This window comes from Rhinatrema bivittatum, chromosome 11 (assembly GCF_901001135.1).
Source record: "Rhinatrema bivittatum chromosome 11, aRhiBiv1.1, whole genome shotgun sequence".
Taxonomy (NCBI): domain Eukaryota; kingdom Metazoa; phylum Chordata; class Amphibia; order Gymnophiona; family Rhinatrematidae; genus Rhinatrema; species Rhinatrema bivittatum.
This window is the reverse complement of record NC_042625.1, coordinates 91091112-91162544: the sequence shown is the minus strand read 5'-3', so window position 1 is coordinate 91162544 and position 71433 is coordinate 91091112. Positions and strand designations below refer to the sequence as shown.

Below are 71433 nucleotides of genomic sequence, written 5' to 3'. Positions count from 1 at the left end.
TTTTTAACCTGTAGTTTTGCCGCGCGTTTAACCTGCTAACTTACCGCCTACCCTTACCCCTGCGTTAGTGTGGCGCGTCAGGTCAGAGAGACGAAATTTCATGGGCGAACGACCCCCTCACCCCCCGGGACCCTTACCCTGGCGTTAGTGTGGTGCGACAGCAATAGGCAGGCTCCGGTCAAAATCCCCCCCTCCCGAAGCAAGGCGCAGGGCGAAAATCGGCTCGACATGTCATTAAAACAAAAGTAAATAAAGTGTAATAAAAGTAAACTTACTGCATGTGAATTTTCTTTGAACAGTCCTCTCTCTCTCCTCCTCCCGAGGCGCGCACTGCGGCTCCCCTGCCTCCCGGGGGCAGCCGGCGGCACTAGCGCGTCCCTAGCGCCTCCTTTTTGACAGGAGCGGCGGCTGTCAGCGGGTTTGACAGCCGACGCTCAATTTTGCCGGCGTCGGTTCTCAAACCCGCTGACAGCCACGGGCTCAGAAACCGGACACCGGCAAAATTGAGCGTCCGGTTGTCGGCCCAACAGCCACGGGCCGAATTCAAATTTATTTATTTTTTTACTTTTCGGGACCTCCGACTTAATATCTCCATGGTATTAAGTCGGAGGGTGCACAGAAAAGCAGTTTTTACTGCTTTTCTGTGCACTTTCCCGGCGCCGGAAGAAATTAGGGCCGACCTTTGGGTCGGCCCTAATTTCTGAAAGTAAAATGTGCAGCTTGGCTGCACATTTTACTTTCTGTATCCCGCGCGCATACCTAATAGCGCCCTCAACATGCATTGTTGAGGGCGCTATTAGGTATGCGCGCTATTAGGTGCCGCGGATTGGACGCGCATTTTCCTCCCCTTACTGAATAAGGGGGTAAGGGAAAACGTGCGTCCAATAGCAGGCTACACTGTACTGTATCGGCCCGTTTGTTAATTGATGAAAATCCCAGGAGAACGGTAAATCGAAAGTTTACAGGTATGAAGATCATCCCTAGATAGCCCTGCGTGCTGCCAATGATATCAGTGTAATCAGAAAGTGGTTGAAACGCACATTTATTTATGCAAGCTTTCGAATTGTAAGGATAAACATTACTCTTTGCTACTCAAAGAGGAGTTTTGATTTTGCTATTATGTTATTATAGATTTTATGTTTTATAATTGTTTTAATTTAAGGTATTTATCATATATGATTATTATGATGTTGTTTTAATTGTGATCCACCTTGCATAATTTACAGTTATAAGTGGAATATAAACATTTTTTAAATAAATAAATAAATAAAAATAGATCTGAGGTCCAGGGACCCTGCTCATTGCTCGGAGGTCTGCCAGAGGAAAGGCCGAGCACCTGAAGAGTGGGATGAAGAGAGCTGGAGCGTAGAGATACTCACAGAGTAGCAGTGCTGATAACTTCCTTCGGTAGTTGAATGAAGAGGGGGACCCGAGGTGCAGGATACCCTGAGTAGAGTAGGCCCTCAAGGAGTGAGTACCTAGGAGCGTTGAGGGTTCCTGAAGGAAAGCAGACAGGACCCTCGAGGAGCGGGTGTCCTTACGGTTAGGCAGATTAACCCTGGAGGGGGCAAGTAGAAGCGAGGGGCCCCCGAGGAGCGGGTACGCAGAGCTTCCGTAGGAGCGAGATACCCCGGAGGGTAATGAGGAATCCAAGCCAGCAGCTTGGAAGCGGTCAGAGTAGCAAAAGCGAAGTCCTTGCTAACCTCGTTGAATTGGAGCAGAGGTTTAAATACCCGGAGGTACTGACGTCAGGCGGTGGGACCGCCCCCGAGGTTCCCGCCATGACGTATTCAAAAACGTAAGCAGCGTGCGCCCTAGGAGGCCTCGGGAAGAAGCATGGCGGACGGGGATGCCCATGCTGGCTCGGAGACGCCGAGGGTTTCGGCAAACAGCAGCGGAGGCAGCCATCTTAGCCATGGAGGAGGAGAAAGGCAAAGGAGAGGTGAGGCAGAGCGGTCGCAGCCGTCTGCGACCGACGGACGCAACAAATTCATTGCTGATATCCTGACCACCCAACTAGCCAGAGGTAGGAGGGGGGTGGAAGAGGAGTAGGGCCACCGAGATAGGTTAGGGAAACCCTGGGCTAGAGAGAAAGACCGATGGCTTTTAATGCATTAATAAAGCAGATTAGTGCTCCTCACCCAGACAGGATCCCAGTGCACATTATAATGAATACTTCAGAAGAAGCCGCCTCTGGGTTGGAAAGTCTACCTACTACGGTAGACTTGAGTCCCCAGGATCCATCTGACGGCTTTCCCAGTGGGTTGGGGAGAAGGCACCTTGTTTTTGGACACAAGTTGCATGAATGGAGGCCCAGGGAAAAGAGACTTCTGGAGGCTTACAGGGGGGGGGGAGCGTTGCAACATTTTTTTTTTCCATTTTATGCTTAAGACAAAAGCCTCATTTAAAAAGGGTTCTGTACACCTGTTTTATCAAGGGCTCACGAGGAGGAAAAATCCTTTGATAAACCAGGTCCCCCGGGCCTCCTGCAGTACAATTCTGACTCGGCGATCACTGATCAGGCGGGCTGCGGGTTTTATTGTACTTTGTGCTAAAAAGCAAGTCTCACGCCCCCGACTGCTCCTGGCGCGGAGAGTGTGCCCCCAAAAGCCCGCCCAGAGCGACTGCTACCGCCAGCTTCCACCTGAGCGCGCGGAGAGCGCAGGAACAGGGCCCTAACAGCGGGAGGGGGATGGGTTGCAAAACCCAGGGAAGTTGCAGGATCCAAGAGAAACAGCGAGAGCTGCTGCTTTCCCACTCTCCCGCCTTCTCCTCCCCCCGAGCGGCGCAGATACTGAACTCTCTGTACGGACGCCACGGTGGCAGCGTCTCAACCCCCCGGGGGCCGTTTACGTAGGAGGTGGGAGAGGAGACAGTATGGGGTGGTTTGTTTTTTTTGTACAGTACAAAGTGTGAGAATTCAGCCGACTGAGTGAAAATTGTATGGATTATTGTTTAAAAAAAAAAAAAAAAAAAAAAGCAACTAAAACCCCTTGGGAAATAAGGCACTGGATTGTAGGCAGTTGCTGCCTTGGGACTGGTTTGTGAAATGACGTCTCTGGCTCTGTTTGGCGCGTGCGCATGCGTATACAGCGCGAGCGTGTAAAAATTAGCTTGCACGCGCGTAAGAAGCCCGTACTCCTGGAACTGGTATTTTGTAAAAGTACGTGCCTACTTTACGTTTCTCCCGCACCTCCTGGGGTGGGGCCAACAGTTCAGCGCTAAGTTGCTATCGTAAAAGACACGTGCGCACCATTTAGCAGGTTACTCGTGTAATTTTCACCCACCAATTCGTGTAATTGATATTAGGACTTGTTTATTGTGCACTGTTGGCTGAGTAGGGGGCCTGGGTGAACTAGAGGGAGTTTAGGCTGAAGAGGCAAGGGGGTCTCAATGATCTGGAGAAGGACTGGGTGGTGGAGTAATTGATAAGCTGGTTAAATTCATTTACGTGCGCAGGTTTTTTTAAATATGCTGTCCTATGTGCGTAAATTGGGTTTTATGTGGGTAAGTCCTACTTTATTTTTGCTCGTAAAATATATGCCTACATAAGTAGGAAAAGTGCATGAGTTGAATGCATTCAGCGCATTGCATGTATTTGCACATAATCACACGTACACGAGTATGTTCTGGGGTAAAGATACCCGTATTTTACATATATATGCGCAGGTTTTAAAATGCTATCATAGATTTACATGCAGCCATATATGCATGCATATGCCGCTGCATATAGTTGTTTGAAAATGACGCTTCGAAAATGATTTTAAATTTCAGATACAAGCCTCCGCCAGATATTTATTTCTGCAGTTACGTCACAACCTGTCAAATATTGACGACTCTGCAGATTCTCTGGAGGAATGTGTGGGGACAGAGTGAGTGCTGTGTTGTGAAGCAAGGGCACGTCACCTGATTGCGGTGTTATAGTCAGGTCTGAATTATGCAGAAAGAGTACCTCAAATACACCGATTCATCAATGGAACCTTGATCTGGATAAAAAAAAGACTTGGAAATCCATCCGAAAAATGACCCGACTTATCACGATTTGTAGTAAGGGGCAGGAGTTATTGTATAAATTGGTACGTGGACTGTATCGAACACCTGTTTTCTACGCTAAATTCAGTTATGCCGGTAAATATTGCTGGCGAGGATGTGGCCAAACTGGTTTGTACGTGCACATGTGGTGGGACTGCGGGGCGATGCAGATGTCTGGGACGGCAGTGATGGGTCGCACCTCCCAGATTTGCGGACAGCGACCTGCAGGAGAAACGATACCGTGCCTTTCGTAGGGCAGTGGGACCAATAGATGGGAAATGTGCGACAGCAGGAAACGGGCTGGGCAGCTGCTTCATGCGGCCAGACTGACCATTGCCCCCATGTGGGAAAGTGCCCCTGCTGTATGTTGTTGGGAGAGCAAAGTGGCGGAGATTGCTTGATGGAAAAATTGACTTGTGTGCTCAGGAACCAGGCAGATAATTAATAAGAACGAGTGGGGCCCTTGTAGGACTTCGAGAGGCGAAGATATTAACAGCTGGAGGTAATTGGTGGAAATATGCCTTAGTGGTACCGTTAATGAGTAGACTCTATCAGACTTGAAAAGAAAAGACTCTGTATTGTAGGACAGTCCTTTAATCTACCGTGTGGTCCATGTTCTTTTAGTTTCTGGTGCACTGGAGAAAATATAAAGTTATACAAATAAAAATATGATTAAAAAAAAACAATATAGAGAGATAGATCTACTGTGTGTAACCTCTGCCTCAGTCCTGGTTTGGGCACAGCCCCATGACCTCCCGAGATTGTGGGGGGAATCCTCTTTTTCAAGGCCCATTGGCCTTTGGATTGTACTGATGTGACTGAAGGGGGCAAATCAACAAAGCTGCCGTAGACCATTGACTCTGTGGAAATGCTTCCTGGAGGGGAATAGTGCTAAGACATTACAGCAGGTCACATCCTGAGCAGGAGAAAGTAATTTTACAACGGCAAGTTATTGCTTTCCAACATGCCAAGTCTGGTGCGTGCCGGGGAACCTTTGGATCCTCTCCCTGGCCGTGTTTCCAGCCCCTCTTGTGGGTGTCAAGGAGGCCCATGGCCCTGTAGAGGTTCTTTGATGGACTCAGTGGGGCTTCAGTTGGGCGAGTGGGATTTAGGTTGCTTTCAATTATTATTGTTGGAGAAAAGCAATGACAACATAAAAAAAATCAATAAACAGAATAACAATAAAAGTGTAAAAACACAAATACATTATAAATAATAGTTAATAAATAATGACATAAAACACAACCATGAGAAAAATATGTTTAAAAAAGCAGGAAAAGAGCTCTACAACTCCGACATGGCAATGTTTTGGCAAAATGTATCTACAGCAGGGGTTAAAATCTATGGACATTAAATAGAAAACATAAACTAATACAAACAATATAATATGGTGTCATTTTCAAAGAGTTACACAGAGGATGTGCATCTAAAATGTGAGCATGCACCCCGTAATTAGGCTTTGCAAGCAGAAAGCAAATTTTCAGAAGGATGGGAGCAGGCATGTGCTGGTGCGGCTGTACAGAAAAGTACAGAGTATAAGATGGGCATGTCGGAGGCATTCCAGCGCCTGGCTCGGAAGGGGGTGCGCATTTCAGAATTTTGTCAACGGAATGCGTGCATCCGCCATCAGAGGTGCACGCACACTTTCACACCTGCTAATCAACTTGTGGAAATTAGATCTGCCTTCTCTTCTCTGCAGCTTTTGGGTGTGGAGGTGGGGTCCAAAGCAAATGGACGAACTGGGGAAGAGCTCCCCAGACTGATGCTTGGGTGCATGTGCACAAGTAAGAATTTTCATAAGCAAGATGCGCGCATATGTCAGCCATCTGTGCAAAATATCTGCCTCCATAAAATAACAGGCACACGATGCAATGCTTCTGCATGCAAATTAAAATATTGGCAGACTCTTTACACGTCGCTTCATTACAAACTTGTGCACGTACTGACACGCACTGCACAGTTTATAAAGCACAAGCCTGACCTTAGATGCATCGACTTATGCGTGCATGTGCTGACTTACACACCCTGCTGAAGGCTACCCTTCTAAGATAACAGTCAACATCAAAATATAAAGAGATAAGTAAATAAGAACATTTTGACCAAAGAGTCTTTTAGTGCTCACATCTATGTATTTAGAAAATGAGTGAAAAACAGAAAATCCCTGGCGTGCTGGTTAATCCTCCTCCTTGACGGTCTGGGAACTTTGTGGGCTTATAACAGCGCTGCCAGAGTCCATACACTGCCATGACTGCGACAAAGTCTCTTTGCTTCTATATTTACCTATGATTTTGCTGTAAAGAAAACCGGATCCTACCAAATAGGAGCCGGCCTCCTTTTTGTGCAAAAGTTAACAGCAATAAGCTTCAAGGTAGATTTTGAGACTCGCACGTGGGCGTCCATGTGCGCTCAGTTGCCGGCGCGCGCACATGGTCACGACGATTTTATAACGTGCCCATCGAAGCGCGCACGCTTTTATATCAACGCGCGCATGTGCGCACGAATCCCATTTCGATTGCGTAAGAGGGGATTTTAGTAGATCCGCGCAGCGACGCGATAGACCCTTTTCCCTGTTCCCTCTTCCTAAACCCCCTACCTAACCTGCCTCCCTTTTACCCTATCCGTCCCGACCCCTAAAACCCTGCTGACTACCTTTGATTTTTTTTTTTTTTTTTTTACTTACCCGCATTCCGGAGCAGCAGCAAGTTCTGCGTGACCGTCGTCGGCGGGGCGCGCTTCAGCGGGACAGTGCCTTAATGGCGCTTTCCTGGCCCGCCCAACGCTCGCCTCTTTTAGCAAAATGTTTCCAGTGCGCGTACTGGGAGAATCACGTGTGGCTGCAGACCTGTGAAAATCCGCGCGGTCCAACCCGACACACAGGGGTAGATTTTTAAAAAGTGCGCCTTCACGTACTTTTGTTGGCGCACCAGGCGCCAACAAAAGTACGCTGGATTTTAGCAGATACGCGCGTAGCCGCGCGTATCTGCTAAAATCCAGGATCGGCGCACGCAAGGCTGCCGATTTTGTGCAGCCGGCGCGCGCTGAGCCGCGCAGCCTGCCTCCGTTCCCTCCGAGGCCGCTCCGAAATCGGAGCGGCCTCGGAGGGAACTCGCTTTCGCCCTTCCCTCACCTTCCCCTCCCTTCCTCTATCTAACCCACCCCCCCGGCCCTATCTAAAACCCTCCCCTACCTTTGTCGGGGGACTTACGCCTCCCGGAGGGAGAAGTAAATCCCCGCGCGCCAGCGGGCCGCTAGCGCGCCGAGACGCAACCTGGGGCGGTTCCGGAGGGCGCGGCCACGCCCCGGGCCGAAACCACGCCCCCGGGCCCGCCCCCGAAACACCACATCCCGCCCCCAAAACGCCGCGCCGATCGGCCCCGCCCCCGACACGCCCCCCTCGAAAAACCCTGGGACTTACGTGAGTCCTGGGGCTCTGCGCGCGCTGGTAGGCCTATGTAAAATAGGCTCACCGGCGCGCAGGGCCCTGCTCGCCTAAATCCGCCCGGTTTTGGGCGGATTTAGGCGAGCAGGGCTCTTAAAATCCGCCCCATAGGTCTCTCTGCTTCAGCGCGCGAGTTTAGGAAAAGCTTCAGGGGCGATTGCTTCGGTGGGACGCTGGTCACTGTTACCAGCCCACAAAAGTCTTGAACCACGAAGAAGGACGATTAAGAGTCACTCTAGGGATCTGCTGTTTGTCTACCGGTTTCTGAAATACATGGAACATAGTCGTGAGCACGCTGAAGAATGCTTTTGCAGAAATTAACATTCATTTATCTATTTATATTTTTATGTTGACTATTATATATCTATAAGGTATGTGGATTTGTTTCATCTGTTTCGGCGGAACCTGTACCTGTACATCGCCGAAATGCATGAAACAAATGCACAACATCCCTAACGCTTATTGTCTTTTTTAAATATTTTATATGATTTATATTTATAGGTCGATTTTAAAAGCTCCACACGCGCCAAAGCTGGGTGGGGTATGCCCATGTCTTGGGTAGGTGCGTGCCGCGTGGATTTTAAGAAGTGCCCGAGTACACGCGTCTCTCCCGGGACGTGCACAGATGGGAAAGGTAAATAAAGGGGCGAGACGTGGGCGATCCAGATCTGTAACGTGAAGTCTGCGCATAAGGCATTTACGTGCACAAGCGCAAGCTGGCGCCCCCTATCGCTGTGGACGGTGTGTACGTCTTAAAATTAAAAAACTCAGGGCTCATCAGCGGGGGTTTGAAGGGTCGGGGCTACTGGGGTACAAGGGAGGCTTTCTAGCTTTGCTTGAGTAATCTCTTAAAATTAGGAGCATCATTACGCACGACTGATGAGCGCAAGTGCGCGCACGATTTAAAATTCCAGCGTATCTTCACCCCTGTGCCGATACGTGCAATTATGGGGGCCAGCGCGCTTGTTTTAAAATTACCGTCTTATAAGGTAAGTTTAAAACAGGCATTCAGGCGCACATACACACGTGTGCATGGCGCACAACAAGATGCGTTGCAATTTTATATCGCGTGCACGCACACGCTGACGGGATAAAATAGCCCTGGTGAGTGTACGTGTGCCCCTAATTTTAAGCTTGCACGTGCACAGCGGTGCAATGTTGGTTTTGAGCCACACGAGTGAGAGAATTTTATAACAGGTGCATGTCCAGCCCATGACCACTTTCATTGGTTTGTCCACCAGTTTGCCCAGTCTACAGCTAGGCCTTCCAGCCCCCCCTGGATCTTTAGCCTGCACCCCCCCTCCCCCCCCCCAGTTACTCCAGCCCCCTCAAGCCCTTAATAGTTGGCTGGCAATAGTTTCATTCACACTTAACTCCTCATCCACAGCAGAAGTGACTTTGCGCTGCAATCTACCCAGGCGCATGCCCTGGTGCATGGCAGGTGCAAACGCGCATATCTCTTGGCCCCGCCCCAGAACTCCTAGGCTCCGCCTACATTCCACCCCTTTTTTTTCCCCGTTGCGAGATATTCGTGCATCGGGACTCGTGTGCGTATGTGGGCGGCTTATGAAATCGGGTGGACGCACAGGTGCTAGATGCTCGCCCATCTCCCGATTTTGGCGTGTGTATGGCTTTTAAAATTCACCTTTTTAGGTTGCATATTTTTGCAACAAGGAAAGTAATAGGTACAAATCTAAAGGTTTCGATGGCAGCCCAGCACATGGTATCTGGATAGTAGCCCAAAACTGATGGCTAAAGAAACGTGCCATCAAAGAGTCACTGTCTCCTGAAGATTTCAGCCTGGCACATCTCTCTTCTCCTCCTGTCTCTGTCCTAAGCCGAGACGTTTTGCTGGAGCCGTGTAGCAGGGAAGTCTCTTCTCACCGATGCAGTGAGGTCCTGCTTTGTACACACCCTGAGGGAGCATTTCAACTTAGCCAACTATTTTTTTTTTTTTTGTGTGTCGGCAACGTAGAAGTCTTCTTTAACAGCTTGGCAGAGTCGCGGTGCCTTTCAGAAAGGCGGAAAACCTGCCAGAGAGGTGGGTGAGTGAGCACGGCACAGTAAACGCATCACATTCCCTGAGGCACTGACTGCCAGCCAAACATTCATGCCCTGCCTGGCTGCAAAGCCAAAACCGCCGAGCACATTTTAACTTTTCCGAAGGACACCCGAAAACCACCGGAGGATGAGCCTGGAAGGGCTTCCTCTCCCAGCAGCTGGGCTGAGAGAAGGACCAGGGCCCTTTTCGCCAGGGAGAAGGGGAAATTCTCATTTTCGTTACCCACGCCAAGATCCCAATCTCATTCAAGCGAAAGCTCTGAGGAGGGTAAAGAAGAGGCGGCTGAGCCCGAAAGAGCAGGCTCATTGCTTTATGGAACCCGACTGTCGCTGTGTATTCTCCTCTCCCCTTAAATAAATATGAAAGCTTTATATTTTTATCACAGCCTCGTTCGCAGTCAGCCAAACTCGCGTCGCGCGCCAAGCAGAGCAAGACAGAGAAAATGACCCAGGTTAAAACAACAAAGAGCGGGAGGAGCGCGTCGGCTGCCTGAAGATGAACTGCGCCCGTTTCCCTGCAAGCGCGGTCCCAGTTGGGTTCCCGGCGCAGAATCTCTCCCGTTGCAAGCCAACGCATCTCAGGCACGTCCTGACGGCCCCAGTGCAAGCCCTGCTGCGAGAGGAGAAGGCGCAAAACTCGTACCACGAACGGCCTGGTAAGAGGGCCATTCAGCAGGGAAAGGGACAGACCTGGCACCCCCGAGCACGTCCAGGGACGTCGGGCGGGAGACGCATCACACCGCGGCCCCCCCCCCCCCCCGAAAGAAAGCGCTGGGTCTGAGGGCCTGCGGACTTTGCCACCTCCCCCCTCCTCCAGCTTTTCCCTTTATCTGGCCGCTTAGCTCTGCTTCGGAGAGCTTTATTAGGAAATAAAAATAACTTTTGCATGACAGCATCACAACTGCTCCATTATGAGGCCGAGATTAGCATCTAGGACAAAATTTTCATAAACTTATAATGCCTGAGTAACCATTTATCACTGTCTCACAGATACGTTTATTAGCTTTAAAGATTTATTCATCCTCCAACGAGCAGTAACAGGCATTTACAGCGAGGAAGAGAAAACCTGAAATCATTTTCGGTTAGAACAAAGTGGTGGATCCGTGCTCGGCACCGGGGAGCTCGCATGCACGAATGCTGCTACCCCTGGGCAGGGATGCCAACCGGCCCCGGGTTTTCAGGTTAGGTTGATCCAGTCCTGGGTTTATCCTGTTGCATGCTGGGACTTAGAGCTTCCAACTTCCATACTGCAGCCCCTTAGAAAAACAAGAAGGCCAAGCACCTGCCTTGCAGCAGGGTAAAATCAGGACCGGATCAACCTGTTCTGAAAAACATGGAGCCACGTTGGGAAAACCCTACCCCTGGGATGTTCTGCAGCCCACGGCAACACACAAATACCTCACCGTTGACCAGCTGAGCAATGGTAGTGATGGAAAGGTCAAGTGACCACTCAGCCCATGGCCACAAGGCGTTTCTACTGCACAAAACCCTTAGGGATTACCAGAAAATGGATTGTTGTGTGTAAAAGGCAAATGCAATCAATAATTTTGCCCCTGTGGATTTTCAGCTGCTCCCTTTTCCAGATGAGGGGGCAAACTATGTAAACAGCAAGACTATATTTTCCTGATATTCTTGCATTTTCTGCTTGCGAGGCAGAGGTTACAGCTAACAGCAAGGAACAACCTTATGTCCTGACATCCATACAAATCACATTATAGGTGACACATAACTACAGCTGCCAATTAAAAGCAGGTTTGATTACGAAGCAGCTTCCCATTAGCCCCAGTGGCTGTGGCTGGAGACCGGAGCTCTCTTTCGAGCTCCAGTGCTTTCTCCAGGAAGACTTGGAGTGGGGTTTTGTTTTTTTTTTTTTTAGTTTTCAGTCATAACCCCATAGAGATGGGAGAAGCGAGTACTGCTCTGAGGCCGGTGCTGAAAGACCAGTCAAAAGGGCACCTTGTAAGCGAGCTGCATCCTGACCTCTCAGGACCAGTGCAAGAGTATTTGCCGCCCGAAGGCAAACCTTCGGCCACGCACCTCCCACCCCCAGCTTTCCTATTGGCGGCAGCTGCAGCTCAGCGCTCCCTGCTTCGGCGGGTACCGGCTTCCACCTCTGGCCCTCATGCTGGTGGATCAGCCAATCCACTGCCATCAGGTGGCATTAACAATCTGTGAACAGCCAATCAGCTGCCACCAGATCATATTAATAACCTATAAGTGGCCGATCGATTGACGCTAAGTGGGGCTAATGATCCACAAGCAGCCAATCACCTGCCATCAAGTGGGCCTAATAATCTACTGCTCAGCCGATCCAATGAATTCAGGTGGTACAACTAACGCACGCTCAGCTAGTGAGATTTTTAGTGGCCCGTTGACCACCTAAAGCCTGTCTGGGATGTTTTTTGTTTCCTGAAACAGCAACCCCCACTTGGCTGCGGATGTAAGGTCCACGCCCCCAGTGCACACACCTCTACGTTCATCAAATGTTCTGCTTTATAAACTATAAAGGTAAGCAAATAAATAAAGCCTTAACTCAGACCCACGTGCAAGGCTCGCTGGCACCTTCCTGCGTTGCTCCCGCACGCATTTCTCAAGGGTTAAGAATTTCCGGATCACAGATGAGAATGGCAGGAAGGCTAGAGGCATCCTCCAGGGAGTTTAAAGAACTAAGCAGAAATGTCTTTTCTTTTTTTTTTTGCATGATTGGAGTTTCTCTAAGGCTTACTGTGCGTCGGTGCCGTCTGGGAATGGGAGCCAGGGCACCAGCTTCTTTTGTACTTTTGACATCGAGGCGCAGGCCCTTGGTCGCTGCAAGAGATGGCGGAGCCCTGCGGGGACTTGCAGCCATAGGCTAGCTCCGAGCAGAGATGGACACATAGCTTTTATTATACTGCAATGTAGATGATGACCCGAGGAAGGGGTAGTGTTCCCAGCCAGACGAGGCGATGTTCCGTTCTGAGGGCTGCAAGGTGGAAGAGGCAGCTCCACAGTCTCACCGGGTCCCCCGTGAGGGAGATGGGTCCGGTAGTGGTCTGCATGGCGAGGAAGGCCGAGGATCTGAGAAGAGAGATGAGACAATGCAGAGACAGAACTGGAGTGGTAACAGTCACTCTGATACCGGCAGTTGTAGAAGAAGAGATCCCCCGAGGAGCGGGTACCTTAGGCATCCTTGAAGGTGGTAGGCAACCCCGGAGGGTGTAGAGGAGCGAGGCAAGGCCCCCGAGGAGGGGGTACCTTAAGCGTCCTAGCTGGTAGCAGATAACCCCGGAGGGTGTAGAGGACCGAGGCAAGGCCCCCGAGGAGGGGGTACCTTAAGCGTCCTAGCTGGTAGCAGATAACCCCGGAGGGTGTAGAGGAGCGAGGCAAGGCCCCCGAGGAGGGGGTACCTTAAGCGTCCTAGCTGGTAGCAGATAACCCCGGAGGGTGTAGAGGAGCGAGGCAAGGCCCCCGAGGAGCGGGTACCTTAAGCGTCCTAGCTGGTAGCAGATAACCCCGGAGGGTGTAGAGGAGCGAGGCAAGGCCCCCGAGGAGCGGGTGCCTTAAGCGTCCTAGCTGGTAGCAGATAACCCCGGAGGGTGTAGAGGAGCGAGGCAAGGCCCCCGAGGAGGGGGTGCCTTAAGCGTCCTAGCTGGTAGCAGATAACCCCGGAGGGTGTAGAGGAGCGAGGCAAGGCCCCCGAGGAGGGGGTACCTTAAGCGTCCTAGCTGGTAGCAGATAACCCCGGAGGGTGTAGAGGAGCGAGGCAAGGCCCCCGAGGAGGGGGTACCTTAAGCGTCCTAGCTGGTAGCAGATAACCCCGGAGGATGTAGAGGAGCGAGGCAAGGCCCCCGAGGAGCGGGTACCTTAAGCGTCCTAGCTGGTAGCAGATAACCCCGGAGGGTGTAGAGGAGCGAGGCAAGGCCCCCGAGGAGCGGGTACCTTAAGCGTCCTAGCTGGTAGCAGATAACCCCGGAGGATGTAGAGGAGCGAGGCAAGGCCCCCGAGGAGCGGGTACCTTAAGCGTCCTAGCTGGTAGCAGATAACCCCGGAGGGTGTAGAGGAGCGAGGCAAGGCCCCCGAGGAGCGGGTGCCTTAAGCGTCCTAGCTGGTAGCAGATAACCCCGGAGGGTGTAGAGGAGCGAGGCAAGGCCCCCGAGGAGCGGGTACCTTAAGCGTCCTAGCTGGTAGCAGATAACCCCGGAGGGTGTAGAGGAGCGAGGCAAGGCCCCCGAGGAGCGGGTACCTTAAGCGTCCTAGCTGGTAGCAGATAACCCCGGAGGGTGTAGAGGAGCGAGGCAAGGCCCCCGAGGAGCGGGTACCTTAAGCGTCCTAGCTGGTAGCAGATAACCCCGGAGGGTGTAGAGGAGCGAGGCAAGGCCCCCGAGGAGGGGGTACCTTAAGCGTCCTAGCTGGTAGCAGATAACCCCGGAGGGTGTAGAGGAGCGAGGCAAGGCCCCCGAGGAGCGGGTACCTTAAGCGTCCTAGCTGGTAGCAGATAACCCCGGAGGGTGTAGAGGAGCGAGGCAAGGCCCCCGAGGAGCGGGTGCCTTAAGCGTCCTAGCTGGTAGCAGATAACCCCGGAGGGTGTAGAGGAGCGAGGCAAGGCCCCCGAGGAGGGGGTGCCTTAAGCGTCCTAGCTGGTAGCAGATAACCCCGGAGGGTGTAGAGGAGCGAGGCAAGGCCTCCGAGGAGCGGGTACCTTAAGCGTCCTAGCTGGTAGCAGATAACCCCGGAGGGTGTAGAGGAGCGAGGCAAGGCCTCCGAGGAGCGGGTACCTTAAGCGTCCTAGCTGGTAGCAGATAACCCCGGAGGGTGTAGAGGAGCGAGGCAAGGCCCCCGAGGAGCGGGTACCTTAAGCGTCCTAGCTGGTAGCAGATAACCCCGGAGGGTGTAGAGGAGCGAGGCAAGGCCTCCGAGGAGCGGGTACCTTAAGCGTCCTAGCTGGTAGCAGATAACCCCGGAGGGTGTAGAGGAGCGAGGCAAGGCCCCCGAGGAGCGGGTACCTTAAGCGTCCTAGCTGGTAGCAGATAACCCCGGAGGATGTAGAGGAGCGAGGCAAGGCCCCCGAGGAGGGGGTACCTTAAGCGTCCTAGCTGGTAGCAGATAACCCCGGAGGGTGCAGAGGAGCGAGGCAAGGCCCCCGAGGAGGGGGTACCTTAAGCGTCCTAGCTGGTAGCAGATAACCCCGGAGGGTGTAGAGGAGCGAGGCAAGGCCCCCGAGGAGCGGGTGCCTAAGTCGTCCTGGAGCGAGAGTACACAGACCGGAGGCGTCTGGCAGCGAGGAGAGATCAGCATGGAGGATTCCTTGCTAACTCGTATCTGTATTCGTGAACAGAGATTAAATACCAGAGCTTGTGATCTTATGCGGTGGGGACGCCCCCGAGGTTCCCGCCATGACGCACGTAAAGGACGGGGCTGCGCGCGCATGCCCTAGGTGACTCCGGGAGAAAGATGGCGAACGCAATCGCCCATGCCGGACCGGGAACGCCGAAGGGGTCGGCGTGGAGAAGCAGAGGCAGCCATCTTTCCAAACTGAACTGAATCAGATAGAAAAAAAGGTGAGCGACAGAGGGCGCAGCCGTCTGCGACCGACGGGCGTAACAGCTTCTTTCCCGCCCTGTCCCTTCATGGATTGCGAGGTTGTTAATGGTGCTATATTGCTTTTACTAGCAATGGTAACATGGAAGAGACTTAGTGTTTGGGTACTTGCCAGGTTCTTATGGCCTGGATTGGCCACCAATTGGAAACAGGATGCTGGGCTTGATGGACCCTTGGGCTGACCCAGTATGGCAACTTCTTATGTTCTTATTGCTGGATTCTTGCCGTTCCTTTTTTTTTTTTTTTTTGTTCTATCGCTTTATACTAATCTGATGCAATTTAAATGTTACTGCACTTTATTTGTGTTTTTCATTAATGTGATAAGAAAAATCCAAACGCGATGGTGCACACCAACATTTGAGGCCACCCTGGCTTCTTCTCCAGATGTGACTGAAGCCTGACCAGGCTGATTCTGCCCTTATCGCTGGGACTTATTTATTAAAAAAAAAAAGGCATGGCCTGTTCCATAATCAGCTCTTGGTGGTTTCCCATAAAACATAAAATTATACCTACAAGAATGGACAAATATGAAGAATGCACTGCGTAACATGAATGGAATAAATGCAAGAGGCCAAGCCACCATCTGGAGATAAAAGCACTGGAGAGAGGGCTCAGGTCTCCAGGTCTGCACCATTAATTACACCTCGGGAGCTCTCGCTGGACTCTTGCAGTGACCTGATTTCTGCCACAAATCACACCTTTCCCAGTGAAAAAAAAAAAGAAGTGCTTTTCAGTTTTGCATGGCAGCTTTGTATTGTGGATCAGTGCAGAGGGTCTGACCCGTAATGAGTCTGTACATGCTCGGGGTGATGGAGGAAACCAAGCCCAGGAAGTCAGAATGCGTGAACCTTTGCAATGAAGAGTCAGTGTGAAAAATGAAATTGAAGCTGTTCTGTAGCTTATCCGGACACGTGACTACTTAAATGTCTTTTTTTAGCAGAACCCCACATTGCTGTGGTATGAACTCCTTCTGGAGCTGACGTCATCAGTAGGCGAGTCCGTGTGCAATAATCCCCACTAATTGCCTTTCTCTGCTGCATTTTCACTGCAGGGCAAGTGAGTGTGTAAAACGCGTGTGCAATTGAATCACTTGTTCGGAGCTGGCAGCACAAACGATCTCATTCGTACAATGGAAAACAGGATTCAAACGCAATCTCCCTTAGTTGACAAAATGGTTAGGAGAGACGGGGGGGGGGGGGGAGATTTTACTCTGCCATCAACTTGGACTAGAGAAGGAAAGAGTCAATCGATTCAACTGAAAAACGGGTTAACATTTCACTTCGGGTGTTCATATGCAATGATGAGAAAGCAATTGTATCTGCTGGTGATGTCATCAGTGACATCATCAGCCGACACCCAGCGCGCTGGCTCCGGCACTTTTGGAGCAGAGGACGTGGAGCTGGGTGGGTGCCCAGGGACAGACAGTAAGGAGCCTCCCTGGCATCCCAGCCCTGTTCAGGTCAGCCCGGGTGGGTCGCAGCTGTGGCCCTCCCCCCCCCCCCCCCTACGACTGGGTTTCAGGAAATCCACGCGGGGGGGGTGCATTTGCATATTTTTTTTGGTCTAAGAAGGGGGGTTAATTTTGCATATTTTGGTTGCCCCTCTCGGTGGCAGTGGGGGAAGTTTCCTGAGGACTTCCGGCCTCGGCTGCTGACGTTTTGAGAACGAACTCCCGTGCAGGTCCCCTCTTTCTGTGAGGAAGGGAGCCTACCTTCATGGGTTTGGGGTTTTTTTTAAAGAAGAAAGCCTGAGTGCCTGGAACGAATGCACTCCTCAGGTACTGGTGAAGGCTTCTCTTTGTCCCTTGTTCTGCCTTTGCCAGGAACTGAGAGCTACCTCCGCCTTCTCTGTGCAACGCGAGCAAACCGTTAGAGGAAGCTGCTTCCGACTTCCCTGGGGGCTAAGCCTTTCTAACAGGGGGGAGAGCCTGGAAATTGTTTCCAGGGGGACCAGGGCATTACTCCGGGGTGGGGGCTGGTGCTGGGGAAGGAGACCCCCGCCGAACCCCTGCATAAAAATCTCCCCTTCCGAAAGGGGGGGAGACGCCTGGGAAACATCTGCTTAACTTTATCCGGACAAGTCTGCTGCTGAATGCACCCGGCTAAACTTTATCCAGCCACATTTACGCCAAGCTACTGTATTTTTCCAGCTTGAGTATCCGTGCTTAGCCGGATAAAATGTAACCGACCATACCCCGGGAATGCCCCCGGTGCCATCTCTTTTTGTCCGGGTCATGACTGACCTACCGGGACAACATTTAAACAGTGAGAGGCGGGAATTTTAAATTAAAACCTCGACTTTTTTTTTTTTTTCCTGGCTAACTACAAAAGTTACTGGGATAAAGGCTTTGAATGTCAGCATCTCCGGGACCTTTCCCAGTAGAGCCAGGATGGGAGGGAGAGCCTGTCCTGAATCTGGCCCTTTTGTGTCTCTTGGGAATATGTTGGGGATCATTCTGGGGGCCAGCGGGGGTTTCCAGCTCCAAGGGGACATTAGGGACAGAGGCGCCTGCGGATTAGCTGCCGTGCAAGGGTCCCTTTCAGCAGGCCTGAGAAGGAGGAAACCTCCAAAGCAGCCCCGAGGTTCCTCATGAGGGAAGAGTTAGTTGCTAAGTGGAGTAAATTCGGGCGACACCGACTCTAAATAATCAGAGGCTGAGCCTTAAACTGCCTGCACTCCAGCTGCATCTTGGCCTTCCACTGTGGAGGATCTGTCTGATCCTTGCTCCGACCTGAAGCTTTGCAGACCAGGCCTGATCGGCCCATCCAGCTCTTTCTGGCTCTCCTCCTCTCTGGTTCCCTGCCACTGCCAATCGCTTTGCCTGTCCAGGCTCTGGGGAACCGACGCTTTCCTCTGACAGAGCCCATGGTGAAGGCACTCATCAGGCTCCACTTGCCCTCGGACCTGCAGCTCGCAAGCCGTCCTGCCATTAGCCAGCCACAATAGCCCTGTCGGAGGATGTAATTACGGAGGGGCTTTTGGCCTCAAACAGTTGCAAACATTGTGTTGCAACAAAACAAACTGAGCCTTAAAGAAAGGGGCTTGCAAGTAGGTTAGAAAGTAAAGCTTCGTCTCAGTTCAGCGGGGGGGGGGGAGCAGAATAGTTTTGGAGGATAAAGGTGAAGCCTCCCTTGCAGGCTCTGCTACGGATGTGCCCCAGCATTCCTGGGGGAGAGGAGGAGTGCTGGGCAGGTATTGATCCTGAACAGTAATGAGGAGGAGGGTGAGACCATGGACACACATGGACACACAGCCGAGGACCTCCCTTATAATTCGGTTATGTCCACCATTACTTCCCACATCCTCAAGAGTCAATAGTGCACATGTAGGTCTGTGCAGATTGGGAGAGACAGGACAGGGCAAGGAATAGGCAGGGCTTCTGATTTTAGAATTTAACCCTGATAAAACAAACCCAATGCAAAAAAAAACCAAACAAAAAAACCCGACTTTATTAGATAAAACACCCCTTGCCTTGCACTCTGTACCCTCCATCCTCTGCTTTGTGTTTTTTGCCCTGCCTAAGCTTAGCGACTCCTCAGCTGCACTAATGCCTGTATTCGATTCATCCAGAAAAGGGAACACAACGATAGTCCCTGCACCGTGAAAACACGGATTTTTTGGTACCCCCGAAGAACCCATGATTAGCTGAAAAAATAAATACCTATGTTTACAACTTCTGAACACCTAAAATCTGAAGCTGCAGGTATAGGAACTGAGACTATACGTTGTGCTCCAGTCACCTCATGCCTGGACATAGGGTGGGGGTGGGAATCGGTGCTATCACCAGGTATCAGAGGAAGCTTTCTCTGTGCAGCTCTGCTGGCCCACCGGTATAGTGGACACTGGACAGCTAAATCAGGGAAACTGGAGCCCAGAATCATAGGACAGGGGAACTCCTTGGACACTGCCCTCTGCACGACCTTGGACACTGTCGTGCAGGTAACAGGATAACTCCTTGGCCCCTTCTCCTTTCTGGCAGCTGTCATAATGAAGGGCCAAGCCATGCCAAGCACCCCAGAGGTGGCTGCCCACGCGGGGCAATCCTGTCTGAGCAGAACTGCAAAAGGGACCAGAGGCTGGTTCAGCAGTGCGCCTGCAGGATGAGGCCTTTCTAAGGCATGGTCTCTCTCCTTCACAACCAGAGAGAGTGCTCGTCGCCTTCCCCTTTCCCTGATGATTTCAGTAGATCAGGCAGGCAGGTGAGAGCCGGGAGAGAGAAAGGGAGAGGGATTAAGGTTTCTCCCAGGCCTGTACTAACATGCCTGCCTGAACCTTCCTCAGCCCTCCATACCCTGCTATTATGAGTCACTGCCTCGGCTCCCCAGCCTTTCGGTTGCAACAGAAACTCATCACACAAAAAAAAAAAAGAAAAGAAAAACCTCTAAGGGAAGCCAAGCAAAGGGGGCACCGCGATGGATGCCGTCTCTCTGGGTCTGTGCTTCCATGGGAATCGCATCTCTTGGGACTGCTGGATACCCTGTGATGACCACAGCTCATGCCGGGGAAAGTCCCAAATGTGCAGATACAGATCTCGCCGCCATAAATCAGCCCAGCTCCTGGGATTTAACTGAAATATCTCCAAGCAGAAAGCAAAGTGCCAAAGGCTGAAGTGACATTCTGGGGTTGCAGGTCGGGGCGGGGTCCTTATCAGCTCCCTGACATCAGTAAGAAGGAAAAATAATGTCAAAAGTGTGCTCCAGAACTGGGAGCTTATCTTTCACTTTGTTCATTAGAAAAAGACAAAAAAAAATCCCAGCTCCCTGCAGTAAGTGGTGTTGTATGCAAATATTGCAACTCAGTGAGGAATGGTAATTTAGGCTTTTTTCATGAATGCCTTTTCACACCATTACAGAGCCCAACGATTATGGCAGCCATTAACACGACTGCTCTTCTAATTAGTGTTATCCAATTAACAACTGGGAGATGGAGTGAGTGGGCAAATGAAAGTGGCAGAGCTGAGATTTGAACTCCAAAGCACCCGTCTGCTGGACCTCACCTCCTCCTCCCGAGCTGGACTGGGTGACGGGATTTAAAGGGCAAAGCCTCAAACACTTAACCAGCGAGCAGGCACTAACATGTCTGCAGAGCTTTTTTTTGTTCCGTTTGGCGTTTGCTGTTAACCTCCTGCTTGCCTTGCTTCCATTGTACGAGACATTCCTCACACACCCCCTTCAGCTTTACCACTTTCCCTCTCTGCCGAGAGGCCCACTCCCCGCTCTCCAGTGCAGGCAGGCAGGCTTCGGCACGCCGAGGGTTAATGGCTGCACCTGTCTGGATGTACCTGTCTCGTAGGCACCTGTCCTCTTGGCCAATCAGCGCTGCTCCCGAGCTGCCTACCTGTCAGCAAAATACCTGCACACGCAAAGCTCAACATAAATCTAACAGTTGTCTCCACGGGCTATGAGCGTGCTCAGCGGGTGTTAGGAGAGAATAGCCATCAGATCTGATTACCTGTGTATTGCGGACGCTAGGAAACCATGTCCAATGAACTCGAGTAAGTACACATTCTACTATCCGCAGACAAATCAGCTAATATCCCCTTTTTTTTTCTATCTTTTTTATTTATTTTTTTTTAAATGTGTCTCTGATGGAACTGCTCTGCCAGATTTTTAATCTGTTTGAAATCCTCTGACTAGTCTGGCAAGAATGAATGGGGCAAGGAGCCATTCCTACCTGTGTACTAACAGCGCTGTAAACCACCTTCAGCATTATTTAGAAAGGCAGGCTAAAAAAAAAATCCAAAATTATTATCATTATTATTATTGTTTAATTTCAGTTGTGCATTATGTTCCTCGGACCATGTGGTTAACTCATCCCACCTTATCGGGAGATGTTAGCATGGATGACTTTCTGTCTTCAGCGCATGTAACGCTGCCTGTAACCCGCTGAACATGTCAGCTGGGAGAGCACCTGTACGCAGGACCACCTGCATGAAAGAGGCACCTGCCGAGGACCCGCCTTCTGCCACCGAGTAGTCTTCCGTAGTGCGGTGGCTTCTGTAGGCGAGGAGCACCTGTTCACAGCTCTCCTATCTGGGCATCAGGTGGTCTCGCAGGGCAGCCACAAACCCCAGCCGCTTTCCAGCTTGCAGACTGTACACGGGACATTATATAGACTGCCTGTGAGGAAACATTAGAGCACAAGCCTCATTAGTTAAGGCCACCGTGGGATCATAGGTTATCACAGAATGTTAATTTTTTTTTTATTTTGAGTTTCTAGAGTGCCTTTCCAATTTAAGCTCAAGGTAATTTTCCAGAAACACTCCTGCCTTTTAGAAACACAATAACAGTCACAGTGTGATATAAGCAAACCAATATAAATCCAGGGGGTCTTTTATAGGGAGGGAGGAGCTGCTGCTTTGAATTGGGGGAGGGTGGGGGGAGATTGGTAGGATTTGACTCTGTATCCCGCTTTTAACCCCTTGGCCCAGCAAGGTGGAAGGAAACAGGGCTGGATGAATGGGATCCTCATTTGCTCTAAGAGTGGGGGGGTCAGGGGAAGTCATAGCCGGGTCGTTCCCTTATGTCCTGCCTGCCCAGCGTGGCCTTGCACTGAGGATCCAAGATGCGCTTGCACTGAAACTGGGAAACACAGCTCCTTGAAAAATGAATAACCCCGGGCAAGCGAGGAACAACTCTGGCACGTAAAACCAGACCAAACACCTGATCTGCGGACTGGGCATGGCTTGCTCCAGTAAAGCATGCGATCGTGTATCACGGCTGGTACACCGCCCTCTCAGTGTGGCACAAAATAAGCGCCAGTCATTGCAAATAGCATAAAAACAAACAAAAAAAAAAAAGTGGACAGATTAAAAGTTTGCAACAATAAAATCACCAACTAGCAAGACCGATTTAAATCCCTATATCGTGTGCGCAGTATGAGCAGATCTGGTACATGAGAGAAGCAGCCTCAGCAGGCAAGTGATGCGCAGGGAAGGTCTGAGGCCAGGCGAGTGGGACCGGCTGTATTCTGTGTTTTCCCCATTGGCAGGGCTGGATTAAGGGTGCCTTGGGCCCCGGTAGGAGCCCTTGCCATCTGCCTCCTTCCCAACCCCCCCATTCACATCTGCTATTGGCAAGGTCACGTCACATAAATGTGATTTGCTCTCTTCCTTGAGGTGCCACCGGGTGACTGTCGCCCCTTTACTCCATCATTGCCCAGAGGCACAAAGTAGGAGAAACATCTGTGCACATCTGTTTTAAAGTGACATCTGATCTTCTATCATGGCCCAGAGACTGGCTTCAGGCATCTCGTTGCGGCTTTGACCCATTACAGGCAACACCCCTCGATTTCTTGCTATTTCATTTCCCTGTTAGCAGTTTCTTCTACAAGGAGGCGAGACAGATGGGAAATGGCCCGATGGTTGTCAGCGAGAGATCCTTCCAGCTCTGTGGCTCTTCTTCTCGGTGCTTGGATACTTCCATTCCCCTTCTTTCCCTGCCTCCCTTCCCCCATGCCCAGGCCCTTCAGGGCTATTCAAAATGATACAAGAGAGAGAAAGGCCCCTGACTTTGGGGCTGTGCAAGCCCCATTCCAAGGACGTGAAGCTTTAAGGGTCAGTTTGACGGGGGACAAGCTCTAATGTTCCAGCAGGGCCCATTTGGTCCCCTCACTATCCCGGTTCCGGCTGGGCATGCGGGTGTGTTGAACGGGAAAGGCTTAAAGACGCGTCCCCTCTTGCCTACGAAGGGTTAACGAGAAGAGCCTCCCAGTTGTGGTTTTTGGTCGAAACCATCAGTGCCAGAGGCACATTTTTGTAATTTGGAAGGCGTGTTATGAAAACCTGAGCTAGGCTCCTGCTGAATGAAGCACACTGCAGCCCATGGCTGAACTCTGGCAGCAACAAACAAAAACCCAAATTCACCTCAAGTGCGTTACCCGCCTGCGCGCTCTCTGTTTCCGTGGCGTTTTGCTGAGCGGAGAGTCCCTCGGGTCCTTGACAATGTCATGATCAGAGCTGCCTGTCTTATAGCGCTGCTATCATTGATCCATAATCGATTTCACAAGTTTCTGTACGCTGCACTGCAGGAGAGAGGGAGGATAAAGTGAGATGAAAAGTCATTAGGCGCAGGAAGCAATCAAACACTAGGGGACACTAATGCTGGATAATTGCCTACAAGTCAAATTAGATTTGGCCAGAGCCAAAGGCAATAGTGACTGAAAAGCAATAAATCCGGCTAGAGGACCCATTGGTATTGAATAGCGCTAATGGATCCTGGTTTGTTCAGGTATATCATCGCTATCCTGATGTGCTTTACGTACAAAAGCCAGCGCACAGGGGCTTCCCAGTGGTCGTGTGCAATGCCAAGCACAGCCAACCAGTGGACCCAGGTTTGTCTGTCAGACCTCGTTTCTGCCCCTCAGATGTTGTTCATAGCCCCTGGGAGAGAGACCCAGCCAGCACACAACAGCTGTGCTTACCGGCTAGCACAAGAGTGTGCCGGCTTCCGAAGAGAGCTATGACCTGAGCCTCTCGGACGGAGGAGAGTCCTTACCACAATGGGTTGGAAGAAACTCTTCATAAGTGGCTTGTGGGGAGAACCCCCAGTGCTGGAGAAGCATCAGTAGAGTCTTTTTAAACTTCAGGCTCTGGCAGTTGGTGGATCTCCATCCTGTCACAGGAATCTAGGAGCTACATTGGACCTGGAGAAAAGGGGATTTATCTGCAGGTAGTGATATCTTTAATAATTATAACCACAATGTCAGCAGTCCAACTGCATTAGTCCTCCAGGAAGGTTGAGGTAAACTGCTTAGAGCAACAATGAGCATTGGGTGTTTGAACAGACAGTTTTTAATTTTGTTATGGAGTTTTCTGAATTTCTTCTTTTTCATGTTGTTTGTTGTTTCGTTTCTTTCCATTTATTTAAAACGAAGAAAACAATGAAAGGAAAATAAAAACAAAAAAATGTCAGGCCTCATGGGAAAAGGGAAAAAAAACATTCTGGAGCCCCCTCTAATCACCTCTACCCCCTCGAACCTTTTTACCATAATTTTCTTTCCTCACAGGGTAGGAAAAATCCTTGGTTGTTCCTGCCCCACAAGTGGTCTGCTTATAAATGGTGCTGGAAGACTCAGCTGGTATCATTGTTAAATTTCTTCCATACAAAATGGAATCAGCCTGGGTCTGAGCCTGGCCAGCATCATTTTGTACAGAAGGAATGAATAGCATTCGTTGCATTTATTACATTCGTTTTGGTGGTACCTGCATACCTCATGGACCTTATAGTACACCAGTAAAAACGGATGGCATGCGCATAAGTCATTATTAATAATTCACACATACTATCCGTTTTTACTGGTGTACTATAAAGTCTGCAAGGTGCGTGTGTACAACCGAAATAAATATAACAAATGCACATCCCTAATGAATAATGGTGCTGGTCTCAGTCTGTCGGTGCTATTTCTATGCATACTAATGGAGGGGCAGGAGTGATCCCGGATCGCTCCTGTCTTATGAAACATGAAAATTATGGTCAGAGGGTTAGAGGAGGTGGAGGGGACTGGAGGGAGAACCAAGGATGTGTGTGTGTGTGTTGGGGGGGGGGGGGGGTAGCTGGCAAAGGCAGTGAAAATGTTTAAAAAATGAAACAAACAATAATGAATGACATTTCATTCATTTTTCTTTTATTTTGTTTTGCAAATGAATTAAAGCAAAATGGGAAATTTTGTTAATATTTCCTGTTTCATTTCAATTGAATGCAAATCCCTCATGAGCATGCCTGGGACAGATACAGAGGACGGTGCTAGAGAAACAGGATTGAGAGGTTGGAAAAAAGACATGGGTTGATCTAAGAATGGGGATTCATATGTTTATTACCCAAAGTAGAAGAGAACCAGAGAAGAAGGCAACTGGGGAAACTGGATGGTCCAACTGGTCTTTATCTGCCATCACCTATCATCTCACTGTGTTATTATCAAAAATTTAGGATATACATGAGCTTTGGAAACCACATTGATTCTTGTTCTCTAAGACTATGACCTGTGTGGTCTCTAAAGTTCATGTATACCATTGTCTTTGACAATTATTATGTTGCTCCAATAAAAGCTTATAAAGTATTCAATCATCAACACAATTCAGAGCATCCCAACTCAAGAGAATACATTTGCCTTTATTGTACAGCAGCAGATGCTGCCTAGATTGCTCACTCTGTTAAAATGCCGATTATTCTTGGTTCTATGGCTTTTTTTCTTTTGACCTTATCCCTAGGTCTCCATTTTGTAATGCTCCGGTCTATTTTACTTCTTAGATTTTTGCAAAAATATTTTTTTGGACAATTACAAATGTATATTTTTTTTTTATGGCTATGTCACCAATTTTAAAGCAAATCTCCTCCCCTTAATCCAGTTTTTGGCTGTTGGTGCTAAGGTCATGCGTTACAGGAATCAGCATAAGGCCTGCACGGGGGGGGGGTAGCTTCTGATGAACATCAGCACAGCTGTGTCTCCCTCCCCTTCAACTTACCTGGGGCGGGAGCGAGCCGCTAGCAAACACTAATATCTCCTCACCAATTAAAACACAAAAAAAGGAGCGCCTTTAGGATTTGACTTATTTTTTGTTTGCTTTTCTTGTTGGTTTTTTTTTTAGCTGGTAGCTAGATTTTTTTTTTTAAAGCTTTTCGAGAGACCTGAATGCTATTCAAAAAAACCAAACATACAAATAAACATTTGTAGCAAAGGAGGTGCCAGAGTCTGATGGAAAAGCAGAGTCTCTAATTAATTATTAATACGAAAAGAAGTCACACCCTCCACCAATTACAGGAAATTAGCCTCCTTTCCTTCGCTTCCGACCGCCCACATGGTGCATTAAATCTGTCAGAACACGCACCCTCTCTACTCTCGCTCCGTCCTAGCCTCCCTTATTCCGCCTTTATTCTCCCCTTTTCTCACCTCGCCTTCTTCAGAGAATGTTTGTTCTTTTTATTTTTATTTTTTTGCCATACACCCTGCCCTCCTCAGGCCTTTTGCTTTCCTCGTGTGCGGCCCACGCCATTCGCCACTTCCAAAAGAAATAAAATAAAAGGCGAGAAGGGGAGGAATGAGTCCAGCCCTCAGCTTTTTTTTGGAGAGGCGGTTGGGTCAACGAGGAGGGAGCTGGAGGCAAGAGAAGGAAGGGGCTGATGTGAATCGAGCTGCGTAGACCCTGTCATATCCAACAGCCAAAAAAAAGAACATCTTGGAGCAAAGAGAGACTTCTCTTTAGTATATTCTATGTGTTGGGGTGACAGCCGCTGCATTCAAAGGTGGTGGGATCCTCTGGATTTTTCTCTGCAGCTCTTGAAGTCAAAAGGGTTTCGATCAGGCTGGTCCAGTGGATCAGGGGTGGTGCTGTGCCATGCAAGAGACCTGGGCTTGATTCTCAGGGCAGGCCTTCTGCTCCCTGGTCCAGCCAGGGCCTGGGATGGAGCTATGCAGCCCCAAAAGTTTCAGTTTGGTTTGTTTTTCTTTTTCTTATTTTGTCATTTTGGATTTGGTTTATTTAATTTTTTTTTTTTTCTGTTTGATTTGTTTGCCAAACCAAGGAAAAAAAAAAACCCCATTAAACTAAATGCCCCACGAGGCCTAGGTTTCGGCACTGGGACCAGGTCTAGGCCTCAACTCTGGGACCAGATCTCAGCATCAGACTCTAGCGCCGGCTCCAGTCCTAAGCCTCGGTATCGGCACCAGGCCTCAGAGCTGGGCCTCAGCGCCAGGCTTAGGAACCGAGTACGGACTGAGCTGAGGCCTCAACACTGGGAGCAGGCCTTACTTTCAAGGTCTAGGCCTCAATGCTAGGCCCCAGCACCAGACCCGGCCCCAGCCTAGGCCTTGTTGCTGAGCCCCAGTCCTGCCAGAGACCCCTTTTTTTAAATTTATTTTTAAATGCAATGAATGCAAAAATACTAGAAAACTTTTGGATATTTTTAAAGGAGATTATTTTTGGTTTGTTCCATGTAGAACAAACTGAAATTTGCTTCATTTGTTGCATTTTTTTGTTTTCATTTAAAATAAATGTACATCTGTAGCTGAGGATGCTACAAAGACACCTTCATTGCCCCTAGGGGAGGGTCATGGTCATCACTCAAGAGTCACACCTAGCAGGCAGATGTAAGACCCCTGATTGCAGGACTCCAGATGGACCCCTCGTGTGTGGTCCCCAGTCAAGGATTGTTGCTAGAATGATGGGGCTATGTGAGTTGGGAGGGGATATAAAATAGTTGCAGCTGAATTCATTACCCTTGGAAGTAAACTATCAGAAATGTTAGTTTCTCCAGGACGGTATCTGATTGTTTTTAGTTTTACTATCTAATTTTTATTTTCTTTTGGGCATTTGTGGATAGATGTTATTTGTTTATGAGTTGTGACTATCTTACGCCATGTTTAGGAGTGATTGTTTTGTTGGATTATATTTATTATGGTTATGCGGCATTGTTTTGTTCCAGTGCCTTGATATATTAAGAAGAAAGGCGATTAAGCAGATAAGTAAAACTAAACTGAATGGAAGGCTGGTGATGCCAGATCCCGATCCTGGTTCCGACTGAGCTGGAAGCCCAAAAGAGACCAGCAAGAAATCAAGAAAGTGGGGATTGTCAGTGATTATTTTATAAAAACAAAAAGCTCATCTCTTTCAGAGCCACATTGCTAGCACATCGCTGGGTCTGTCTTTTACGGCTCGGGGTCTCTCATCAAGTGATAGACCCCAGTTCGCTTTAACAATTAAAAAGAAAAAAGATGGGATAATCCCCTACTGAAGTGAGCGGCTTGGAAAACTAATCAGATTACAGGTTACTAAGTACTTTAGCCGGTTTGAAGACCACTTGACCCATCACAGTCATTTTCTCTGCTGTGGGTCAGATGTGCATTGCTAAATCTTCTCCCGGTAGACCCAGTGCACAAGAAGAGCTGGAGTGCACAGATTACTTATCTGTCCCTGTCACCGTGAGCTCATCGCCATTAATTTGCTGGCAATATGAGAGATCAAGTCCAACCCACTATCCTGAGAAGGTGGGCTGAAGGCATCCCAAGGGCTTCCTGTGTCATCGTCTGACCCAAAACCAGATGGCAAGCAGCCTGATGGCACAGCAAGCCAGAGATTTGCTTTTAAGGGCCTCGCACTCTCTTGCTGCCTGAATGTAATCTTTTACTGTAGATAGATTTTCACATTTTCTACCTCCCTGTACGCCTCCTACTCCCTCTCCCTTCCCCCTCTTTCTCTTGCATGCCCTCTTTAAGAACATAAGAACATGCCATACTGGGTCAGACCAAGGGTCCATCAAGCCCAGCATCCTCTTTCCAACAGTGGCCAATCCAGGCCATAAGAACCTGGCAAGTACCCAAAAACTAAGTCTATTCCATGTTACCATTGCTAATAATAGCAGTGGTTATTATCTAAGTCAACTTAATTAATAGCAGGTACTGGACTTCTCCTCCAAGAACTTATCCAACCCTTTTTTAAACCCAGCTATACTAACTGCACTAACCACATCCTCTGGTAACTAATTCCAGAGTTTAATTGTGCGTTGAGTAAAAAAGAACTTTCTCCGATTAGTTTTAAATGTGCCCCATGCTAACTTCATGGAGTGCCCCCTAGTCTTTCTACTATCTGAAAGAGTAAATAACTGATTCACATTTACCCGTTCTAAACCTCTTATGATTTTAAACACCTCTATCATATCCCCCCTCAGCCGTCTCTTCTCCAAGCTGAAAAGTCCTAACCTCTTCAGCCTTTCCTCATAGGGGAGTTGTTCCATTCCCCTTATCATTTTGGTCGCCCTTCTCTGAACCTTCTCCATCGCAATTATATCTTTTTTGAGATGCGGCGACCAGAATTGTACACAGTATTCAAGGTGCGGTCTCACCATGGAGCGATATTGAGGCATTATGACATTTTCCGTTTTTTTCACCATTCCCTTCCTAATAATTCCTAACATTCTATTTGCTTTTTTGACTGCCGCAGCACACTGAGCCGACGATTTCAATGTATTATCCACTATGACACCTAGATCTCTTTCTTGGGTTGTAGCACCTAATATGGAACCCCGACTTGTTTCGCTCTCTTCCTACACTGACCAGTTCAAAGTTCACTTAAGCGTTCAGAGTCCAGCCGGGAGGTCGCAGTGCGCTATGGACAAACCTGAAATCTACTCCTGCGTTTTACAGAGAGATTACGGCTACCCCTCTATCTACAATAAGGTCGCAAATAACCATTTCAAACTATCCAGTACCTTTCATCCAAGCCAGTGGTTCCCAACCCTGTCCTGGGGTACAGCCAGTCTGTGTTGGGGGGGGGGGGGGGGGTCTGGGAGTACCTGCACAGGAGGGAAGGGAGAGCAATGCTTGGCTGCAACTCTTTCACGACATTGCTCTGCTGTTAAGGGGTGGAGCTGCAGGATTTAATATGAAACATGAGGACCGGATCGTGTAAGAGGAAACCGCAGTGCGTCCCCCTGGCTGCCTCAGGCCGTTGGCATTGCGGTTGGTGGCGGCTGACGATTCCCTATTGCATTCTGTTTCCTTAGGCAAGCTTGCCAGGCAGGGTTTAGAGGGTCATTTTCAAAGGGCCACGTCGTTGCAAAATGCCACATGCACTTTGTAGTTAGTCTTCAGAGAAATGAGGCAGTGCAAAGTAAACGCGCTTGAAATCACCCCGCGTTTGTGCCTTGCACCTGCCATGGGTGCAGGGGCCGATCGGGGCTAAGGTCGTGCGGGTACATTTCAAAATGTAATGGATGGATGCTGTTTGTGTCTCCGACCTAACTCCCCTCTTCCCCCAGTCTCCAGAAGGCCCCTCTTTCTGACCTGGCTAAAAGGACGCGTGCTCCTGAAGCCCACACAATCCTTCGGCCTGGCAGAGAAGGGCAGTTTCCCACCACATCAGTTCACCTGGGTAAATCTCCTTCATAATTTCGCCGCTTCCACGCTTTCCCTGGTCTGTGCAAGTGACTGGTGAAGCTCCAGTTGTGTTTTCACATCCCTGACCTGTTCACTATTATCTCCAGGTGGGGGTGGGGTGCTCAGGCTGGATTTCTGAATATGCCCACGAGACGTGCAGAGTGAAAAATTTACTTTCTTCAGTCCAGACCAGTCCTGCTGCTTCTAGCGGCTGCAGGGCCAAAGAGGAAAGAGCTACACCCTCACCCTGTCCCCTTCCTTCATTTCCAACTTCACCCCCTCATCAGCCCCCAGTCCCTTTTACACTGCTTCTCACTCTAGTCCCAGCCCCCCTGGTTTTTCACGTCACCTCTGACCCCCTCCCCACCTTTCAGCCCCATCCCCCATCTCTTCTTCCCATCCTTCATTCCCCACTTACACCCTCTACTCAATCACAGTGTTCCCCTCTCGAGTCCCCACCCTGCCTGAGTGCCCCCACCATCCCCAGTCTCCCCTCTAGCTCCCAGTCTCTCAAGTCCCCACTCGGTCGCACAGGGCGCCAGACTTATTTTCAGTGCAGTGATCGGACTACGTCAGCTTTGGGAATCTCCATCTCCTCTAGCTTTGCAGTTTGAATCTGGCATCTCGGGGGTTTCCATTTCCATTTCTGTCTGCTCCTGTCTATTTCTAATTTGTGTATTTGGTGCACGTCTCTTTGTGTTCTCCTGCCGTGACTGAGGTGAGGGATTCTGCTAGTGCGTAGTTTCTGTGTAGGGATCTATACGATTGGTTTCTCCAGCAGGAGGTGTATTGGTGTTCTAGGGCTCAGCCTAAATATTTGCAGTGCTGCCTTTTCATGGGTAAGGTTGCCTGGCAGTTAATGTGTGTTGTAGTGCCAATAATGATGAAAACAAATACTGAACCACACTGACGGTGGATTTACAGTTCTCAACCAGAACCTTTAATAAAGAGGAGTCTTTTATTCCATCTTTAATTAGGGCACACTTGACGTTAAAAAGAGACTTAGCCCAGGTGAATGCGCCTCTTGGCATTGGCTAGGAGTGCAGGGCCCTTGCATTTGCTCGGGATGGTGGGGGGGCACTCAGGCAGAGTGGGGACTCGAGAGGGGAACAACAGTGATTGAGTAGAGGGTGTAAGTGGGTAATGGAGGGATGGGAAGAAGAGATGGGGGATGGGGCTGAAAGTTAGGGCATCAAGCACAAATCTCAGCTGCTCAATTCTCTCGGCCCGCTTGAGCCCTGTGGCACTGAGCAGAAGTCAGAAGAGCTGAGCCGGGACAAAACTCATTAACAGTAATCTGGAAACTCTCAGTTGGAACGAAAAGCCCCCTCCCCCCAGCCTGGACCGGCTGCCCGCGCAGGTCACAGGCGGGAGTGCAGCAGAGTGCGCGCGGGAGCAGGCGCCCGGGGAAACCGCAGGCAAAATCAACAGCTGACACCCAACAAAAGAAAAGCAGGCGAAGCCTTTCCACATGGCTGGATCCCTTCCCGCCTGGCTCCTCTTTCATCACCTCCCAGCCTGTTTGTTTACCCCTTTGTAGCACTGCTGAACTATCCCAGGGGAGGGCTCAGGGCACACAGCAGGAGGAAAGGCGACCTGTCAGCACGTTCAGTCGCTGGCAGACATCGCCGTGTTTACAGACAAACAGGCTGTGCTGTGCCCCCCCCGGCAGCCTGGAAGGGAGGCCCTGCCTGCAGGACCCCCTGCACCATGCGGAGGGAGAGCCGCAAGCTCAGCCCAGGTGGCTTCCCTCAGTGCCACTCCTGCAGGTGTAAAGTGCTCTCAGGGAGCTACCCAGTTTAATAACAAGAAAAAGCTTGGGGGGGGGGGGGGTGTGAAGGATTAATGGGTTGGGGGTTAGGGGAATTGCCAGGCAGCTCCTACTCTTTGACCTTTCAGCCCACTCGGAATTTGCCCCTGCCCCCACTCACTGTCGTCAGTGACCCGGGAAGCGAGGGTCCGAGCCTGAGTCTCCCCGAGTCTCCACCCAAGATTTCCTTACCCAATTTTATCCCTGTCTCTCGTCCCATCTGGTCAGCCCATGGCACGAGCAGCTCAGGGTCACAGGACCGTTGTTACTTCCAGGGCCCAGTGCAAGCGCGGTCTGGTGCCTGCCAACTGGCGCCGTTCCTGAATGATGAGACTAGGACTCCACCCGGTTCCTGGAGTCACTTCCAGGTCTCCCTCCTGGCACTGAGTGGCTATAACTGGGGTGACCAGGTTACTTTTACGGATGGAAAGCAGATTTCCCACTTGCTCTTCGTGTTACCTTGACAGGTCTCACAGGAAGGAAATCAAGCTGCAGAAATTTAAGCCATTTTGTGGTTCAATTCAAAATCTCTACAGGGCCAGAGCTAGTAGTGGGCAACCTGTGCCCCTGCAGGGATGGCTACCATGCTGAAGGGGTGCTGCTGTGTCTGGGTGGCCCTCTGTCGCTCAGCCGAAGGCACAGCTGAGCGTTGCATCAGCAACAGGACTTCCCGGATGGGGCAGATGCTCTTTAATAGAAACGGAGGAAGGGGCGCGGAGGAGGACCCTCGTCCCTCTTGCACAGGGCTCTACCAGGGACAGATTTGGGGTTACAGTGCCCATAGGCAGGACTGGGGGTGGTCTCCCTCAGACCCTGGAGAGCGGAAGGAGGCCCTTCTCGGAGATCATAGAGCAAGAGCGGATTCTGGTTTTTGGGTGCCTTCATAATCTGGAATGTGCCTGTGTTTGCCGGTCCCTAAATCTGGCATTGAGCGCCACTTGTTCATTCTATAGAAATGCAGAGCAACCTTCGCTGCCTAATGTACTTACCAGTCCCTTCCCCTCTTTCCAACTAAGGATCCCTCCTCTTACTTGTTCTGCCTCCATCACCTCCACCCCGAGGTTGTTCCATGCACTCACCGTCCCTTCCTACGAAGAAATATTTCTGATGTCATCCCCCTGGAGCCTCATATTCTGGAATTTCCTTTCTACTGAACAGGTTTGCCTCTTCTCTGGGATTTATGAGGTGGATATTCAAATGGCAGGCAAGTAGGATTTATCTGGCAATCTAACGGCTGCTGAATATCCGGTTATGTTCAGCGGCCGCCAGATAGCCAGATAAGTCACTTCTAGCCGCTATTTAGTTAGCCAGATAAGATATGGGCAGATCAAGGCAGCACTGCTTAGCTGGATAAGTTCCTTGTTGCGCAATTAGCAGCCTTAGACTTATTTGGCTAAGTTAGACCTCCTCAATAACAAGTCTAAACTTAGATGGATAACACTTATCCGTCCAAGTAGCACCAAATCTGAGGATATTCAGCAGCATAGACATATCTGACTAACTTGGATAAACGGCTAGACTCTGAATATTGACCCCCTATATCTATCAGGTATTTGAATGTCTCTGCCATATTCCCCTGTCTCCACTCTCCTCTCGTATTTACACGTTTAGGTCCTTCAGTCTCATCTCATGGGGCTTTTGGTGCAGACCCCACACAGTTTTGATAGCCTTGTCAGGAGACCTCCACTGTCTGTATCCCAGCTGTTTACACATAGATATTCAAAATATTTTAAGACATTCATTAGCTTCCAGACCTTCTGCGAATATTTGCATAAATGTGAACAACTATGAATAAGTCCAGAGTTTTTTTGAGTAAAATTATTCAGTCAGAACACCTAGCACTGGTTACCTTTTTATGTGCTGTCTGGAGGCGCCTTTGCTCGGAAATTGGATTTTAAAAATAGGCTGTGATTGGTGTTGAGTGTTGGACCATAGGAAGCAGATCTGGTCATAACTGAGAGTTAGCAAGGTGGGGAATTACCAACTTATCATGGACAGATGTAGAAGCTGTACTCATGTGTACAAGCTAGCTCGGAAAATTATTTCTCACTAGTTCCTTGTTGTGCAATTAGCGTATATGTTGTGAGATCAGTAATTAGCAAGTAGCAGAAAAGACAGAGCTCCTTGCATTCCATTGTTGAGTCAGTAGAGGAATGTCCCTCACTGGTCAAGGATGAGCCCGTCTATTGTGCAGGGAAACAGAAAAATGAAGAATTTCCACAGGTCAGGCCTTGCCACTACACTGCAGAACGGCCCATCTAGAAAAATTCCCAGAATTCATTGCTTTGACTATTAAGTTCACTTAGAGAATAGCCACTGCCATTAGCAATGGTTACATGGAATATACTTAGTTTTTGGGTACTTGCCAGGCTCTTATGGCCTGGATTGGCCACTGTTGGAAACAGGATGCTGGGCTTGATGGACCCTTGGTCTGACCCAGTATGGCATGTTCTTATGTTCTTACTCCTGTAAAGTATGCAGCTTCCCGGGAAGAAGTAACTAAGAAACACAAAGGAGAAGGCCTGGGTTTGAATTGTAGTTTGTATGACAAACTCCTATTGTTTTACGCTGAATGAGAATCTTTAATCGTCTGAAAAATGGTACTTTTCTATATGTTTATTTTCAGGTCTGTTTACCATGAATTTTCTTGCCATTTCTTTGCTTCTGAAAGAATATTATTATTATTATTGAAATATCCTTTAACGTTTGAGGTGATGAAGTCATTATTGGGTAATGCTTTCATCCCAATGCACTGTTTGTTTGTCTCTTGTATTTCCTACATGGCAGGAGCAGCATTGTCCAGCGATGCCATTTTGTGTTGTTTTCAAACGAAACAAACACATTTTTTTTTTGTGTCATTTTCAAGTTTTAACGTAAACTAAAATCAGCTAACGTACGCCAAATGGTTTTAATGCATGCTAAATCCCCCAAACGACATGAAATGAAAATAAAACGAAGCAGCAAATAGAAGAAGTGAAAGGCAGAAAATGACACAAAATTAAAGCTTTTGCAGGCACAGCCTTATTTGATCTGTGTTGTTTCCTTCACCTGTGTCATGCAGAGCGTGCCATGGAAAATACTAAGGGGGCCTACGCGCCGAGCTTTGATAAAACCGGGATGTAACCCAACGCCGGCAGTACATTGGGCTTTCACACACCTGATGTAGTAAACGAATGGTGCACAGAATGCGCCAGTGTTTCCCACGGCCGTGCTGTCGCTGCCACATCCTGCACAGCAATTTTCCCCATCCCAAATCTAAAAGGCTGGTTAGTGCAGGGAACCCCTCTCCCGAAACAGTGACTGGGAGACCAGGAACAGGGGAAGGGTTATCAATTTAACTTGCCATAGTTTGTAAATAAGGTCCCGCCAATGACAGATTTCTAAACCACATGGACCCAGTTTAGTAGCGGAGGACTTTTCCTTCTAATTCTCAGGGTGAAATAAAAGTGTTCTAATTCAGTAATGTTAACAGCTGGTGACAATAAAAGAAAACTAATCCCTCTTACTCCTTGCCACCTATGGCTCTGTAAAACCCGAGTAAAGATAAAATGGAATATATATGGAGGAGAAAAAAGAGAAAAGGGGGACTTCTTACTGTAAGCATGTGGTCTGATTGTTACAATGATTTATTAAATTAGGCCACGCACCACGCAACGTCTGTTTGCACATAGCCTGCCCCTCCCCCCTTGGTCACTGTCTTCTCCTCCCTGTCGCCCAGCTTCCGGCCGGTCATGCTGCTACAGAGCGAGAACGTCGGCCTGCAGAAGTTCTCCTACACCAACGACGACGAAGCCTGGAAGACCTACCTGGAAAACCCCCTGACGGCAGCGACCAAGGCGATGATGAGAATCAACGGGGATGACGACAGCGTGGCTGCTCTGAGCCTCCTCTACGATTACTACAGGGTACCGCGACTCCGTTTTGCCTCCCCCTCCCCCCCCCACTAGCTTTGCCATCCGCTGGAAATAGTTTTTTTATTTTTTGTCTTTCTTACTGAACACGTGTGAGCGAGGCTGACCCCAGCCATCACCAAGCACTCTCCGATGGATGCAGGGCGATGAAAGTAGAAACTTCTGGAGAAAGAGAGCGGCTGAAATAAAAGATGCGTGAAACTGGCTTCGTTTCTCTCTGCCGGTGGCGGGAGAGAGTTCTCAGCGGAGGCCGGGCCATGCTCGTTCCTCACCGGCTCCCTGGCTGGCTGCCGGGTGAAGCCATCCATCAGACCTTCTCAGCACTTTCGTGCTGCTCACACATTATGGGGGGGTTTTGTTTTTTTTCCCTACACTTTCCTTAAGTTGCATGGAGAAATGCAGGAGGTGCTCGTGTATTTACAAAGTCCAACTCTTACCTTTTTTTTTTTTTGAAGGTCCCGAAGGAGAAAAGATTCCTACCATCCGGTACGACCGGCCGCAACGAACCAGCAAAAAGGTTAGAATTCCCTTCCTGAGAGTTTGCCACTGAAAACCACCCACAGCAAGTACCTGGCTGCAAATAAAACGCAGGTTGCCGCTTTTCCCATAGTAAAAAATGGCTGGAAGCCCCTCAGCAGCTGACCTTGCTCTGCTTCCGTTTTAACGAGGTCAGAAAGTTGCTATAAATTGCATTCTGCACAATCGTGTTAGATTTCATCGCTCAAAGATCTTCTCGCCAGTAATAACTGCATGACATTGCCTCGTGGGAAATGCGAAGGGAAGGTAAAGAAGGATTCACGAAGGCTTTCTTCCCATGTTCCATTTACGAAGAAAAAAGTCTTAGTGAATCAGGATCATGAGCCGTCGTGCAGGGGGAGTCAGGCGGCCGGACGTACATTAAGCCTGCAAAGCGGGCGCATAATTCCCGGCCACTTTACCTGCAGAAGCCCCGTTCAGAAGTGAGGTCCAGCAAGAGTTCTGGTACTGGTGGCCCATGCAGTGCAGCAGCAGGACTGCTTTCCAGTAGAGAGGCGCTGATATTTCTTAGGTCGCTTTGTATCGTTTTAAAAAGCAAAAAAATGGCAGAAAAAGCGAACCACGTTTGGTTTCTTTCAGCACCCGCAGGCTAAAACAATTTAACGTGCATTAAACTAAAATTTAAAAAAAAAAAAAAATCAAAATGAAAAAGCATAAAAAAGAGAGAAGAAAAGAAGGAAAGGAAAAACTTGGCGTGCGCATCCCAGGTTTCATTGCTAAGAGATTGCAAACAGAAAAGTGCCTCCATTGACAGGAAGGTGCCGTCTCCATGCAGGCGACATCACATGATTTGCTGCCAGGAAAAGAACAGATCCCCAGATCAATGCCTTTCCCCAGAGTCTAATTACCCCCATCCTTAACACTGGTCCCTTCTTCAAATTCTGACCCAAACGTATTCTTTAATTCTTTTCGGTTCTTATATGGGGGGGGGGGGGGGCCTGAGCAGAGTCTTCCAGTGATGAGGAGCACAACCCCACGAGGTTCAGAGAGCAGATGTACAGGCCGGCTCGGGTACTTTAGAGTCTGAGAAGACGGGCTTCATGCCCGTGCCTTTTGCATTTCTGCTGTTCCATAGGAGTCGGCAAGGCCCTGAAAGAGGAAGTGTGAGATACAGAGAGGGTAGGTGACTGGAAGCGAAGTACTCAAGAGGGGCAAGGGAGGAGAGGAAGTCAGGAGCAAAACCGTGAGTGCGGTTTTTGTGGGTTCGAACATGAAATCTGCGTTTAACGGGAGGTTAAGTTAGCAGAGCGGAGCAGATGAGCAATCAGGGCCGGATTTAAGATTTTGGCCCCCATAGGCAGAGGGCCACGGCGGCGCCGCTATGAAGCTGTGCCAGCTCCTCTGTAGCCTCCGCCTGGAGTCCCGGTAGCTTGGGGGGGGGTGGGGAGAGGGAGGAAGGGGGTAATAGAGTAACCTAGGAGCAGAGTTTTTGTAGGAGAGGCAGGAGCAAGGCGTCATCCAGCTGAAAGGCACTGACCGTACGAGGCAGGAGATGAGCAGAATCAGAAGTTAAGGAAGAGTGAATTGTGCAGTGTTGCAGAGAGAAAGCGTTTGGACCAAAGAGAGGAGGTTCAAAAGTGGAGTGGGAAGGGTGAATCAGTGGTGTGAGCAGTGGGACTGCGGGGGAGTTCTGGTGGAGGCGAGAAAAGCAGAGCCTCACTTCCGGCGGCCCGAGAGCCGCTGCTTAACTTCTCTAAGGATTGGGGGTTTCCTTCATGGCTCTTTGTTTCTCTTTGCTAGGCACTGCCACGGCCTGGAATTTGATTCCGATTTCCCCACTTTTGAGGGTCCGGTTCACCTCATGAAGCAGATAGCGGATCACGCCGTCACCATGACGCAGGAGTATTCTGACGCGCACAAAAAACCCAACTTCATGACCCTCGATTGTCTCATTAACCCAAGCAAGCCAGCGCTTCCAGCAAACACCGGCAAGTTAGACACCAGCCAGAGTGAGGACTTTCTGATTTCCTCATGCGATGTATTTGAGAAGTCTTCCCTCTTTGATGCTATACATGTGGCTCCATCCCAGCAAAGATGGCAACCAGACAGTACATTTAAAGACGATCCACCAGAGGTAAGGATTCTTTTTCTAGAAAGAATGTGAAGCAAAAAATTAAGTTTCACACCTCTTTGGTCTTCTAATTTGCTAATGAAGGACTATTTAATCCCCATTTTGGCCCTACTTTCATATATCCTTCCACCCTGTCCCAGATGTCATGTCTGACCACACAAGAACCCTCCCTGGCCTGAGGAATGGACTTTCCTGTTAGGATCTGCCACTGTTGGAGACAGGAAGCTGGGCTTGATGGACCTTTGGTCTGACCCAGCATGGCAATTTCTTATGTTGTTCTTGTGAGGACTGGAAGGAAGCAGCTCCAAGACATCCATTCAGTGGCCAGTAGGGGTTGGTTCCTCACTGTGCCTGAGCCCCCCATTGGTCCTGTATGACAGGCGCCTCATACTTAACTCTCCTGTGCCACCGTGCATGGCAACAAGCCATGGAGCTACCTTATGTAGGATATTGAATATGGTGGAGGAGTTTTGCTAGAAGTGAAATGTGGCAGTATCTGTATTTGTCCTGGAGAAAACTGGAGTCTTTCTACAGACTGCAGTTCTTAATAATGCTATAGGTGAATGATGTGTGGAAGAGTCTGAGGGCCTTTTATTAAGACCAATTTACTAAGAATTGGTAGCTATGACTTTTTTTATTTGTCTACAATGTCAGGCTTGTAATTCTGTCCAGATACATTTGTAGGGAAACCTCAGTTTATTATTATTAGTAGTAGTAGTTAAACTGCCAACAGACTTGTAGCTAAGAGTCCTAAAACCATATTAGTGACACGAGTTTTGATAAACTGTCATCCTTCAAGGCAGAGATACAGTGCTAGCAAATAATTATGTAAAGCCAGTGCCACTGAAAACTCGTGGACAGCTCCATTAAAATCAGGAAAGCCACGGTGATTTCCTGCTGTTGGCTGCATCAGACCCACAGATCAGTCAAGGAGATTCAGTCCTGTCACAAATAGCACTTTCCTTCTTTTCAAAGACTATGTGTGTGTGTATATATATATATATATATATATATATATATATATTAGGGAAAAGGCATTTGAAAAAGGTGCTACCAATGAAAAAAAGCATGAGGAAAGCGTGTTAGGAGCCCGACCTACAGCGCAAATGAATTAAGAAAAGACAGATTTCCCTTCCACATCAGTGAGAGTGCATCCAGCCCGTTTTGTTGCAATGTTCAGTGCTTTGCCCAAGTTATTGGCCATTCCATTAAAATTTAACAGGAAATCTCCCAAAGCCATTTATGCATATAAAGCAGTTGCTGTCCAAAAACTGCCACCCCTCACTACAGCTAAGATCACTGGATAACTTGAATTGGGGATATTCAATGGGACGTTTATCCCACTGAATATCCAGGACAAGATAACGAATCTGCTCGCCAGCACGGTATTTTACAAAGTGTGTGCTTCAAGCCAAATTTAGCAGAGGTCTTCCCGGGGAGAAGGGGGAAGGGGGAAGGGGGGAACATGGTTCTGGGCAAGATCAGAAAATAACGGGTGGATTATATTTTCATGTCTCCGCACATTATTTTCTGTAGAACGTCTACCGACAACAAAAAGCAGGTGGAAAAGACCACGGGGTACGTGGCAGCCATGGCAAAGTGCAAGTAGATGGGTGGTTTCTCCTGGAAACGTGGGGTAAAGCAGAATATTGCCCCCCCCCAAAGAAGTCACCTCTCATCATCCTAATTTCCTGTTTTCTTGCAGTCGCTGCTATTCAATGATATTCTCAAATCGCAGGAAGAACACACATGCCTGGACGATTATGGCACTTCCAACATGAAGCGGTAATTAAAAGACACCAACTCCTCTTAATCTCATCCTTTTTTTTTACTTTTTTTGTATTCACAAAGTACTTTTTCTAGGGTCAACAAAATCAATAGGGAGTCTAAACCACGCTTGATGAGCTAAAAAACAAATATAAGAAGCATGGATGCTCTCTTGTAGGCAACACAACGAGGTGAATCAAATTCTGAGGCTCAATAAATGCGACTTTATTGTGTACAAGGTTCCTGTGGTAAAATTTGAACAATTAAATAGTTTGTGCATCTCCTGACACAATTCCGTAGGCTGCATCGGGAAGGACAGAAGAAAACACAACTTTAAACATTCTAAAATGAAATAGAGAGCAGAAGAAGGTATCGGATATCAGGGACGTTTTATAAGAATACATACCAGTATCATTTCAAACCAGCGATTACAGGAGCCTACAGAGCGTTGTGCGGGCAGATCGTCTTATAAAGTCAGTCAAAACCCAAATTTTTCGCACCCAAACCATCAAACCAGTTTCCCAAAAAATCAAGTGGTAGGAGGCAGCCAATCAAAGTGCACATATACAATCTGTCAAGAAACCCAAAACGGTGCGGAAAAAGATGGTTTTGACTGACTTTATAAGGGAAATGCAGCAGGATTCTTCACCTGGAGACATACTTGCCACTCAACCATGAGCCTCAATTTTTTTTCTTTTGTCAAAGAACGTCTTAGTCCAGTTTGCCACAAATATCAAAAGTTATGGGGGCAGCATGGCCGCCATGACCAGATGTCAAGGGAGAACTCCTCGAGCTGGTGCTTGGTTTTTCTTTTGCCTTTGGAAATGTTTCCTGTTATGATGGTGAAGCACCAGGGTAAGCATAAATCTTAAGCTTACCCTGGTAGTGCCACCCAAGGCCCGATGGACAAACATCTGACTAGTCGAGGTCAGTGTCTGGAGAGTGGCACCATGGGGAGTGGTGACTCCATATCTGGGAGCGTTATTAAGCTCAGACCAATGAAGGTTAATTGTATCCTGTATACCTGTTTGCAATGTTTTTTACACTAATTTCTTCCTTCTCTCTCGATTATGTAGGCTTGACACAATCTTGTAATATGGCTTTCCCTAGTCTTCTGGGCTCTGTTTCAATGTTTCAAAGACTAGATTGTGTTTTCTTATGGTTTAATTGTATATGTTAGTAATGTGAGAAATAAAAAACAAAACCAACAAATATGAAATGTTTTGCAGCTCTTGGTTAATAGTTTACCTGATGGGCTATCTACGGCATTTGGTATGTTAATTGAAAAAGTAATGATGTTTTTACTGTGGGCTAAGATCAAGGGGAGGTCAGCTTTTAGAATGATCTCGCTAACTAACCAAGGAGTTAGTGTAAGTATGACCTGAACCTTCAAGAGAAAAGGCTGTAGATATATGTATAATATATATCCGCACAAAATGAATGAACCTTTGCTCCTTGACCTCCATAAGCTAAGAATCAGTGAGCACATCATGGACAAATACTGCACATATAGAGACAAAGAACTTCCTCACCAGCAGACACGTCCATCTTCGCTAGGGATGTGCTGTCGATGAAATGTCCCATTTTGTTTTTAAAACAAAACAAAAGAAAAAGAGACTAAATTTTGTTTATTTTATTTATTTATTTATTTTTTAAGAAAAGCAGTAGCAGCTCTCCCTGGCACCAATGTTTCCTCAAATTGGGCCGGATTTTAAAACCCGCATGCGAGGGGTACATTTGTGCGCGCTACCTGGCGCACACAAATGTACGCCCGATTTTATAACATGCGCACGCAGCTGTGTGCATGTTATAAAATCCAGGGTCGGCACGCACAAGGGGGTGCACACTTATGCACCTTGCGCGTGCGCCAAGCCCTAGGGGAGCCCCGATGGCTTTCTCTGTTCCTCCGAGGCCGCTCCGAAATTGGAGTGGCCTCGGAGGGAACTTTCCTTCTGCCCCCCAGTCTTACCTAAATCCCCCCTACCTTAACTTTGTTATTTACACCTGCCTCTGGCAAGAAAAACCAAATACAAGTAAAATGAAAACAAAAGCCTCGCACACTCTTCATTTTTATCTGCTGCAGCCGACTGCCACTGCCTTTCACGAGTCATTGGTGGATGGTATTAGTGCTTTGCTGGAGCGTTCAACCAAGCACTGACCCCTTCCCCTGCCATTTGCTAAATGGCTCTTAATTACTGGTTGAGACTGAGCTGCACCTTTAAAGGTGACATTCAGAACATTTTTTTCAGTAATGCAGGTGATGGATAAAGGAAATGACCTTAGCTCCTATGGGGGCTCATCTACCGCTAATCATAACAAACGGTGCAAGGTTTGCACCTTGTGTGCATGAGAGGAAAGTTCAGAGGATGACTTGGTACTGGTAGTGGTCGTAGACTTTAGCGCTCAGTCATAACATGAAGCAATGGGCTCTGACCGGTTTTTGTTGTCAGACTGGCTGTAGGATAGTTGATGTTTATCATTTATCGTCTTTTTGTAAAGAAACTCAAGTTGCACACACAGGCCTTGAAATAATTCTGTGTGTACAGTGTGACACGCAAGTGCTATCAGAAAGCAGCAAAAAACTGCTCATATACCACTCTATGTATCTATTCCTGTGGCAATACCTGAGAAGTAAAGTTCTGCACAAACACTGCACTAAAATGCCTTATGTACTATTAATGCTCCAGGTTACTCATTGGTTGGACTGCATTAGCACAGAGCGTCTAAGACTCACTTCCTCGGGCTCCTTCACATTTCTACTACTTATACAGGTTTGGGCCTTGCTCTTCAATTTTCCTTGGTAAAATGAAACCACAAGGCCCAGAATGCTTTGCAGTGTACAAGAGAGTCAGAAGTGGAACGTTGGCATCACATTGACATCGTCCAGGCTTCCAATTTGTTTAGAATGATTTTTTTCCCACATTATTTTACATAAGCCTGTAGTTTATTGATGTGTGTTAATGCAGAAATAAATAGGTCACTTTAATGGCAATCTTTGAGCCGCACAGATTTTGGAATAACAAAATTGTACTTGGGCAATGAGACCAGCTAATGTATTTGTGTTTGTTTTTTTGGGGTTGTTTTTTTTTTTAGTTTGGGTTTTAAGAATGTAGAGATATCAAACGTTTGCTCATAAATTCTTCCTTTGTGTCATCAGCGACTTTGAATACACCCTGGGATCTCCCAAAGCTCTTCATATGAAATCGGGGGACTCGCCAATGGCCTATCTGAACAAAGGGCAGTTCTACCCCATCAATCTAAGAACAACCGAAGGGAGCAAATGTTTACAGTTGTCTTCAAATAAAGTAAAGGTAAGACCGCCGGATAAGTGCACCTACGTGCCATGGATAATGCAACAGCACACAGTACTGGAAGGAGAAATTCATAGAAACTGAACAAAAATAACGTCTTTGTAGCCATTACTAACCTAGGCGGGATCAAGGTAATTAAATGAATGGGTTTCACAATGTTTAGCTACAGCACGCATCATCTGCATTGGACGTCAGCCACTTCCACCATTCCATTTCATTTCAACATGGAGACTTAAAGTCTTTTAAACCATTTTCATCCTTTTGTGGATAGAGTTAACGGCCTTTGCTGAGCCAACTCTGCAAAATGTTTACAATGGAAAACTCTGATTTTGACATCATCACACAAAGCCTGACATTTTCGAAGCTCTGTGATGTTGTGATGTATTCAAAAGCACCGCATCCCCCCTGACCTTTCCCCCCATCTTGCCAGGTTCTTATGGCCTGGATTGGCCACTGTTGGAAACAGGATGCTGGGCTTGATGGACCCTTGGTCTGACCCAGTATGGCATTTTCTTATGTTCTTAATAACCTGGCTAGGGCCCTTGTGAACTCAACACCAAAGCGGTTACAAGTTTGTAGTCAGTAGCCTCACAGCGTATCTGTTCTCAGCAGGAAGTTGGTTATGTTGTACCTTCCAAACAGTGAAACTCTGCACGGTGTGAATGGGAGGCTATGTGCAATGATGAATGCAGTCAAACTATAGATGAAGCCTTGTGGTTGCCTATGTCTGTCGCAGCTCATTAAACCTTTTGCAGGAGCCACTGGTGTCATCAGGTGTTACGATGAGCATTGTTTAATGATACCAGATCATTGCCTGATGATGGTCGTGTCAACATTTGCTACTAAAAAGTGCAGTCTGTTTCTAATGTACAAAAACTGAATGCAAAAAAATAAATAAATAAATAAGGAATTCGAACCACTAAAATCGACAGATATGAGCTAGAGGTCACGAAGGAGTTATCACACAGACAAGTCAAAGGTCTTATTCTAAGGAAGTGACGACCAAAATGATAGCCACTGCTATTACTGCTATTACTAGCAACGTTAACATGGAATAGACTTAGTTTTTGGGTACTTGCCAGGTTCTTATGGCCTGGATTGGCCACTGTTGGAAACAGGATGTTGGGCTTGATGGACCCTTGGTCTGACCCAGTAAGGCATGTTCTTATGTTCTTATGGTACATAAGAGGCATTCGGATACCCCAAAGGCAAAACTAATGCACAAAAAAACACACATTTTTCAATGGAAAGAAAATTCTAGAAGAGGTTATGATATGCTGTTTATGGGGAGGGGGGGCAATCTCAGGAGTGACGCAAGGAAGTATTTTTTTCACAGAAAGGGTGGTACATGCATGAAGCAGCCTCCCGGTGTGACAGAATTAAAACAATGTACGGTTCTGGTCACCGCATCTCCAAAAAGATATAATTGTGATGGAGAAGGTACAGAGAAGGGCGACCAAAATGATAAAGGGGAATAGAACAGCTCCCCTATGAGGAAAGACTAAAGAGGTTAGGACTTTTCAGCTTGGAGAAGAGACGGCTGAGGGGGGATATGATAGAGGTGTTTAAAATCATGAGAGGTCTAGAACGGGTAGATGTGAATCAGTTATTTACTCTTTCGGATAATATAAAGACTAGGGGGCACTCCATGAAGTTAGCATGGGGCACATTTAAAACTAATCGGAGAAAGTTCTTCTTCACTCAACGCACAATTAAACTCTGGAATTAGTTGCCAAAGGATGTGGTTAGTGCAGTTAGTATAACTGTGTTTAAAAAAGGATTGGATAAGTTCTTGGAGGAGAAGTCCATTACCTGCTATTAATCAAGTTGACTTAGGGAATGGCCTCTGTTATTACTGGCATCAGTAGCGTGGGATCTTCTTAGTGGTTGGGTTCTTGCCAGTACTTGTAGCCTAATTTGGCCTTTGTTGGAAAGAGGATGGTGGGCTTGTTGGCCCCTTGGTCTGACCCAGCATGGCACTTTCTTATGTTCTTAAGGCCTGGGACAAGCAGAAAGGATGCGTAGTTGTGGGGATGTGAAAGTGAAGTGTGACATTACATCAGGGATGGGCAGGCTGGATGGACCCTAGGAATCCTCTATGTTTCTTTAATAGGAAAGACACTGTCAGTGTGTGGTTTCACACCTGCTTCCTCCTTACATTTTGCAGAGCGTTGTCATGGTTGTGTTTGAAAAAGAGAAGAATGCAGAGGAGCAGCTGAAGCGCTGGAAACACTGGCACTCCCGTCAGCCTACAGCCAAGCAGCGGGTCATTGATGTCGGTACGTAAACAGTTGGCATTTTTAAATATTGCGGGCTCTGTCAAGACGCATAGTTACCAATATTTCATACTGAACTGTTACCTTTTACGACATGCACTCAGACTTCCGAAGTGCATAAAATTAAAAAAACAAAAAAAAACAAACAAACCTTGACTAGCCAAGTGGAACGTTTTGAAGTTACAACCCGACCGTTCTCGCAACGAGGAAGGGATCTGCTCTTTGGGATCTTCTGGTTACTTTTGACCAGGCTTGGCCGTTGTCAGAAACAGGATGTTGGGCTCGATGGACTTTTGGCCTGACTCTGTATGGCACTTCTCATGTTCTTAAAGAGTGGGAATTTTGTTTTCCAGCCGACTACAAGGAAAATTTCAACACCGTGCAGCACATTGAGGAAGTTGCATACAACGCCTTGTCTTTTGTGTGGAACATTAATGAGGAAGCAAAGGTTTGTAAAGATTACATTTCTTGGGATACGTTGGTTGATTAGATGGCCTCAATTGGCCTCCTTGCACCAATAAAATTGCCTGTAACGCTCAGCAAGGCCAGGTTGCTTTTGCCTGAAATATGGAGCTTCAAACCAAATACATTTCAAGCTCTTATGGATTAGTCACAGTTTATTTAAGAATCAGCACTAAATAATACTTTGTTTCATGGGTTAATTTGATGATAATAGAGTTTGCAGTCCTATGGAAATGTCAAACCATTAAGCGGTCCCTGTAGCCGAGTGAATCCCACAGTCACGGTTTAACTTTGAGCCAGTCGTGTATTTTTTTCTTAACTCTCTTCTCAAGGCCTGTTTGGATTTGTAGTCTTGCATTTACTATTTAGAGAGCAGGGTTGGGAGTCTTGGGGGGGGGAGGGGGGGCAGAGGGACGAGGGGTATTTTACTGGGTGGGTGCACTTAGGCTTGCAGCCTGCATGCACACATTGTAGGCCCCCACCCCACCCCCACCCCAGAAGAACTGATGCCACATCCTTCCTGCCAGCAGAAAGAAGCGCAGACAGACAGACAGAGCTGGTCACCTCCTCCATCCCTCTGCCACCAGACCGGCTCTGCTAACCCATCCTTACCCATCTGTGCTGTGGAAGCCCCCCAGTCACCGAGAATGCATTAGAGAGAAATTGGCACAATTTTAGAAAGAAAAGCTTCTAAACCGAAAACGTCTAAGCTTCCCTTCCATCGGCCTGGCTCCCTCATACTGCTCAGCAGTCCTGTGCACTTAGGAGGGACGCTAAGAAGGCTCTCTAAAGATTCAGTTGCTAGACTAGAGAAAGTATTTTTGAAACACAATAGTCCCATCAGCCTAAAGGCAGCCTGGGTCTTTTACAGCCCGGAGAGGCTGATAAACACCTTCAAGGCAAAGCTGTCAAAAAGAAAAAAAAAAGCAAGAAAACATTTCAGGTATGTAATATCTCCCCTTCCCCTCCAGGCCTGCTCTCTCTCGTTCAGCAGTTAGCCAACCTTTGTCTCCAAAGTGGCCCGAGGCTCCCGCAGGGGAGCGGCCGGCGAGAGAGCAGAATCTCTGGGAGAGATCCGGGGTTGGGGGGTCAGGCGGGGTTTTCTCTGGCACCTGTTTCTTGCAGAGGGCTCGGCTCTGGCTGCAGATAAGTGGCTCCTTTCCAGGCAGAAGTATCTCCCTCCAAAAAGCCAATAACCGTGACTTCAGATGACAAGTAGTTACCTCCAAAAGCTCCAGGGCTTGGCTATATATTTCTTGAGATCCGTGAGGGTGAAACAAGGAAACAACTCTGAGAAAAAAAAAAAAAAACCAAAACAAAAACTAAAAGCTAAGAACTAAGGGGCAAATAGTCAGAGAGAGAAAGAAATGTCTTCTGCCACAGGGATCCGCTGGGGAAAATGACTGTACACACGCCAGTAAAGCACCATTTATGCTAAGATTCATTAACTGGAAACTATCATTATCTGGGAGGAAAACATCGCAGTCCCCAGGCAGTGATCCATTATCCGAGGAAACGTCTGTTATCTGAAAACTGGTCAGCTTCGTATGACCCCCCTTGTCTGATAAAACTCCCATTAAACCGAAATTCTTTTCTTAGAAAACTTGCGTTATCTGAAACTTCCATTGTCTGGAAAAATCCATTAACCAGAATATGGGCTCCCTGCTCCACTGTGTGTCCGTATGTGTACTGAATATATACTTCTGTATGCATCTCCTGCTTTGTGTCTATGGAGGACAGGTAAGGATGCCCATTTGCTGCATCAATTTCGGTGGGTTTGTGCGTATCTCGCCGACTTTCCAGTGCACGGGGGAAATGGAGAGTATGCGTGTATTTTTAATAGTGAGATGCACACACGCCTGCTCTCCGTTTTCCTGCGTGTACTAGAAAGTGGGCGAGGTATGCGTGTAGCATGTTCAGCGCATAGGGCCCATAGTGTCTGAGCCTTAGAAGTACCAGTAGCGTTGGGTTCATTGGGGAAAAAAACATTTCGTTTGTAATTCTGTTTGCTCAAGAAATAACATTTTGATGAGTTGGGGGAAGGGGCAATTTAAAAACCGTCTGCATTGGGATAAAGTTTCTTGGTTATGTTTAATAACTGTCCCCGCCCCCTCAGGGCTTTGCACCAATTCTGAAAGCGAGAATATGCGCAGTCACCTGCACATGTGCGGCTTCCCTCCCCGAACCCCCACGTGCCCTCCTCTCCCCCGGGAATGTCTCCCCTCGATGTGGCTGAAAGTCTGCACATTGTGGGGCTCAGCCGCATAGAGGAAAGGAAACCTTCGGAGAGCCAATTAATGTGCATGAAATGCTTTTCACCCTTGCAAATGGCTTTGAAAATTCTGTTAATGCTGTTTATTTTGCGTAATCTAAAACCCAGCGACTGCTCTGTGTGAACCGGCACCCGTGCTTTGTCATCCCGTCCCCCGCAAGGGGTGTCAGACCATGCACAGAGGCCCATGTGGAACGTGCATTTAAAAAAAAATTTTTTTTACAAAAATTGGGCTTCTGCAAGAAAGATGGCAGCGTTTGCCTGTTTCCTTTACAGCTGAGCTGAGAATGCGCGCAGCGAATACTGGTGATCAGCTTGTGGTAGGAGCTCAGCAGGGTCCCCTGCTGCCACTGGGAGCCGCCGTTCTGTGCTGGCAGATGCGAGGCAGCCATTGACATCAGCTCATCCCTCCCTGTCCTACACGAGGGTGGGATGAGCATGCTGGCATCATCGCTGCGCGCCAAATGGGCTACTTTCAGCCACAGACAGAAAATCAAGCCGACGGAGGACGCGTTTGTGTGTGTAAAACTGATTCTCACCAGGCTGGGACGATAAGAGGAAGTCATGAATATATATATGCATAAGTACATTTGTATTTAAAACTTCTTAGCACACCAGAAGGTGAAGCGGTAGTTACAGTTGTGATGGGCCTCCTTCTCTTCCCAGCTCTTCATCGGCATCAACTGTTTGAGCACAGACTTCTCCTCTCAGAAGGGCGTGAAAGGCGTCCCCCTCAACCTGCAGATCGACACATATGACTACGGCACGGGAACGAACAGACTGGTGCACAGGGCGCTGTGCCAGATCAAAATATTCTGTGACAAGGTACGGGGGGGGGGGCCTCCTTGTATTTATTTATTTATTTAATCGTTTTTATATACCGATGTACGTCGGGAACATCTCGTCGGTTAACAATAAACGAAATGCAGCAACAGGCTTTACAACGAAACACGGAACTGGTGGATATGAGAGGGGGAAGGGTGGGATCAGGGGGAGGGGCTATAACTAGGAAGATGGAAAAATGGGAAAGATAAGGGAATTGAAATTTAGGAGCATAACTTTAAGCACCAATACGATAACGGGGCATATAATTAAGAATCAACTATTAACATATTGTGTTACATGTTATCTTACAATAAAAATAACGAGCCAGGAGCCCCCTACTGGAACTTTTCTGGGGCTTTACTGGCTCCTACGGGGGTTTTTCTGGCTCCTGGCCTCCTTTTCTGGGGGCTCCTAGTGGGATGCAGCACCCCCTGGCGCTCCCTTTGAAGCCTCTCCATTGCCGCCTCCCAAAAGCTTACGCATCGGGCGGCTGCAGAGGCTCCACGGCGACCGAGGGGTTTCATTGCCCTTGAGAACTCAATCCAGGGGCTGCTGATCAATAAATTACAGGGCCGGCGCATTCAGCCACGCTCTCAGAGCTCGTGCGAGCGAAAGCGCGGTTATTAAACTCCGCGCCCTAGCTGGCTCTCAGGCGTCTGTTTCTTCTGAAGGCTCCCATTTGGTTCCCTGGTCCCTTCCCACAGCTTGGTGGAAACGTCTGGCGGGGGGGGGGGGGGGGGGATTGGTGGGGCTCATTCCGACCCAGGAGCTCCTCCTGCCCTTTCATCAGGGGTCTGCGTGTGGGGGGAAATCTGGAGCCATCCGTACCCACAGCCTTCTCGGCTGCTCCTTATTTAGCTCCTGTTTCTGGGCTTTTACTTAGCGGAGGAGCCGCTGGGGAGAGGGAAATGATGCTTAAGTTGAAAGGCGTTTACAACATCGAATCAAATAAACGCCAGCTTCATCTCCGGACTGAAAGCAGCCTCTCCAACGAAGGCAAGGCTCGCTACTTTCCGTAGCTGTTTAGATGGTTTCTCAGCTCAGTGGTAAGACTCGGTGGGCACGCGGGCACGGGCAGCCCTGGATTAACCATTAAGCAGAAGGAGCACGTGGTGGGGCGTCAAGGGAAGGGGGAACCCCACGGAGCGCTGAAAATGTGCATTTATTTCTGTTGTCCCTAGTTATAAGTAAATAATTTGTTTATGTTGCTTACTGCTATTTAGTGTTAAATAACATTTTTTTTAAATAAAAAGTTTATATTTAATACAGTTGTGGGGTCTGGCCTGGGGCTCGGCCTGGATTCTCTTGTTTCTCGTTGAATCTTAATGTCTTGTCAGTTAAGCAATGGACAAGGCCAAGGGGGAAACATCGTTGGACTGGGTTGAGGGCTTCAGTTGACCTTAATCCGGCCCTGGGCACGGACGCTGCCCCAGGAAGACCACAAAAACAGATCTGGATAGAGAGGGACCCCCTACAAGCAATCCAGCCCCTACAATTGGCAGCAGGCACACACCCTGAGCAGTGCAGAGCAGAGGAACTGGAGCAAACTGCTACGTTGAATTGCTGTTTTGTTCAGAAAAATTATGATTTGGGGCAGCAGAGGGCTAGAGTTTTGGAAACAAACATTCCCCTCCCCCCCATTCAAGGGTCAGTGACCTGCCAACACGCCGAAGCCCCCAGTGCTGGAAACTACACCCACTCAGTGCTAACAAGTCCAGATGTTCTCCAAACCCAACTGGGATGGAATCCTGATGCCGTTTTTAGCTCATTTTTCTGACTCTTCTTCCAACATTTATGGCCATTAATGTTTTTTGGGGGGGGTGGATTTCAATTCACGCTAGCATGCCCTGCTGCCTATGCATCCCCTTTCCCCCCTCACCTGAAGGAAAAAAGGGTCCTGAAGCCTTAGGCTAATCACTCCTCCTTACACAGTCTCCTCTCCTTCACCTCTGTTGACTTGGCATAGCTCTGACACGGATTTATTCATCCCCCACTGATCCTGGGTGAGATAAGACATCCCACCTTAGCATTCCGCATGTAATTCCGTAGTCAACCCTTTTTTTTTTTTTCCAGCTCTGGCTTGCTAAACAGCCTCAAACCATCTAGCGCATTTTGGGGAAGGGCTGTTTACCCTGGGAATCATCTTGCAGTCAGGGTTACATAAATTTACTGGTCTGTCTCTCAGCAAAGTCGCTAAATTACAGCCTTAGTGCTTTCTTTCCTAGCCTGGCAGTGGGCGAGTTGATCAGATAAAAAGCTCGGTTGACATAGACTGTTAAATAGCCACCTCCTGGTTTCGGTTCTCCGGGGACACTCCCTAAGGTGGAGCTGGCCCTTCTATTATTATTATTATTATTATTATTATTAATTTTGTTACCTTAGCTAATATTTTAATTTTCTTTCTTTTTGATGGAAGAGGCAATATTTGCAAATCTCCTTTATTCTGGACCCTAATGTTCAAAGGAATGTTGTTGCAAGCAAAGCCATCCTTGGGGAGGAGGGAAATTTAGGTTGATTGCCCCCAGGCCCCGTGTGTTCACATCCTGATGACATCACTTCCCGTACTTCTGTCGTCGCTAGGGGAAGGAGTGCGTGAGTGCTGGCTGGCCAGGAACTGTAGTGGCCGTCACGGCAGAGAGGTACAATGACAGATGTTCCACCTCCCCCTGCCTCTCCTCACCCCTTCAATCTCAGGGGATCACCCCCCCCCCCTTCACTTCAGTCTCAGGAGGACCCCACTCTGGTCAATTCACCCTGGGCTCTGCATGACCCAAGGGTTAGCATGAGAAATATTTGCATGATTTTACACTGATTTTGTACACCGCTTAGCTCTGACTTGTCTGTTATAGGCGGTAAATACATTTTTTTAAATAAATAAATGATTGCTTCCATTGTATGCAGATATATCTCATGCATACTCTAGCAGTTTTGGATAATCTTTGTTTCATGAAAAAAATTGAAAGATTGGCATAATTGTATTTCTGAAAATACATCAAGCAGCTAACACCATGCAATATGCAGTCAACACCATACAATGCTACAGTCTCACCATGCAACACAATACCCAACACCATACAATACAGCACCCAGCATCATATGTCATTCCACCTAATTCCATACAACACAGCCCTGCAACAAGCAGCTAACACCATGCAATATGCAGTCAACACCATACAATGCTACAGTCTCACCATGCAACACAATACCCAACACCATACAGCACCCATCATCATATGTCATTCCACCTAATTCCATACAACACAGCCCTGCAGCAAGCAGCTGACACCATGCAATATGCAGTCAACACCATACAATGCTACAGTCTCACCATGCAACACAATACCCAACACCATACAATACAGCACCCATCATCATATGTCATTCCACCTAATTCCATACAACACAGCCCTGCAGCAAGCAGCTGACACCATGCAATAAGCAGTCAACACCATACAATGCTACAGTCTCACCATGCAACACAATACCCAGCATCATATGTCATTCTACCTAATTCCATACAACACAGCCCTGCAACACACACCTAACACCATGCAATATGCAGTCAACACCATACAATGCTACAGTCTCACCATACCACCACACAACAGTAACACTTCACTCTCATGTTTTTTAACCTTCTGTTGCTGGTCTATTGAAAATTGCAGTGACTTTCCAGTAGGAGACAAACTCATCCCCAGACTTTTCAAAATTCAGGGTAAAAAAAAACCAAAACCAAAATGAATGTAAATAGAAATCGTAACCTGAGTTCTGTTTCATTGTTTATGACAGGGGGCAGAGAGGAAAATGCGGGACGAAGAACGCAAACAGATGAGAAGAAAAGTCAAATGTCCTGATTCCAGTAATAAGGGTGAGTACAGAACGGTAATGCACTAGAACTGGGCCCCAGTGTCATGCGGGGAACTGGTAAATGTGTTGAAGGGAGTTCCAGAGATTTGCTGGAAGGAGGGGCTCGTGCCCTGTCCATTAAAACTGGGGAAATGTGGGCAGACATGGGGCAGCCAACGATCAGTCGAGCTGCAGCACTCGTCAGTGTCTGCAACTTACCTGTGTGCATGGTATATTGCCTTGAGCTTTACCGGAAAGAGGAGTAAAAACTCCGAATGAATAAGATAAATACATGAAAGGGCTTGCCTAAGGTCTCTGCAAGGACTGGGAGGCGGATACTACTCGGTGCCATTTGTCCAGCTAAGTTCGGACAAAAGTTGGGGTTTGAAAACCCCACCCTGCTGACCAGCCCCGAGATAGGCAGATAGGTTTTTATCTCAGGGTTGGGGGGAATCAGCTATCTGCCTAAGTCGGCCAGATAAAGGCTAATTTTCAGCATTATCCGGCTGACGTAGCCGAATGAAGAGCTGCCAGATAAACTTATCCAGCTAACGTTTAGATAAGCGGATATATTCGGCAGCGAGGCCGCGCCCCGCAAAGTTAGCTGCATAAGTTTATCTGGCTAATTTTTCTAGCTGCACCGAAGCTAAACGTAGATCCCATCTCATGGGATCTACGTTTAGCTTCGGTGCAGATCTCATGAGCAGAAAGAATTGAGGGCAGGATAGAATGGAAGTCGAGGACATGCACTGAAGCTGCGCCGCAGGGTTTTACCGAATGACTTTTAGCAGCGTGGGTTGCCCTTCAGAGCCGTTTCCTGCCTTCTGCCCTGGGGGCTTGCTCTTACCTCATTCAAGTTGTCTGCTTTATGTTTAAAAATGCTCTTTACTTAGAATGGCGCTTTGCTTTCTTGGTAGACGAGAAGGGATCGTTGCTCGCAGGCTTCCGTGGCAATGACATCACCTTCCTCCGGCCAGAAGCAGATCTTGAAACCCAGCCGGTGCTCTTCATCCCCAACATCCACTTTTCTAATCTCCATCGATGCGGTGTGGTAAGCCGACCCTGCCCCCAACCCCATGGCATGGCCGTGGCGCTGCAGCGCAGGAGACGCAGAGTCCAGCGAAGGGGGGGGGAGGGGCTCGCGTTTTCTGGTACCCCCCTTAGTTTGGCGCCCATCTTGCCCACCCATGGCAACAGCCCTGGTAGATGTGATGCACTCAAGCTGTGGGGAGAGGAAGAGGGGGTGTCAGCTGCCCTGGGCCAGTGAAAGATGCTGGGCAGACCGTCTGAGAAGGGGGTTTTAAGGAAGAGTGAAAAACTTCATTTAATTGAGTTTACAAACTTCTAAACTGCCTTTCCAAATAAAATTTGCCCAAAGCGGAGTCCAGCAAAATACAACACTACAGGAGGGGAAAAAAACGATGCCGGGCCCAGCTGTACATTTAGAAAGAAAAAGAAGCGTGCGGCGCGTAAAACTGCTGACAGTCACTGCGTGTTTATTCATTTGCTGACTTTGTCGATGTTGTAAAAAGAAAGGATTTTGGGCTGGTGGTGATTTCTCTGCCATGCAGCGTTAGTGCCTTGCCCGGGATAGGTGAGCTCTCAGTTTAGATGGCGCCCGGCTCCGTTCCTTCCTCTGTTGTTTTTATTCCAGGGTTTCTTTCCCTCCCCCCCCCTCTCTATTCTCCAAACTTACACCAATTCCTTCTTTCCTTTACATTTTCTAGGACAGGCAGGGACAGAGAGAGAGAGAGAGAGACAGTAGTTTCACAGGGACCTAACTGACCAAGGAGTTAGCAAGCTGGATCCTTGCACAGAAATTCACCTGCGTGGCTACCTACAGCCGGGTGCCATAAACTGCGCCTGCATAATTTAATGTACCACCCCCCCCTGCCTTTCCATGATCACCCTCAAGGCAGTTTACTAACCCAAACTCCCCTCTGCGTAGGAGGCGAGGGAGTGAGAGCGAGCCCAGCACTGGGGCTGGATAATCCCTCTCTGTTCATTTGACTTGACAGCTGCCAGCCAGAAAGGAATGCAGCCCTGCAAACGGAGGCGCTGCTTAGCGTGACAGGCAGGAGAGGCCTGGGCGAGAGCTGGAAACAAAGCCCTTGACAGGAGACAAAGTTTGTGTAGGGAACTAAGTTTATGAATAACCGTGACCTAAGCACATCTTTTTTTTTTTTTTTTTTCTTTTCATTGAAGGTAATCCCGGCTGTTCCAGATAACAAAAACAGGTATGGGGAAAAAAAAAAAAAATGTCCCATGACTTGTGAGACGGCATTCTAATGCCCCCAAAACTGTACCCTGAGCACAGCAGCACCGGCACAGCTCCAAGCGTAGGAGCACACGAGGCCCTCCGAGCACAGAGCCGTGGCATGCAGAGCGCCGCCGGCGCAGCCTCCGTTAGCACAACACGGCGTGCGGGCTACCCTGTCAGGTGCCAAAGAGTGGCGATTTCGTTGGGGAAAACAATTAGCACAACATTTCTAAAAGAAAAAAAAAAAAAAAAGACGGCCAGAGTTCTGTTCGAGCCAATGCAAACTATCCCGGGGATCCATGCTCCTTCGTACATTCTCAGAAATCTTACAGGGATGGCTTCCTTCTCCTTCATCTCCTCCAAAAAACGAAAAAACAGAAATTTCCAACATCCCAGGGACGGTTTTAATTAAATCGGGATTTATTCCGTTTTCGTCCCCAGTCTTGCCTTGCAAAAATGCGGACAAACGGCACAAAGGAAACCCCAGCACTAACATCATGTAGAATTCATGCATCTTAAAATTGCAGAGCTAACGCCAAAACCGACCAGCACTGGTTCATATTAATATTTGCTTCAGTTTTGTGCACAATTGGTGAATTTACTTTACTTAGCTAAATTTATGCCTTTTCTATCCAAATGAGTGCTGCAGGCAGTTTACAACAGCAAACAGTGGGGGTGAATGTTAAAAACGCCCGGAGATGCACGAATATGTCCGGCCACTGTGCGCAGCGCGGATTTTAAAAGGCGCCCGGTGTATGTGCGTCCCAGTACATGCGCAAATGAGTTCAGAAAGGGAGGGGCGTGGGCTGGGTGGGACTTGGGCGTTCCGGGACTTTAACATGAAATGTGAGCGTAATTTTGCTTCTGCTGTGCATGGCGTGTAAGTAATAAAATAAGAAATTCTAGGCTGGTCAGCGGGGGTTTAAGAGTTAGGGCCAACAGGGAGTCTATTTAACTAGGGGGGGGGGGGTTAGGAAATCCTATCCCTTACCTGGGCAAACTGGGAATGAACTGGGAAAACTGGTAATTGTGTTGGCGCATGTGTCTATTAGAGGCAGCGTTTACGTGCACACGCGTGCGTCCGTATACAATTGTGCACAGACGTATGGTTTGCACCATGCACGCTTATCTGCACGTAGGTTATAATAATGGCCGCGTCAGTCAGTGCGAGCCAGCATACGCACGTACACGTGCGCCGGTCTCAAAGTAACCGTCAGAATGTTTTGGTGTAAGCCGTACATTTGGCAGAGTGGGAATACCTTACACCTGTGAATCATTTAATACCTTCATTTAAAGAGCTTGGATATCCTAACAGCTGAAATGGGCCCATTGATAATTTGAAGCTGGTCATTGTTTTCCATTTCTATTTGCATTTTTACCCTGCCCTTTCAATCCCCAAGGATTGCTGAGAGCAGCTTACAACAGAATAAAAAAATACAGCACATGACAGATAGTTGTTTAGCAGTCGAGGACCAGGGACAAAATTGGCGTTCTCTGTGGGCGATTCCTCTCACTGGACCAACCCACGCATGATCCAAAAGACGTTATACTGCACGAGTTGCTTTCTCTGGAAGTCCCTCTAGAGCTCACGTGTCCGCGACGTCCTTGGATCAGCCTGGCACTGGTCCAGTAAAGGGCATCGCAGCCCATAAAGAATCCATTATTTTCCCATAAATATTTCACATGAAAGCTCAGTTAATTTTCTCAGCAGATAAAATCTTCCCAAAACACTGCAAAAAAAAAAGCTGAGGCTGTTTAGTAAGGGGAGGAGGGGGAAGGGCCCTAGCTGAGGCTCATGCTTACAAAACTCATAAAAGGAGGATTGTAAACACAAGATTTCAAAAGCCCAGGTTCCTGCCTGAGTCATAAAGAGGCAGCCATGCTATGCACTTTTATATCAGCCCCATCTCTACAGCTGGGGCTTAACTCACATTTCTCCGAGTGGATACTTCCCTCTTTGCCTGGTTAGCGAACAGATGAATGGGTGAAAATGCATGCAAACAGTTTCGTTTTCTGATCTTTCGTTTCCCATTCTGTTTCCTCCCAGCTTGAAAAGGAGCTGCCAGTCCTTCACCGATGAATTTCATCCTTCACCATCCAAGCAGCTGAAGGACGAGGACACACAAAGAGGTAAAGCTCCATGCACAAGGCTTCCTCCACCTTCCTCTTATTAGGGACGTGCAGACGTCATCGCTAGTGGGTTGGGATGGCTTTGGTTTATAATCATTTTTGTTTAGTTTCCAATAGTGTGCATTGAGCCCCAGCGACTGAATGCAAAATATTTTGGGAAAAAAAGCCCCACCCCAGGCCCAACACTGGTTCCCCAGCCTTTCCCTCTGTACCACACCCCACACCATGGCTTACTCCCTCCAGGGATATCTTAACACTAACCGGCCCTATGGCGCAGCTAGACTTAGCTGGATAACTCTTTATCTGGTTAGAATATAGCCAGTTAAAATTTGTAAAATGTCAGCATAGCCATTTAGATGGATAACGTTTTAGTTATCCATCTAATTGCCTTTGGAATATCTACCCCCTGATCTTATTTTGTGACGGAAGGGAATGGTGGCAACTGGCTCACCAAAGGCTCCCCTGATTTACCGTCAAATTATACAAAATGTGAAGTATCTCGGTAGCTGTTGCCAAGATGTCAGAATCAGATGAACGTCCAGGCTCTGCTAAAAATGAGGACTTAGGTGAGCCATGACATTTTTGAAAAACCAACAGAGAATACGACCCTGAACCTCGCCAGAGACAGTGTGAATGCCATTGGGCTCTACCGTTCCAATTAAAACATCGGTGCCCTTGGGAAAACGGGAAGCAAACTAACCATTCCGTTATGTGTTCCCAGTGTTGTTATATGTACGGAGGGAATCGGAGGAGGTCTTTGATGCCCTAATGCTGAAGACTCCAGATCTGAAGGGACTGAGGAATGCGGTAAGTTTCACCCTAAATTAATCTGCGCGATTAATTACAACACAAACTCTGTGGTTTTTCTAGGTTAGGCCATAGCATGGATGGCCTTGTGATCAGGATACTTAGAAATCACGATCAATAAACGAGTTTCCGGTTCATGCCTTTTTTTTTTTTCTTATCAGACTAACAGTACATTTTGGACTAGCTCTTGAGAGCTTGGTTTCCTTCGTCAGATCAGGGCAGAATGAGCTTTTCGGAACACAGAGTTCTCAAAAACCAGTCACAAATGTATTGTTAGTCCAATAAAAAAAAGATGCCCCCGATTTCTACAATACATACTGCAAAACCATTCCACCAGAAGTAAAACTGGAAACTAACTTAACTTGCAGGTCATCACATCTCCACGTTTCTCAGCTCAGTGCTATAACTTGTAGGCTGCACGGTAAGGAGCAAGCAAAGGTCCATCGCGCTCAAAACCTCAGACAGCTTATCCTCCAGTAAGGTGAAAGGGCTCCCTCTGCCCCCTTGCCCTCTCACTCCTTTGCAGCTCCTCAGATAACTTTCCTTGAGGAGGGCTTCCTGGTGCTGCTGCTAGGGAAAGCCATTTTGTGCAACAGTAGCAGCACAATAGTAGCGTCATCATGACCCGGCCCATTGGTGGATGTGATGGTGGTGGTGGTGAAAAGGCGCACTGAGATCCGGAAGTGAGAGGAAGCTGGCTCCTGAGGTGGCAGGCTCCTGTGAAATATAGAGTGCTTGGACGGCATGCACACACCACGGACTACTGCTGCTGGTATTACTGGCACAAAATGGATGCACCCAGTAGAAGCTAGGAGGCTCTTCAGGACTGACTTAGGTTAAGATGGTAATGAAGAGCCAGGCGAGTGCTTTCAGCTGCTGGACAGCAAAGCCGCCTTGAATGCCGATCATGAGAGATCTCGGTGTTGTGCTTGGAAGACCACCTGGCCAAGACCATCCCTTTACCCTGCTGTATTCACACTTTCCCACTGGCAGAACTGCAGCATTCCCAGTGAAATGCAATGCCAACATATTTTCTCTCTGTTTGCATCGTCAATTTCAATCACTCGGCTATGGGAACCCACATGACATGTTCTTGTGATGCTTATCAGTAAAGCATCTGATAAACTATCTGCTTTGAAGTCAAAAGAAACGCACGTGCGTTTTGAGGCTGGTATGTTAGTTGTTATCACTTTTAAAATATCTTTTAACCAACGCTGAGAACTATCTATGCATTAATGTGCTGTAACAGATCTGGTAAATACAGAGTTTGTACAATGAATTCTGCTATAGGCCTTTCCTGGTCATGAGTGCTGGAAAGTCGACAGGCCCCTAGAGTAATCAAATATCTTTGCAAGCCTCTGGCCAGAAATTGTACCTGCAGATTACCCCGAAAGCAGGAAATCAGAAAAGCTAGATAAAGATTTTCTCTGCAGGCTTTGTACAGTAAAGTCCAGTTCAGTCTGGGATACATAGTGTTATCACCTAGCTAAGTGGGGTGGGGAATGGCAGAGCCGACCAGGGGACGTGTCCAGTACGAGCTGTGGGGTCATGGTTTTCATGCCCCTGGCTTTTTTGGGGGATTTTTTTTTTGTTCCTACTTTTTGGAGTTTGCTGTCTCAGCGGGCCACACTGGACTCCTCCTTCATCCTCCGTCCCTGGGAACGCATGACCCATAACAGAGGAGAAGGGATATGGCAATCAGCAGCAGCCAAAGTTTGAAATGGATCCTTCAGAAATATTGGGGGTCATTTTCAAAAGGAGTTACACATGTAAATGTAACTACTATTGTAGCAATTTTCAAAAGCCATTTACTGGAGTAAAGTCACTTACACAAGTAAATCCTATGGACAATTCAATGGCATATATTATAGCAATTTTCAAAAGCCCACTTACTCAAGTAAAGTGCATTTACTCAAGTAAAACCCTGTTTTACTCGAGTAAATGCTTTTTAAAATCAGGCCCAGAGTTTTTAAGGATTTTTCTATCGACTTTGAAAGCCATGGGGTGTGATGGATGAATTTACGAGCCAGAGGGCTAGAAGATCATGGTAGCATTCACTTGAATTCAGATGAATTTGAATAATATGATATTGTTGCCTTAGGGTTTCAGGGGCTGATTTTTGTAACAGCCAGCAAAAATTAGACAGCAAACGTGCATTAAGTTACACCAATTTTCAAAGGAAAAGTACATTAGTACCCATAGGCAGAACAGAGTAGGAGGAGCCTATCAGTCAAAAAAAAAAACCCAACCAAATTCTCTCACACTGTTTTCCGTCAGGCACAGTAAGCATCTCTTTCCCTCAAAATAAAGGCTGTGTAGTGAAGATAGATTTTACCATTAACTGTAGGTCAATTAAGTATGGGATAGAAAATAAGCCACACCCCTAATCAGGACGGGCTTTCTTCTGTTGTGATCAGAGATCAAATTGTTTAAGATCGGAGGCGAAAAAAGCTGCAACGGGGATGGTAAGAGGAAGGTTGCAATTCTCTGCACGCCCTCCCCCCTCTCCGTTTTCTAAATGTTCCAGGCTCTGATTGTGATTTGGTGAGTTCTGCCCACCAGAATAAACACCCGGACTGTGGGAGGGGGCTTTCGATCACAAACTTTCAGGCCATTCCTAAAGGACTTCCACGCTGAAAAGGTCTCTTACAAAGTTGCAGAATGCGTCTGGCCAGTCCCCTTCGTAAGTAAAGTCGATACCGCTGTGTTCTGTTACAGATCTCAGAAAAGTACGGCGTGCTCGAAGACAGAATTCACAAAGTCTACAAAAAATGCAAACGCGGGTAAGTAAACCGGCGCTGACCCTTGCGTCGTTCTCCTTCTCTTGTTGCAATATCTGGAACACCGCAGCTGGGTAGGAGCCTCACCGGCCGCATCAGCCTGTGCAGGCGCCAGCTGGTTGTCAGGCACGAGGTAGCCCACGTACATTGTGTCCAGCAGTGGATTGACCCTCAAGCCTGGGGTCACCCGCCGAGGTTACGGCAAGCCCAGGGAAGACCGGGGGGGAGGGGGAGGGTGTCCCTCCCGCGATGACACATGTAAACGGGCAAGAATGAGAGAGAAAAGGGCAGCCTGCGAGAACAATTAAGGGAAAACGCACGCCACGAACCACTGCCTGAGTTGCATCTGTTCATTCCCAACTTCCTATGAAAAGAAATGGCTTGTACGTCTTTGCACCAAATTGTAAAATGTTGAAATATGCGCGAGAGAAAAGCAACACAACTCATGGAACCAAGCCTGCCGTGGGCGTAGATGCCCAAATACTCGCTGATGATCATTTATTGCTGGAAACCTCTCCCCCCCTCCACCCAGCACAAAGCTATGGGGAATAACACATTCAGCACAAACGAATTATCATTCAGAGTTTCTAGGTAGCAAAACGAGCACTTGGTAACATACAAGAGAGAAAACAAAACACCCTGTGGGAGAAATTTGTAAACTATCTGCATTGAAGCTGTGGCATCTATTGTTTGTGGGTTGCCCCAGGAACGAGCAGCTTCATATCTGGAGAGGCAAATCCAGGCGGCCGACGGTGAAAACAGAAAAGCTGGGCGTCTTCTGCTTATGCCAACCACCTTCCCCTCGGGTTAAGCCCCCAGGTGCTGGTGAGGCATAAGGGGGAGGGGGGACCCCAATAAAAAACCTAGAATGGAGTGAGCTGCTGGAGCACATCAGGAAACTGGGAACAGGAAGCAGGCCAAGCAGAAGAGCTGAAAGCAGAAACCAGAGAAATCTGGATTTAGGGACGGCGCCAGCATATGAGGACCAAGAAGTAGGACTACACTCTGGCAACTGGGGAAAACCTGGAGTATAAATACATCTGGGCAGAAAGCAAAATGGCTGCTGGGGGGAAGTGAGGAGCACAAAGCTGGGAGGACTGGATAGCTAGTCCAAGTAGCTCACAGCGCCATCTGCAGGCCGCAAGTAAAGTCAGCAACAGATCTTCACACGTATTACACCGCGAGCTTTGCACCAATTTTCAAAATAAAAGTACTCGCAATCACCTGCACCTGATTTTTCTGCGAGTAGATTTTTTTGCTGGAAAAATAAATGCCCCCCACCCCCCCACACACACTCTGTGAATGCCTCCTTTCAATGTAGCTTCGTGGACTTCTAACTGCATTGAGGGAGAGTAATTTTCAGCCAGCCGATTAACGGAGGTTAAGATGTATTTATTTATTTTAAAATCACTTCTATTCCGCCTTTGCTCACAATGTAATTCATGGCGGATTACATGTCAAACATTCGCAATACTATCATCAACAAATAACAAACCTTAAAATCAGTCAATATCAAAACTATAAAATAAAATTTTAAAAATTACATTATTTATAAGCTTCATAAAAAAAAAAAACTGTCTCCAATTGTTTTCTAAAGATCTTTAAGTCCCTCTCATCCCTCGGACAGGCTGCTAACGCCTTCCACAATTGGGGACCCACATATGAAATAGCTCGTGTCAGTGTTTGGCGTAATTTATAATCCATAAGAGTTTAGAATGATTTTTTACCTGTGTAATCACTTTGAAAATAGACCTCCTACCCCCCAAAAAAAGCGCTGTAGGCCAAAAATTCTGACTCATCCACATTTTAGTCCCTTAGTTAGAGAGGACAATGTCCAGGAAGCCAGTGGACCCAGGCGGATAGCCATGTTCTGGGGGGCACTGGCTCTCTGAACATTTTCCTCTCTGTCTTGCTAAAAGTACACATGGGGTCCCTCAGCACACACCCTTTCTAGCATTCCTGGGGACGCAGGTTTTGTGCAGGATCGGAATAAGAACGTGCATGCAATGGATTTTAAAGTCACGGTGCTGAATCTTTCATCCAAGTTTTTATTCACACATAAAGCAGGTGCATAAATCCACAGAAAGCTTCTCCTTGAAAACGAGGTGCATAATCTGCAGGAACAAAATACCAGCCGTCTTTGCTCCTAGGCAGGCAGTTTGAATATTGCCCCCAAAATGCATACTTAAGGAAACAATGTGTTTAAAACAAAGTTGATGCTTAGCCAAATATGATATTAATTAGGTTTGTGTAGAGTAATGGCATTAAACTATTTGGCAAGCCCTGGGACCAGCACCATTTTAAAATCAGAACTGGTAGGTCAGGAGTGACTGGGGTTCACTCCTGTCCCTTTCACCCTTGAAGTGCTGAAGGAAGGGGTAAGGAGACTATGGAGGGGGTGAGCCTGTTTTTTTTTTGGTTTTTTTTTGGGGGGGGGGGGGGGACCTTTTTTTTTGAAAATAGCACGGACTATTTACCAAAACAACAAATCTGGAAATATTCAGGTTTTCCGATGCACCAGTCAAAAAACCAAAACAAAAATGGGCTTTTTCAGTTTGTTTAAGATTCATCATTCATTTCAAACAAATGCATATCTTTAACACAAATTGTTGTAAGCCCTTTTCATGTAAAGGAAAGGGCTTTTTAAATAATGGGCAGGATGGCTTTAGATCAGGGGTTATAATGGTAGCATGCTAAAACCATTAGAATACTTGTAGTATGATACACAGTGAGGTGCGGCTGTCCTATCCCATCAGCACCAAGATCCTTGTTCAAAACTTATTTAAGATGGTGGGAGAGGCGAGCAGACCAAAAATGTTTCATTCAGCTGAATATTTATGACCCAGGCTCCCATTCTTTCTCCAAAAATCTAGTCAACGTACATCTTTGCTGTTTGTGGAAAGTGGAAGTGGTTTTTCAGCTGCATGTTTACTTATCCAAGCATTTGACAATTTGTAATTATTAGGGATGGTAATTCACAACAAACCCTAGGCGTGCTTAGATAAATACGGAGTATTTAAAGCACAGACTGATGTTTGGCCTTAGTAGTAGAGTAACACAGTGTTAGGTTGATTATGTTCATCCATCTTTTTGAACATTTTTAGCACCAATGTTTGAGTGTAGTGGCCACATAACCCTGCCACTTTATCTTATTAACATGCAGAAACACCTCTGCACCACTTATTTCATATTTTTATGTTATTTTTCTTAGCTCACAGTAGGCTGAAAATATTCATTCAACATATCGGAGTATCCTGGAACCCTTTAAATACAAGAGGACAGCAGCTTTCGTATTCACAGAGGCTTAGTAACACAGTAATATGGAGGTCCATACTGAGAAGCATTTAAGAGGATAACTCAGAAGTTATCTGGCTAAATGTGGGGGTGTAACTGGGAGGCGCTGCCCGTACACCTGTCCTAAAGTTAGTTGGATAAAGTTATCCGCTACCTTTAAGCAGTGGCGCAGCCGCACTACTGAATATGATCGGTATATAAAAACCATAAATAAATAAATAGATAGATAGATAGATAGATAGATAGATAGGCTAAGTTAGCCATCTAATGAGCCCAGTCATACAGTAGCTGAATATCGACCTCATAGTAAATAGGGCTGTATGTTTAAATTGTATTTTGTTTTATTTTTTTGTTTGGAATAAAATAAATAAAATGAATGAAAAAAAAAATGAAAAGGTAGGGGCCAAGGTTCCCCCTATCCCCAACAACAAACACCAGTGCTGGCGCCATCAAAATTTAAAACTGAAGCCCCTGGGCCTTCCCCTATCTCATCTCCCCACTCCTTGGATCCATCTTATCCCATCGGTGGGATCTAGAGATCCAGAGGGATCAGGAGTAATCCACATCCAAGTCGGAATTTAAAAATGAGGCCTGTGGGCCCTGAGAGCAGTGCTCTGCTGTTGTAGCTTCCCCAGCAGGTGTAAGGTTCTCTGCCTCCTTCTCTCATCCTCCAGCCTCCATCAGGAGGAGGCTTGGATCAAACAGAACCCACTTCATCCATTCCTTTCTCCAGTTAAGGCGCACCGGCATGGAGGGAATTTAAAAATGGTGCCTGTGGGCCCTGAGGGCAGTGCTCTGCTGTTGTAGCTTCCCCAGCAGGTGTAAGGTTCTCTGCCTCCTTCTCTCATCCTCCAGCCTCCATCAGTAGGAAGCTTGGATCAAACAGAACCCACTTCATCCATTCCTTTCTCCAGTTAAGGCTCACCGGCATGGAGGGAATTTAAAAATGGTGCCTGTGGACCCTGAGGGCAGTGCTATTATGTTGTAGCTTCCCCAGCAGGTGTAAGGTTCTCTGCCTCCTTCTCTCATCCTCCAGCCTCTATCAGGAGGAGGCTTGGATCAAACAGAACCCACTTCATCCATTCCTTTCTCTAGCTAAGGTGCACCGGCATGGAGGGAATTTAAAAATGGTGCATGTGGGCCCTGAGGGCAGTGCTCTGCTGTTGTAGCTTCCCCAGCAGGTGTAAGGTTCTCTGCCTCCTTCTCTCATCCTCCCGCCTCCATCAGGAGGAGGCTTGGATCAAACAGAACCCACTTCATCCATTCCTTTCTCCAGTTAAGGCTCACCGGCATGGAGGGAATTTAAAAATGGTGCCTGTGGACCCTGAGGGCAGTGCTCTGCTGTTGTAGCTTCCCCAGCAGGTGTAAGGTTCTCTGCCTCCTTCTCTCATCCTCCAGCCTCCATCAGGAGGAGGCTTGGATCAAACAGAACCCACTTCATCCATTCCTTTCTCTAGCTAAGGTGCACCGGCACGGAGGGAACAGGGAAATGTGAAGCAGGCGACTGTCATGTGAGGCAAGAGAGGTCTCTGCCAGGACGGGACGAAACAAGTCTAAACTAGGAAGCAGAAACAGTAGGAGCCGATACTGAACATGCCAGTGCTGCGCCAGCACATGTCCCTGCAGAAACTCTCCCTGAAGTACCATTTTTAATACATGTCCTTTTTTTTTTTTTCTTTTTGTTAACTGTGATTCTTTATTCCCTCATTTGACCCCAAAGAATATAGAATTTCCCAGGCGGGATTCATGCCAGCACCGCCACTCTGTGCCAAAAGTGAGCAAGCACGATGCAAACCCTCGCAGTCTTGGTCTCTGAATCTGGCGGGGCGCATGGCCCCCATTGTGAGTCCTGACTACGTGCTTTGTTTGACCCTTCTCCGCGATGAGCGCCATTTTAATCATTTGCTTTTCTAAAACACTAAGAACTGTGCAAATAATGCGGGCGTCTACCGTGGCCCGTCCATGCATTCACAGCCAGGAACGACACCAAAGCATCGCCTAATTCCATTGTATGATTCAAAAGGAAATACTGTTGAGAAAAACACACACTTTAGAATTACAATGGGTGTATCATTTCAAATGAAGTAATTACTATTTTCAAAAGTGAGTTCTTAAGTGGCTTGATGAATCACCTAGCAGAAGCATGCCCTCCCTTCATCTGATGAGCAGGGATTCCAGGAAACCGCACTTTATTTTCATAGGTCCTATACAGAAAGCCTTTCGGACAAAGAGCTGCTTCGCCAAGCCTCACTGGCTGCATGAAAGGCTGGCACATGCCTTGTTTTCATTGGCTGCAACCCAGGGGTTTTTTTTTTTATTATTATTATTTCTTTTAATGCAAAGTGAGACAGGGTAATTCGAACGACAGCGGGTCGCTCGTTTGTTCCTGGCTGTTGCTTGAGGTGACGCTGCATTCAGAATCTCTAACCAGGGCCCCCAGAGAAATGGTCAGACAGAGACACTAAAAGCTGCCTTCAGTGTAGGCCATTTTGAGGACTTTGACAAGGAAGGTCTTCAACATCTAAGGCGATTGTACTTCTGCAGTGAGACACCAGGATAAGAGGTTACTCTACGGCAGAGTTTCCCAACCTCCTTCTCCAGGACCTCTCAGCCAGTCAGGTGTTCAGGGGATCCACTGAGATAAATTTGCACCTGTGGGTTCCACACTATATACAGACATACATTATCCATAGGTACTGTGGAGATGAAAAGCCAATTGTATGTGGCATCCCAGGACACGTTTAGAAACCATTGCTTTTAGTGCTCGACCTACTGGGCAGCACCACTTTCTATCTCTCTTTTATCCCTGCCATTCTTATTGGTTTAAATGTAATTCTCCTACTGTTAGTTTGCAAAAGAAAATACTTTTTTATAGAGCCCAGATCTGGCAATCTCATTTTCTTTTCTACTGGCAAGAGGCATCCTGTCTGAACACAGTAGGGCTGTGCATTTGTTTCCCTGATCCGGCAGGTACCGCGCTGACTTTCTAGTACACGTGGAAGAATGGCTTGCATGCCTATATCTCATTATTAAAAATACACGCATACTCTGCTTTTTTCGTGTACACTATAAAGTCTGTGAGGTATGCACCTACTCGCTGAATCAAAGAGAGAAATGCACATCCCTACTGTGTGCAAACACGATGCCTCTCGCACAGGTACAGTGTGTGCAGCTGCTTTTACTGCACAGGCTTTGCCGCTGTTGCATAACATTGCAAACAACCACAGTCTACTCAAGGTTACCCCACCCCCCCCCCTCCCTCCATCAGGGCTGGCAGAAGGGATGGGCAAGACAGGAACCCAAGTGGGGCACCAGGCCGGGGGAGGGAAGGTGAGCAGAAGGGCATCACAATGCTGCCGCCCCCCCCCCCCCCCCCGGGCAATGGCAGAAACATGGAAGGGGGAGGAGACTGCCCCCCCACGTCCAGAAGAATGCCAAACACCGGCAGCTCCTGCTCCCACTCAGACTGCCCAGCGTGGCCCCAGTTAACGTGACGCTGGTCCTGCCACGTTTCATGATAAGCTGAACAGTGAAAAGGCACATGGCCCTGATTCAATAAAACCCAAATGAAGCCTTTTCCCTTGTATGCAAGAGTTTAGGTAGGATGCAAAGGGAGCTCTGGTTGGGAAGGGGACAGACGTCTTCCTACTGTGGGACAGCTGTAAAGCTACTTCGAATGTATGACGATCTAAGCAAGGAAGGGACCAAGCTGAAGATCTGCTGAAGACATTAAACATACTAGGACAGCAACGGCCAGGGCTCCATCCACTAAGCCAACTAACTTTGCATTATTGCTCACGTTTCACAAACGTCAGCTTTACGCCAGGACCATGATAACCAACTCTACAATTGCTCAGAATAACCTGATGTTTGTATAGTGGGGTTGGTTTTTTTTTCCTATAGCTGGATTGACTGCTCGAGGTTTCTTAGTTGGCTGTATGCAGACTACGACTGCAGTCACCTCACTATGCCTATCCTAATTTTTACTTTCTCCTGCAGGATACTGGTGAATATGGACAACAATATCATCCAGCATTACAGCAATCATGTGGCCTTTTTGCTTGAGATGATGGAACTGGAAGGACAAATCCAGATCACGCTGAAGGAATTATAATGAAGTGTTACCCATGCACTGGACCTCCTTCCTCAGACTTTGCCCACAGCGTGAGAAAGACAGAGCCAGTCGGCACGCAGTGGACAGCTCCACAATCTACACCTCAACGTTTTGCTTGGATGCACTCGCGTGTTAAGTGGGGCACGGTGCCATCCAGTAAAAGAAACAGAAGTATTTTGAAGCCTCACTATCAAAAGTGATTTTAGCAAATAGAGTTGGAACTTCTGCATTGCAACGGATTGTGTTTAATAACTATATTGTTTGTTGTTTTTGGGTTTTTTTTTAAAGATTTACAAGCAATAGGCATGACGTATTCTGACGTGTCCTATACAATATTAGTGAACAAGCATTCGCCGCAGTACCTGCAAAGTATAACCTTAACCCTTGACCACAGGATGCTTTTGTTCCATGGTTGATCTTGGCACCTGCTGCTTTTAAAGAAAGCAATTTTGAAAGGGACAGAACGGCTGTACTTTAAGCACACACAACGCAGGCATTTCAGGAGGTGGGGTTAGGGCAGCAGAGTAAACTACATTTCTGTATAGAATTGTCAGATATACACAGCTGTAGTTACCCCTATCGAACCCCCATTCGCAGACGCAGCAGGCACAAAGTACATGGCTACAAAAGTACTGTGACTGTTGAAAGAGAGACGAGCCAGGTAACTCATAAAACTTATGCAGGTACAGAAGGATCTGTGTACTTTGCTGCTCGAGGGCTTAGTGAAAAGTGGCCCCAGATTGTATTCAGGCCTAATGTTCTACCAGGACGGATGCACAGTGCATCCCTTTGAAGTCTGAGCAAGCACAAAGCTGCAAAAAAAAGAAAAAGTAACAGCCCAACAGTCCAAGACACTGCCTGCTTTGTTGCCCAGAAAGGTTCTGTTGATCTGCTTCAGCTGTCGGGATGCTTCACTATTCTAGAGGAGGCGACGGTGTGGCCCTGTGAGCACCCGAAATATTCTTGCACAGTTCTGGTGTATTCTTTTGCACTTTCAAGGGTACATTTTCATAGGCTTGGTCACCTGTTACACAGGTAAAAATAGAATCAGCCCCTGTAAGTCAACCATAGGCAGGTAAATGGATTTTTTTTTGTTCCTCCAAAACCCACGCCCATGCTTCCGTAACTTGTCCACACCTGACGAGGTGTTCTGGGGGGGCTGGAGTAGATGCACATTTACAGAAGGTATACATGGAGATGGAATGCTGCTAACATACTTCCCTTTCCACCCCCTGTCTTACCTCGCCGGAGAATTACCCCAGGCTGCATGGAGAAGGACGTTACAAAGCCAAGAACGCCGAGGTGTTCGGAGTCATTGCATTCCCGTAGCACAGATTGTGCCCGAGTAGGCAGCAGTTGCAACAGCAGGGCTAAAACACCACCGGCCGCAAGGAATCTACAACCTCAATTGCTTCATACATTTCTAAGTCCCCAATTGTTTTGTATGTGAGATGTTTGTATAAATATATATGCACCATTTTTATATGTTACCATTACAAAGCATAGCTGCATTTATGTCATTTCAAACAAAAAAAGTGCTTTTTCACAATTCCTAATATGTTTGGGTTTTTTTTTTAATTGTTTTTTGTTGTATATTATGCCAAACGGTTTAGTAATAAAGATACAAATATACACGGTGTTGGCTGAAGTTCTTCGACCAGGCTGTTAGTGTGGAAGTCTAGCGGCGTTTCTGAAAGTCTGTAAACCCCCACATTCAGCAGGGACCACCGGGTGAGAGAAGGGTCTGAGGCAGGAATGGATTTGCTCTTCTGCCCCCACACACAAACTAGTGAATAAAAACCATGGGTGCATTTAAAAGAGGTGTCTGGCTACATTGAGGAGATAACCTGATAAATCTACCTGGTTACAAATTTGGCCCACTCTGCCCCCCCTAACAAAAATGTGTGCAAATAAAGCTCCAAGGCAGGAGTAGTCTAGTGCGGTGCTTCTCAACGCCGTCCTCGGGGCACACCTGGCCAGTCATGTTTTCGGGATATCCACAATACATGAGGTAGATTTGGCAGGGGGTGGTGGAAGGAGGCAGGGGCCAAATCGAACCAAGGAGAGAGAAAACCATCCGCCTTTAGCGGATGAATACATCGGCCACGCTGCATCAGATAGCGAACCAAACACGACTGCCGAGATGGGACTAACGCGCTTGTGCAAATATACACGCCAGCACCATCGCTTACGTCATGGAGAGGGGGCCTGCTCCACCTCCCTGCTGGGAAATCAGCTCGTGTAGCAGAAAGCAGGGGCAGCTCCGGTGTTGTGGGACTATTTTACCTGTGACTGTACTGAAACATGCAAACCTATGCTGAAAACATTTTTGTTTGGCAAGCGTTGGCTGGGTGGGTGTAGTGACCCCTGGCTAGGGCCTGCGCTAAATCCGGTCAGTTTAAGCTAATGACATTTTGTTTGGGACCAGGGTGGCTCTGCACACGAAGTATTCCAGGACCTACTGCGGTTTGCATTGTGAATTATCTTTTGTTTAAAGCTCATTCATTTAGTTCTGGGGGTTTTGGTGGAAGGGATTTTCATGCTGACACCACCTCATGGAAGGGAAGCCCCAGATCATTTAGTAAAGGGCAACCGACAATCACCTTCCCCACCCAGAGCTCACATGGGCAGGTGCTCATATAAATTCCCACACTTATTTGTATTTCTATTCTGAGATTGCATTCAGGTACATTTCCCTATCCCCAGAGGGCTCACAATCACAGGGGTAGATTTTCAAAGGGGTATGCACGTAAGATACATGCGTACCCCCCGAAAACCTACCCCAAACCCCCCCTGCGCCGCCGAGCCTATTTTGCATAGGCTCGGCGGCGCACGCAAGCCCCGGGACGCACGCCAGGCCTGTGTCGGGGCCTGGCGCGCGTAAGTTACTACTGCCCGGAGGCAGTAGTAACTTCTCCGATAAAGGTAGGGGGGGGGGTTAGGTAGGGGAAGGGAAGGTGCGGGGGGGGGGGGGAAAAAGAAA

The 71433-nt window shown here is 47.8% G+C and overlaps 1 protein-coding gene across 4 annotated transcripts; it reads left to right on the top strand.

Annotated features, from left to right (window-relative positions):
• The first annotated feature begins 16448 nt into the window (after positions 1-16448).
• On the top strand, positions 16449-70067 carry GRHL3 (grainyhead like transcription factor 3). 4 transcript variants are annotated; one of them, XM_029571318.1, is made up of 16 exons: positions 16449-16578; positions 35506-35692; positions 36154-36215; positions 37976-38309; positions 40012-40091; positions 43231-43384; positions 45552-45663; positions 46014-46108; positions 49061-49219; positions 53009-53087; positions 53983-54116; positions 55271-55302; positions 57373-57455; positions 58177-58262; positions 60981-61045; positions 68336-70067. In XM_029571318.1, the coding sequence occupies exons 2-16, from the start codon at positions 35519-35521 to the stop codon at positions 68448-68450; spliced, it is 1764 nt and encodes a 587-aa protein (XP_029427178.1). In that variant the 5' UTR covers positions 16449-16578; positions 35506-35518; the 3' UTR covers positions 68451-70067. The 4 variants fall into 4 exon arrangements, with proteins under 4 accessions (XP_029427178.1, XP_029427176.1, XP_029427177.1 ...); XM_029571316.1 differs by having other exon boundaries at positions 16453-16568; XM_029571317.1 differs by lacking the exon at positions 16449-16578 and adding an exon at positions 16733-16886.
• Positions 70068-71433: the final 1366 nt, after the last annotated feature.

What these genes read in the sequence shown, in the direction of transcription:
- GRHL3 (XM_029571315.1), top strand. An exon ending in TCCTCTACGATTACTACAGG is followed by an intron (nt 35,693 to 36,153) that starts GTACCGCGACTC and finishes TTTTTTTTGAAG; the next exon opens with GTCCCGAAGGAGAAAAGATT. An exon ending in TGTCTTCAAATAAAGTAAAG is followed by an intron (nt 43,385 to 45,551) that starts GTAAGACCGCCG and finishes TACATTTTGCAG; the next exon opens with AGCGTTGTCATGGTTGTGTT.